The sequence below is a fragment of the Setaria italica genome, chromosome III, assembly GCF_000263155.2.
Source record: "Setaria italica strain Yugu1 chromosome III, Setaria_italica_v2.0, whole genome shotgun sequence".
NCBI classification, from domain to species: Eukaryota; Viridiplantae; Streptophyta; class Magnoliopsida; order Poales; family Poaceae; genus Setaria; species Setaria italica.
Genome location: NC_028452.1, coordinates 41081075 through 41148285, shown reverse-complemented (window position 1 = coordinate 41148285; position 67211 = coordinate 41081075). Strand labels below are relative to the sequence as shown.

The 67211-nt window shown below is 48.5% G+C and overlaps 9 protein-coding genes, 3 long non-coding RNA genes, 1 other non-coding gene and 2 pseudogenes across 17 annotated transcripts in view; 12 read left to right on the top strand and 3 right to left on the bottom strand.

The window, feature by feature from the left end:
• Positions 1-3914: 3914 nt before the first annotated feature.
• Positions 3915-6170, top strand: LOC101776180 (flavonoid 3'-monooxygenase-like). The gene has a single exon (XM_014804820.2). The coding sequence runs from the start codon at positions 4414-4416 to the stop codon at positions 6028-6030; it is 1617 nt and encodes a 538-aa protein (XP_014660306.1). The 5' UTR covers positions 3915-4413; the 3' UTR covers positions 6031-6170.
• A 1806-nt stretch (positions 6171-7976) lies between these two features.
• LOC111256599 lies at positions 7977-8386 on the top strand. Its single transcript, XR_002676657.1, has 3 exons — positions 7977-8086; positions 8193-8248; positions 8345-8386. It is a non-coding gene; the product is annotated as an uncharacterized LOC111256599 (long non-coding RNA).
• A 639-nt stretch (positions 8387-9025) lies between these two features.
• Positions 9026-11176, top strand: LOC101775378 (flavonoid 3'-monooxygenase). Its single transcript, XM_004962643.3, has 2 exons — positions 9026-10680; positions 10772-11176. Exon 1 carries the CDS (start codon positions 9050-9052, stop codon positions 10640-10642), a length of 1593 nt encoding a protein of 530 aa, XP_004962700.1. The 5' UTR covers positions 9026-9049; the 3' UTR covers positions 10643-10680; positions 10772-11176.
• Positions 11177-11478: 302 nt separating this feature from the next.
• Positions 11479-13468, top strand: LOC101775781 (annotated as a pseudogene).
• Positions 13307-20526, top strand: LOC101774441. Of its 4 annotated transcripts, none has more exons than XM_022825176.1 (6): positions 13307-13436; positions 14468-14623; positions 14786-14838; positions 15213-16575; positions 16653-16823; positions 19340-20526. In XM_022825176.1, exons 2-6 carry the CDS (start codon positions 14482-14484, stop codon positions 20206-20208), a joined length of 2598 nt encoding a protein of 865 aa, XP_022680911.1. In that variant the 5' UTR covers positions 13307-13436; positions 14468-14481; the 3' UTR covers positions 20209-20526. The 4 variants fall into 4 exon arrangements, with proteins under 4 accessions (XP_022680911.1, XP_004962698.1, XP_004962697.1 ...); XM_004962641.2 differs by lacking the exon at positions 13307-13436 and adding an exon at positions 13656-13801 and having other exon boundaries at positions 15216-16575; XM_004962640.2 differs by lacking the exon at positions 13307-13436 and adding an exon at positions 13656-13801.
• A 541-nt stretch (positions 20527-21067) lies between these two features.
• On the top strand, positions 21068-21140 carry TRNAK-CUU. The gene has a single exon. It is a non-coding gene; the product is annotated as a tRNA-Lys (tRNA).
• A 938-nt stretch (positions 21141-22078) lies between these two features.
• Positions 22079-22884, top strand: LOC105913929. 2 transcript variants are annotated; one of them, XR_001163526.1, is made up of 3 exons: positions 22079-22184; positions 22323-22400; positions 22489-22884. It is a non-coding gene; the product is annotated as an uncharacterized LOC105913929 (long non-coding RNA). The 2 variants fall into 2 exon arrangements; XR_002676725.1 differs by having other exon boundaries at positions 22486-22884.
• A 4882-nt stretch (positions 22885-27766) lies between these two features.
• On the top strand, positions 27767-28673 carry LOC101774035 (metallothionein-like protein 4B). Its single transcript, XM_004962639.2, has 3 exons — positions 27767-27925; positions 28138-28218; positions 28310-28673. Exons 1-3 carry the CDS (start codon positions 27867-27869, stop codon positions 28407-28409), a joined length of 240 nt encoding a protein of 79 aa, XP_004962696.1. The 5' UTR covers positions 27767-27866; the 3' UTR covers positions 28410-28673.
• A 2193-nt stretch (positions 28674-30866) lies between these two features.
• On the top strand, positions 30867-31818 carry LOC101773351 (metallothionein-like protein 4B). The gene is made up of 3 exons (XM_004962638.2): positions 30867-31027; positions 31241-31315; positions 31450-31818. Exons 1-3 carry the CDS (start codon positions 30969-30971, stop codon positions 31547-31549), a joined length of 234 nt encoding a protein of 77 aa, XP_004962695.1. The 5' UTR covers positions 30867-30968; the 3' UTR covers positions 31550-31818.
• A 367-nt stretch (positions 31819-32185) lies between these two features.
• On the top strand, positions 32186-35305 carry LOC101772934 (mitochondrial import inner membrane translocase subunit Tim9). The gene is made up of 2 exons (XM_004962637.3): positions 32186-32355; positions 34281-35305. The coding sequence occupies exons 1-2, from the start codon at positions 32261-32263 to the stop codon at positions 34465-34467; spliced, it is 282 nt and encodes a 93-aa protein (XP_004962694.1). The 5' UTR covers positions 32186-32260; the 3' UTR covers positions 34468-35305.
• A 169-nt stretch (positions 35306-35474) lies between these two features.
• On the bottom strand, positions 35475-36764 carry LOC101772529. The gene has a single exon (XM_004962636.4). It carries the CDS (start codon positions 36620-36622, stop codon positions 35882-35884), a length of 741 nt encoding a protein of 246 aa, XP_004962693.1. The 5' UTR covers positions 36623-36764; the 3' UTR covers positions 35475-35881.
• A 13598-nt stretch (positions 36765-50362) lies between these two features.
• Positions 50363-52547, bottom strand: LOC101775931 (annotated as a pseudogene).
• Positions 52548-54890: 2343 nt separating this feature from the next.
• On the top strand, positions 54891-55686 carry LOC101772120. Its single transcript, XM_004962635.3, has one exon. It carries the CDS (start codon positions 54961-54963, stop codon positions 55348-55350), a length of 390 nt encoding a protein of 129 aa, XP_004962692.1. The 5' UTR covers positions 54891-54960; the 3' UTR covers positions 55351-55686.
• Positions 55687-56820: 1134 nt separating this feature from the next.
• On the top strand, positions 56821-61446 carry LOC101771717 (serine/arginine-rich SC35-like splicing factor SCL30). The gene is made up of 8 exons (XM_004962634.2): positions 56821-56977; positions 58179-58333; positions 58494-58571; positions 59501-59665; positions 59745-59785; positions 60530-60584; positions 60729-60899; positions 61030-61446. The coding sequence occupies exons 2-8, from the start codon at positions 58185-58187 to the stop codon at positions 61148-61150; spliced, it is 780 nt and encodes a 259-aa protein (XP_004962691.1). The 5' UTR covers positions 56821-56977; positions 58179-58184; the 3' UTR covers positions 61151-61446.
• Positions 61447-66417: 4971 nt separating this feature from the next.
• LOC111256664 overlaps positions 66418-67211 on the bottom strand; it is a 1748-nt gene continuing 954 nt past the window's right edge. Inside the window, exon 2 of the long non-coding RNA XR_002676836.1 lies at positions 66418-67211. This exon is cut by the window's right edge and continues 379 nt beyond it. This is a non-coding gene — a long non-coding RNA (uncharacterized LOC111256664).

Here is a 67211-nt window from a genome sequence, read left to right as displayed (position 1 = left end):
TGCAGCATGTTTGTGGTGAGGGTTCCACAGGCACTGTTTTTTCAAGAGCTCGCTGAAAGCGGGCTTGTCTTGACTTTTGCTAGCTCCTTTCCTAGACGATTGAGACATCACCGCGACAGTATTGTCTAGCTTGTGCTTGCGGTTGTGACCTCCCGAGTAGTTATTTTGGTGGTTGCCATTTCGGTTCTTGTCGTTGTCCTGGCCGTTACTCTGATTGTTGTTGTACTGGCCTCGGTTGCGATTTGACTCGAACCTTTCAAGCTCCTTGTCTTCTTCATCTGCCCATGCTTGCGCCATAGTCTTGAGTGATTTGACATCATGGGGGTGCCGCCTGCCAAAGTCTTGGAACATACGTCGATCGTAAAGGCCGTTCTGGAAACAGTCGATCACATCTTGCTCTGAGATATCTACAATGGTGGCCTTTTTATCGAAAAAACGACGCAAGTAGCTTCGTAGGGTCTCATCTCGCCGTTGCTTGACTTGTGCCAAGTCAAGTCTGTTGCTTGGACGCTGCATTACTCCCACGTAGTTGTTGGTAAATGCCTTCTTGAGATCTTGCCACGAGTCAATCGAGTTTGACTTCAATAATTCGAGCCAAGTGAGCGGCGCTAAGTCCATGCATATGGGGAAATAGATGACTTTTGTGTCATCGTTCCCTCCTGCATCTTGAACTGATAATGAGTAGTATCGGAGCCATTGAACTGGGTCCTGCTTGCCATCATATTTGGAGGTGCCTAGAGGTTTGAATTTCTCAGGCAAAATAGTCTTCCTGACCCGGCTTGTGAAAGCAGGAAAGCTATCGTTGTCGTCACCCCTGTAGTCAACTTCGAGTTCGCGCTCATGACGCCGCCCTTCGATGATGTCACGAGTGTCGGTTGTTGTTTATCACCACTCGAAGATCCACCACGGGACACGCAGGCTCAGGATCGGCTCTATGGTGGCAGCAGCCTCCCACAGAAGGTGTCCAACTACCCTCGGGCGTATCCCTGTTTTGTCTGGTGCCTTCGAGCTATCGAGCTGAAGCAGCTGCAGGGCCTCTGTAGCTACTGTTGCGTTGACTTCGCTAGACGAAGTACGTGATACTGAAGCAATCAGATTCTGCCTATCGAGTTGGTCATAGGCATGTTCCGCCAGAGCTGCCAACTGTCTAGTATATTTATCCTGCGGCATGGCGCGAGTGATGAGATCAATGGAAGCAATGGTGGCGAGAGGCGCACGGTGATGCTGCGTTTGGACTGCTTCGAAGAAGTTGTCCAGATTCATGATCGGGAGCTCCTCTGCAAGCCGACAGTGACAGTCTGCTCTTGCTACATTCCTTGCTCATCGCCGGGTTCTATAAGCTTCGGTCTCTTCCCCGACGATGTTGGCGGTGAGTTTATCCTGCGAGACGTCATCTGGGTGACGCTCGTGTTGAGGATTCCTCTCTAGTGAATTGTCGTCCTCCATATCTTGCCCTGCAATGAGAGCGAAGAGTTCTCTATCTGGAGAGTGGCTTCCAGAACTTGAGGTGATGACTTCTGTAGAGTCGTCACCTTCACGGATAGGGGATAAGGACGTCGCTTCCTGTTATGGGAGAACGTCGAGGTGGGCGATGAAGCGTGACTCGTTATCCAGGACAAGGGTGGGTGGCCTCATGCCAGGCCAGTAGACGAATCTGCCTTGGGGGTCGAAGTGATCACCAGGCCCTGCTGCGAACCTGATAATGGTGTCTCCTCGTTGGAATCCGAGTAGTGATCGTAGTCGGGATCCTCGATCGCACCTGGGTTGGATTGCTATCTGGACAGGCTTGCTTGATAAGTGGCAACCACCTTACGGAGTCCGAATAGGAATTGACTCGGAGTTTGTATCGATTCGCACGATGGCTAGAATGCCAGCTCGTGAGAACCAATACGAGTAGATGTAGAGCTCGAGTAGTACTCGAACTTGCTTCTCGATCCTCGGAATAGGTCTAAAATTTCGTTGAATCTCTCAATGAATTCCTCCAAAGCTTGGTGATGAAGGTTGATGTCGTAAAACTTCACCTCCGGAGCCTCCACGATGTGGCAGTGGAAACCTCCAGCGTCATTTGCGACGTAGACCCAGGAGCCGAAGACAAATGCCGCGCCTGCTTCGAACGCGACTGCGGGTTTGATGACGACTTGTGCCATTGATCCCGCAAGGGAAATCTCGACGACTTCCCCTACCTAGCACGCTAGCTATCGATGTTTAAACCTAGCAACCTACCTAGGGAAGTACCCAAGATAGAGTTTTGGTTGGTAGGTGTCGCCGAAATTAGGAAGTCAATGGTGTACGTAGGCATGCGATTTAGATATGTTCGGGCCGCTAGATCGCGTAATACCCTACATCCTGTGTGTTGTTTGCTTGTATTCAATTGGACTTATTTTGAGGGGGTCCCTGCCCGTCCTTATATATCGGAGGAGTAGGGTTACAGGTCGGTTGTTTTACGAGAGTACTAGTTGGATTCGACCATAGAGTCCTACTCTAACTACTACGAGTAGTCTCTGAGTTCTCCACGCAGACTACGCCGCTTTGCACCATAGTCCAAATGTCTGACACGTCTCGGTATACAGCCCTGTGTATGGGTCTATCCAAACCTTCTGGTGAGCCCATAGATGTACGTACGACACTGGTGTTGGGCGGCGGCGCTGGGGGACTTGTCTGCCGGTGGCAGCGCTGCATGCGAAAGGAGGAAGAGGAGAGGCGTGCGAGCTGGGCTGGGCCATGTGTACACGTGGGAGGGAGGCGGCCCGCTGGGCAAGGGAGTTGGGCTGGTAGGTGGGCAGCGTGTTGTGCGCGGGCGTGTGGACCGGGCCGGGAAGGAAAGATGGGCCGAGACGAGGTTGGCGGCTTGTTTGCGAATTGAGGGGTTTCCTATTTATTTGAAAGGGCTTTTGGATTTGAATTTGGAGTTTGAAATAAGGTTTGGTTTGGAGTAGGATGGGAGAGATTTCATAGAGGTTTTGAAAGATATTAATATTCAAATTAGGTTTGAATATTAATTTAAGGATTTTTCGAAGAGGGGGAATTGGGAAGAAATTATTCCTAGGATTTGTTGAAGGTTGAGAATTTAGGATAGGGTTTCCTAGAAACAATCAAATGCGACACTCATGTTGATTTAATGCAGAGTTTAATTTGTAAAAAGAGTTTTGAATATTTTCAGAGAAGAGATGTTATAATTAAAGAATTTTTTTATAAAAGTTCATATTTTTAAATGCTCTAAAAAGCGGGATGTTACACATTTGGTGCTATGGATGGTTAGAACCGGCAGTGAAAAATTATACCACCGTCGATTCCAACCATGAACCGGCGGTGATGATTTCCACCGGTTCATTATAAAACCCGTTGGTGAAGAGATTTGTCCGAACTTGAATGTAATCGAATCAAGTTGATCGGTGGGTTCTACGTCCGTCTATCCACCTTATATGATGGCCCCCCTCACCCGCCGGCCCTCACTCTGTCTTTCCCTCTACGCTGGCCCCCACTCTATCTCTCCTCTCCCGCCAGCCTCTTACCTCTCTCCCTCTCTGCCACCCTCCCTCTCTCCGCTGGTCTCTCTCCCTCTCCTCGCCCCTCACTCCCAATCTACTTCCCTATCCACAGCTGCCCCTCTCCTCCCCCTCCACTCGTCCCTCACTAATAGAGAGCCGTGACGATACTAGCGAGCAGCAGCGGCAGGGCGAGGTGTGGAGACAACGGGCAGCAGGAGTTGAGTTCAGATCCAGTGCGCCGATGCTCCCCTTCTCTCTCTCTGGGCTACTACAGTGGGCGGCAGCCACCGCTAATCCTAATTCAATGGGGACCAAAACAGACTGTGATAGAACATTTTGCAATAGTGGAAATGGGGTACCGAGACAGGAAACCAAACAATATGTTTTTATTAATGTAAGGTACACACATTTTAACTCCCTCGTCAAAGTTCACTTTTCATCTCTCAACTACGGATTCATGAGATTCCAACCTCTAACTTTGAGATGAATGAAATGCCGTGCGTGTTGTTGCCTTTGGATAATCGAGACACTATGCGTATTTCTTGCATGATTGTATGCACTGCCATACTGATGATGGTGATGCAATGAGAACATGATATGCAATAATGGACATTTTCAGCAGTGTGTTATTCTGGCCACATGTAGATTTGTTTTCTTGCCGGCTCAATTATTGCTCAATTATTGCATCAGCAATAATTGAGCCACATTCACATGACATTGTCACTCTCATTGCTTCCATCAGTCCGTGCTCTAGTCACCATCACTAGCCTGTGTGCGTCGTTGGGAGGAATATCTGTGCCACAAATAATGCTACCTGAATCTCATGATATAAAAAAGAAGAAAAGTGAAAAGGGATTTTTTTTCTCTTTTTATACCACGATGAAAGTGAAACCTAAAATCTCCAAGTTCCCAGTCTAAAGCTTCCATGCCCACTTCCACAATGGAGCTCACGCTACCACTGTCCATGGCTTTGGCACTGATTATCACCTTCGTGGTCCTCGTGCTCAGCTCCGTCGTGTGGCGCCGCCGCAGCCATCGGAAGGCGCTGAACCTCCCTCCGGGCCCAAGGGGATGGCCGGTGTTCGGTAGCCTCGGCTTGCTAGCAGACACGCTCCCGCCACACCGCGTATTGGCGAAGCTCGCGGCGCGCCACGGCCCGCTCATGCACCTCCGGTTCGGATCCTTCCACGTCGTGGTCGCCTCCTCCGAGGAGACGGCGCGGCTGGTCCTCAAGACCCACGACCTCGCCTTCGCCGACCGCCCGCCCACGGCCTTCGGCGAGATCCTCGGCTACGGCTACCAGGGCATCGTTCAGACGCCCTACGGCCCCTACTGGCGCATGGCGCGCAAGCTCTGCGCCACCGAGCTCTTCTCCGCGCGGCGCATCGACGCGTTCGAGCACGCCCGCGCGCAGGAGATGCGCGCCCTGACGCGCGGCGTGTTCGAGCGCGCCGGCGCCGTCTTGCAGGTGAAGGAGCACCTGCTGAACTTCACGATGCGCAACATTGTTCGCATGGCGCTGGGGGAGAAATGGTCGCCGCCGGGCTCCGATGGTCGTCGTAGCTCCGAGGGCGACGAAGCATTCCGGCGATCGCTCAAGGAATCGTTCACGGCCACTGGTTTGCTGGGCAATGTAGGAGAGTGGGTGCCGTGGCTCGGCTGGCTCGACGTGCAGGGTTGTGTTCGGAGGATGAAGCGAGTGCATGTGCTCTTCGACCAGTTCAACGAGCAGATCCTCAACGAGCACCAGAAGGACCGGCAGCGCCGTGCAGGAGCAGGGATGGACGACGACATGGACCTCGTGAACGTGCTGCTGCAACTGGCCGAGGACGGGCAGGAGGAGCCAACGGAGACAAGGCTCACGCGTGATGGCGTCAAGGCCTTCCTCCTGGACATCATCGGCGGCGGCACGGAGACAGCAGCGGCGACGATGGAGTGGGCCATATTGGAGCTCCTGCGCCACCCGGACGCCACGGCGGCCGCCACCGAGGAGCTCGACCGCGTGGTGGGACGCGCCCGCTGGGTCACCGAAAGGGACCTGCCGGACCTCCCCTACGTCGAGGCCGTCGTGAAGGAGACGATGCGGCTGCACCCTGTGGGCCCTCTCCTCGTCCCGCACCACGCCCGGGAGGACACGGTGGTCGGCGGCTACGACGTCCCCGCCGGCACGCGCCTGCTGGTGAACATGTGGGCCGTGGGGCGCGACCCGGCGTCGTGGCCCGACGAGCCCGACGCGTTCCGGCCGGAGCGGTTCCTCGCCGGGGGCAGCGGCGAGGGTGTCGACGTGCGCGGGACGCACTTCCGGCTGCTGCCGTTCGGGTCCGGGCGGCGCATGTGCCCGGCGTACAACCTCGCGATGAAGGAGATGGTGGCGGCGATGGCGAACCTGGTGCATGGGTTCTCGTGGAGGCTGCCGGACGGGGCGGCACCCAAGGACTTGAGCATGGAGGAATTCTTTGGGCTGAACGTAAGCCGGAAGGAGCCGCTCCTTGCCGTCGCCGAGCCGAGGCTGCCGGCGCATCTCTACGCCGCGGTCGACTAGTCATCTTGGGCTGATGTATTCATCAGGCGTTCCAATACATGAATTGGTTTGCCACGTTAAACACAAAGTGATTTGTATCGATAACTGCGTACAGCCAAGTTTTATAGTATTCGCGGCTCATAAGCTATTCACAAATAAAAGATGAACGAGTACGAAGAGGATACGGTGAAATCAAAAGTAAAGACGAGTCTATCTAGGTCTATTCTAGGTCAAAAAAATTTACACTTTAAAGCAATATCTATAAAATAATATATTATTGTTGATGTTAAAAATTGATTGACCATTGAAGCCAAAACCATCTATAAACATACCCTAATATAAATATGTCAATTTAATCTGGATTTTAGTTTCGAATTGGCACAACTAGAGAATTGGCTCCGGTCTTCACTCCCGTGAAATAAACCGAAAGTGCACACGAGGGAGTGATACCCATCTAAAACTGAGAGTGAAAGTATTTTACACTCCCAATTTTTGTTCACAATCCGGTTGTGACATCGGGACCATCACTATCGATCAGAGCGATGAACTGAGAATAATCTTTTGTCCCTGCTGCATGTCTCCACCGAGAATAAAATTAAACCTTGCTAGTTAGTTATAGCTAGTAAGATACTGATCGAGTAAAATTTCTTTCTCATGTGGCCTTCCCTTATTCTTCAGAACCACTATAGTTTCCCTTCACTCGTTTTTCATTTTTTTTTCCACATGGTTTGAAAACATGTGCTTCTTTGAAGCCCTAGAATGAGCCTGACTGCAGAGCTAAACCATTGTCTTCAGCAGAGCTACTGCTTCCTTAGAAGTTTGCTGAAGCTTTCACATCAAAATGAAGACGTCTCAAACCTAACACTGGTGCATGAGGGGGATACATCACAAACCGAGCATGTGGGGGGTATATCACTGGTGCATTTTGGATCTACCTCACTCCATCACAAACCTAACATTATGAGTACATATCTGTATTCTCTCCATATATGTGGTCTCAAAAAATTTAAGACGCCGTCTGTACTGTGTGATTGTCAAAAAAACAGATTTAAGGCGTGGTACCTCTCAGTAATGTTCCAAGTAGCGCAGAAAAAATCTCGGCAAGAAAACATCATCTTCTCAGGAGGCTAGTTAATCTCCTAACAAGACTGTAAAAAAGAACATAAACTGAGCAGAAGGAGGTCATCGCTGATGAACTTTGATATGCTTTACAAAAATCACAAACAGATAACCAGCACGAGTCTTATTTGGTCCATATGTGGCTTTGATTGCTCGGAGTATAAGAACAAACGCACAATGATTAATTCCCTGGCATGTTTGCACCCACTGACCCACTGAAAATTTGCGTTTGACGAAACTGACCCCTTCTTCTAGAGTTTATATCAGCCGCACGTTCACGGACAAAGCTTGTGATTGTTCGCATCACTCACTGTCTGGCTGTCCCTATGTTTGTTTCTGCTCATCAAAACATTAAATTATTTTGCATTACATGATCTCAAAGATATCCACCAGCAAGGGCTAATCTGTACCACAATAATAGGTGAATAAAACAGTGCAAAAAAAATTTGGAAAAATTCTCTATATTTATGGGAAGAAAATTCGGTGCGGCCCGGATGCAAAGCGCAGCGCATCCGGTGCACACCCAGCCCGTGGGGCCGACACGTCCAGGAATAAATCCGACGGACCGACGGAAGGCAAAGCGCGCCAGCGGCTCGGCTCGGCTCCGGGAACCGCGTAATCGGTCCGCTCGGGATAACAGCGTCCAGCGGCTCGCTCGCTCGCTTGCGAGGTTTTTGGGAACGCGAGCGGACAGACTCTCCTGGCGACGCAGTTGCCGCCGCCGCCGCCTCCTCCATCTGGCCCGCCGCCGCTGTGATCTCGACGCACCACCGGCGACCTTCCGCGGCGCGCGACCTGCCCGCCGCCACCGGTGATCGCCTGTTTAAATGCTGTATAGCCATCGCCCGTCGCCGCAGTCGGCACAAAGCGAGGATGAAGCTCTACGAACCACCGCTGTAGAGTCATCGACTTGTGAGCACCAGAAGGGTGGTAGAACACAACAAAGGTTGCTGATCCGGTGAGCTCGCAGCAACGAACTCAACATCCACGGCTCGGAGTTTACTTCTTGCTTTCTTGGTCTTGGGCACTAACAGCTGCCTCTGACTGGCTCTTTGCAACTGCAGAAGACTATGGCTGCAGAGGCCCTCTTGCTTGAAGCCCATCCACCGCAGCATCACATGTACGGCAACTTCCATCAGTACAAAATCTCGGCATCTGCTAATCCAATACGACAATATCTACCTTCCATTCCAGTAAAACGTTCTACTTTGAGCAGGTGACAAGCATGCTGGCGAAACTATTGCGAATGTTGTCACCTGATCTGCCCTTTATTGTTCTTGGACTGCAGACCCCAAGGCGAGAGGAACATCCTGATCCTCAAGCAAGACGCATTCTGCTTTGTTTGCTAACAGCTGAGTAATAGCCACTATACTAACATGCCCTGAAATGATGCTGAAGGAAGAACTTGAACACCGCTATCTACGCGAATTCGCTGGTTGGAGTAGGAATAGCTTCGAGCTTTTATCATTCTTCCAAAGGAGAAATCCGGAAGTTTCTGCGGTGGGCCGACTACGCCTGGGATCACCGGTGGCGGCGGACAAGTCGCGCGCCGCGGAAGGTCGCCGGTGGTGCGTCGAGATCACGGCGGCGGCGGGCCAGATGGAGGCGGCGGCGGTGGCAACTGCGTCGCCAGGAGAGTCCGTCCGCTCGCGTTCCCAAACCCTTGCGAGTGAGCCGCTGGATGCTGTTATCCCGAGCGGACCGATTACGCGGTTCTCGGAGCCGAGCCGAGCCGCTGGCGCGTTTGCCTTCCGTCGGTCCGTCGGATTTATTCACTGGCCACGTGTCGGCCCCGCGGGCTGGGTGTGCACCGGATGCGCTTTGCATCCGGACCGCACCGAATTTTCTTCCTATTTATGCCACCATGCAGAACAATAGAACATGCACTCCACATTTCCCAGGGAAGGCTTCCATTTCAGCAATGGAGCCGACAACAACAATAATGCCCATGGCCATGGTGTCGGTGCTCATCACCTTCATCCTCCTCGTGCTCAGTTTCATTTTCCAGCGGCACCGCCGTCAGAAGCCACTGAACCTCCCGCCAGGCCCGCGGGGGTGGCCGGTGCTCGGTAGCCTGGGCTTACTGGCTGGCTCCCTCCCGCCGCACCGCGCACTGGCCGCCCTTGCTGCACGCCATGGCCCGCTCATGCACCTCCGGCTGGGCTCCTTCCACCTCGTGGTCGCCTCCTCCGCGGAGACGGCGCGTCTCATCCTCAAGACCCACGACCTCGCCTTGGCCGACCGCCCGCCCTCGACCTGGGGCGCGATCGTGTCCTACGGCTACAAGGTCATCGTGCAGACTCCCTACGGCGCCTACTGGCGCATGGCGCGCAAGCTCTGCGCCACCGAGCTCTTCTCCCCGCGGCGCATCGACTCGTTCGAGCGCGTGCGCATGGAGGAGATGCGCGCCCTGACGCGCCGCGTGTTCGAGTCCGCCGGCGCCGCCGTGCAGGTGAAGGAGCACCTGATAAACTTCACGATGCGGAACATCCTCCGCATGGTGCTGGGGGAGAAATGGTCAGGCTCCCATGGCGGCAGCACCGAAGGCGAGGAGCTCTGGCGATTGCTCGAGGAGGGGTTCGCGCTGAGCGGCGCGGTGACCAATGTAGGCGAGTGGGTGCCGTGGCTCGGCTGGCTCGACGTGCAGGGTTTAGTCCGGCGGATGAAGCGGGTGCACGTGCAGTTGGACCGGTTCAACGAGCAGGTGCTACGTGAGCACGAGGAGCACCGGCGGCGCGCCGGAGACGGCGAGTTCGCGGCGAGGGACCTGGTGGACGTGCTGCTGCAACAACTAGCCGAGGACGGGCAGGAGGAGCCCGCAGAGACGAGGCTCACACGCGATGGGGTCAAGGCCATCGTCCAAGACATCTTCGCCGGCGGCACGGAGACCTCGGCGTTGACGATGGAGTGGGCCATGGTGGAGCTCCTCCGCCGCCCGGACGCCATAGCGGCGGCCGCCGAGGAGATCGACCGCGTGGTGGGACGCGGCCGCTGGGTCGCTGAGAGCGACCTGCCGAACCTCCCCTACGTCGACGCCATCCTAAAGGAGACAATGAGGCTGCACCCCGTGGGTCCCCTCATGATCCCGCACGGCGGCCGTGAGGACGCGGTGGTCGGCGGCTACGACATCCCCGCCGGCACACGGGTAGTGATCAACGCGTGGGCCGTGGGGCGTGACCCGGCGTCATGGCCCGACGAGCCCGACGAGTTCCGGCCGGAGCGGTTCCTCGCCGGGGGCGGCGCCGAGGGCGTGGACGTGCGCGGGGCGCACTTCCAGCTCGTGCCGTTCGGGTCTGGGCGGCGGATGTGCCCGGCGTACAACCTGGCGATGAAGGAGATGGCGGCGACGGTGGCGAACCTGGTGCACGGGTTCTCGTGGCGGCTGCCCGACGGTATGGCACCCGAGGACGTGAGCATAGAGGAATCCTTCGGGCTGTCCATGAGCCCGAAGGAGCCGCTCATCGCCGTCGCCGAGCCAAGGCTGCCGGCGCACCTCTACACTGCAGTGGAGTAGCGACAAAGGACGGCTTTGCGATGAAGAAAATTTACAACGTACTGATTGCTTCCGCTGTTAGTTTATATTCTTATCTCTCTTCTTTTTTACAAGCCTTCAAAAGTGAAAACATGCATGTGCTTCTTTCAGGTATCGGTCCAGGAATGAGCCTCTGTCTGGTTGCTTCAGGCCAAATCATCGTCTTCAACTGGGCTGTTGCTTCCTCTCACAAGTTTGCTAAAGCTTTCACATCAAAATGATTGAGATCCTATCCGTGCTAGCTTTTGCCTTCCAGACTAATCTCTGATGTATCTTGCGTGCAATACTTGCTTGATTGTGACATGGATCTTTGTATTTTTTTTTTCATGAACTACGTACTAGTCTGGGCTTCATAACCTTGCAGCAGACTGATGCGATCCTGCAATGCGATAGTCTAGTTTTTTTTTTCCCAAATTGCATTATTTGGATGCAACAGAAAACAGAGATGGTGAGAGTCAGACAGTGAGTGGTGTGACCGGTTGCAAGCTTAATGAATCAGTGAATGTTCTACAGATATATTCCTGGTAGTGATGTCTTGTCCATTATGGTTTTGTTCTTATACTCCAAGAAACACAAAACCACACATATGGAGTGAATAAGACTCGTCCTGATGATCTCTGTTTTGTAATGCTGTGAGCTTAAAAGGGTCTATTCGTGATGCCTCCTGTATTTGAGGGAACATTGTTCCTTCTGCCAGCCGAGGCACGGACAGACAACGAAAGTGACAACGAGGAAGAGAAGGACCACGGCCATGGGCATTTGTTAGCATGAAGCTTCATCAGTGGAGAATTTTGAAGTAGACGCACACAAGATATTTTACTAACGAAACTGACCTGTTGATCCAGAATCTATATCTATATCAGCCGCACATTCACTGACCAAGCAAGTAGCTGTTCATCTCATTCACTGTCTGACCGTCACTATATTTGTTTCTGTTCATATAAACATCATGACTAGTCTGTGCCACAAGTAATGAATCAAAAACATAGGAAAATTCTATCATTTTTCGCCACTGTGCAGCACAGTTCATGTGATGTGCCCATGAACACTTCTTTTTTTCCATTTTACCAATGGAGCTCACAGCAACAATATCCATGGCCGTGGCACCGGTGGTCAGCTTCGTTGTTGTCTGGCTGCTGCGCCGCCGCCAGAAGCCGCTGAACCTCCCTCCGGGCCCGCGGGGCTGGCCGGTGTTCGGCAGCATCAACCTGCTAGCGGGCCCGCTCCCGCCGCACCGCGCGCTGGCCGCGCTGGCGGCCGGGCACGGCCTGCTCATGCACCTCCGCCTCGGCTCCTTCCACGCGGTGGTCGCCTCCTCCGCGGAGACGGCGCGGCTGGTCCTCAAGACCGACGACCTCGCCTTCGCCGACCGCCCGCCCTCGGCCATGGGCGCGACCATGTCCTACGGCTACAAGGGCATCGTGCAGACTCCCTACGGCGCCTACTGGCGCATGGCGCGCAAGCTCTGCGCCACCGAACTCTTCTCGGTGCGCCGCGTGGAATCGTTCGAGCGCGCGCGCGGAGGAGATGCGCGCGTTGGGCGCGGCTTGTTCGAGTCCGGCAGCGCCGGCGCCGGCGCCGGTGTCGAGGCGAAGGAGCGCCTCCTCAACCTGACCATGCGGAACATCCTCCGCATGGCGGTGGGGGAGAAGTGGTCGGGCTGCCACGGCAGCGAGGAGGGGTTGGCGTTCCGGCGCGCCCTGGACGAGGCGTTCGCGGTGACCGGCGCGGTGGACAACGTCGGCGAGTGGGTGCCGTGTCTCGGCTGGCTCGACGTGCAGGGCTACGCCGGCGGATTAAGCGGGTGCACGAGCTGTTCGACCGGTTCGTCGAGCAGATCCTCGACGAACACGAGGGAGACCGGCGGCGTCGTTCCGCGAGTGTTGGCGGCGGCGAGTTCCCGGCCAGAGACCTGGTGGACGTGCTGCTGCAGCTATCCGAGGAAGGCGGCGGCGAGGCGGAGGAGTCAGAGCCGGAGGCCCGGCTCACGCGAGACGGCGTCAAGGCCTTCGTCCAGGACATCATCGTCGCCGGCACGTATACCGCGGCGGTGACGATGGAGTGGGCCATGGCGGAGCTACTCCGCCGCCCGGACGCCATGGCGCACGCCGCCGCCGAGCTCGACCGCGTGGTGGGGCGTGACCGCTGGGCCACGAGCGCGACCTGCCGGCTCTCCCTTACCTGGACGCCGTGCTGAAGGAGACGATGCGGCTGCACCCCGTGGCCCCGTTCCTGCTCCCGCATCGCGCCCGCGAGGACGCCGTGGTCGGCGGCTACGACGTCCCCGCCGGCGCGCGCGTGCTGGTGAACGCGTGGGCCGTGGCGCGGGACCCGGCGTCGTGGCCAGGCGAGTCCAACGCGTTCCGGCCGGAGAGGTTCCTCGCCGGGGGCGGCGCCGCCGAGGGCGTGGACGTGCGCGGGGCGCACTTCGAGCTGCTGCCGTTCGGGCCGGGCGGCGGATGTGCCCGGCGTACAACCTCGCGATGAAGGAGATGGCGGCGACGCTGGCGAACCTGGTGCACGGGTTCACTTGGCGGCTGCCGGACGGGGTGGCGCCCAAGGACGTGAGCATGGAAGAATGCTTCGGGCTGACCGCGAGCCGGAAGGTGCCGCTCGTCGCCGTCGCCGAGGCTGCCGGCGCACCTGTACGCCGCCGCCGACTAATCGTCCAGTTGAAATTTGAAGATATCTCCTTGTAGTGATAAGAACATCAAGATTTAGTTTCTTCGGTAAAAGAAAACAGGAAGTGTGATAATAGGCGAATATGAGTAGAAAGGTATTGCGAATAATTTTTGCATCGTTTTGTTCTGACTTCTGAGGAATATTTTGCAAATATGAGTAGAAAATATTTTGAAAAGCGTGAAGCTAGTTATCTGCAAACCGACTTTGAAGGCGGTAAAACAAGTGTACGTATCTGCAAGAGAGGAGGTAGGAAGTGAGGAACCGAGGAGGAGGATGAGCGCGTTTCTCTCGGCCTCACTAACAAGGCTCAGTTTAGTTTGTTTGGTTAGGGGAGGAGAGAGAAACGAGAGAGAGAGGAAATAAACATTAGCCCATGGAGGGGAGGAGCTCCATTCCCTTCGCCTCTTCCTCCTCCGCATGCGTATCCCACGGAAAGAGCAATCTTTCACTTCTCCCCTGGTATGATCTCTTGATTTCCGTCATTATATTGTGTAATTGAATCGAATAATGAAATCTTGTTCTGGCTATTCGGTTCTTGAATTTCGATTTTAGCCTCGTGGTTAGGGAATTAGGATTATTTCGATCGCATTTGGTCTTGGTCCTGACCTGTGTTACCCTTGCCCAAATTGGGATTTGGTGGACGGCGGGTTTGGGTACAAACTTGCATATCGATTTCGACGGTAGGGCGATGAAATCGCATAAGCCGAAGGAAAACGAACAAGAATTAGATTCACATTTCCGCACGTTTTCCCCTAGGAACCAAAGAGAAAATTTACTTGCATTTTCTTTTATAAATGCAATGGTTTCTTTGGTCACAGATTTGTCACCTGCCTAAAGCGAACTGTTGGGTATCAAATTTAAAATCGAAAAGTTTACATCTTTTGCCCTGAACAAAATCACACACTCACGTACGGGGAACTTGAGATAAACTTTGTTATTTGGGTTATATAGAATTCAGAGCATACATTCCCTTGCTTTGTAAAAGAAAAAAATAGCTTTCATTGATGCATCTCACTTTGGAGAAAAATGGATATCAGTAGATTTAGGCATAGATTTATGTGTTCTAATAGGTCTGGGTATATCAATATCTTGAGACCTAATTACTGTCTTCTACACTGATGATAGCTTTTGCTGGAACAATGGCGGAGAGCAAGCGGTTCGACACAAAGAGCCCAGGCTGCCTGGAAGGCCTGTTCAACTTCCTCGCCCTCAATCAGCGGTTGCAAATGCCGAAGATGATTGCCTATCGAAAGCACAGTGAAGGAAGTAACAATACACTCAGTAAGGTTTTACATATTTCTAGCTTGCAAATTTGAAGTTTGCTGAAGCTTTGCTGTTCATATTTTATAGCCGATTCCAAGAAGGCTTGAGTGAGATATACATGGCTCTTTATTTGGCTATGTAAAGCTATATGTGTTGAACATATTTTTATATCTGTTGTAGGAGTGAAAGTTGAAAAGCCCAAAAACCGCAGTGAAAAAGATGAGGCTATCCCGGTAGGTGCACAAACTGCATTTGTTTTTATGGTAAAGGCAGGGAAGTCTCAAATATATGTACTTGTAGTGAACTGATGAATCATACCATATCGTTAATATAATATCACAACTGAGAAAATGTAATGATTACTCAAAATCGTCAAGGTCACAATCTCTTAGAGCCTTGCAGCATGTCTTGATGGTTCAGTTTGCTAGTCTTAAATCACAGGATCTTCTTCTTCTTTAATATAATGATGCCTAGCTCTCCTGCATGTTCGAGAAAAAAAAATCACAGGATCATTTTTTGCATATATGTTTCATGTTAATAATGTAGTTTTGTCAAGTGTTATAAAGCAATGCACCTCTGACACTTCATTTATGGTGTTCATTTGTAGAAGGAAGCAAACAGCAATTCTCCAACTGGAAAGGCCCGCACGTTCATATGGAGGACACTCATGTTCAAGAAGAAAACACCCGAGAAAGATCAAAAGAAGAGCAGCTCACCAGCCAGCACCCCATCCTCGTCGCGTCTGCGGCGCTCCAGATCAATCCATCACTCGAAATGCTTTGATTATGAGGTTCCTGATGATTTAGCTGCGCATTATCACACAACTAACAACTCGAGCTCCAATGAGATGGGTTCTTGTCACAGCGAACTGTCACCATTGTCACATGAGAGCCCACAGCATCCCAGTACCCAAGAGAACTGCAGGTCATGTGGCAGCATTGGTGGCAAAGATAGCATTGATCTGGAGGCACCCTGTGAGACTGCATCTGGGGATCTTACTGCTGAGAGTGAACCCCCCTCTATGCAGAAAAACCGTGATGCTCCAACGCATCACTCGAAGGAGTTCTTGGATTTTCTTGAACTGTTTAATGCACACCGGGAACTATTTCTGAAGATTCTCCATGATCCTTCACTGTTAACAACTGCTGAACAGCAAGGACAAGAAGCTTCATCAAGTGGTGCTGTACCGCTGAACAGATTGGAATCATTTCCAAGACCGGGAGGATCATCAGGGAAACGTAACCCTATATTTGATCGGAGTGATAGTGAGAAAAGCAGGAGGTCAGAACTCCAAAGTTCACCCTCGAGGCCTAACGCTGACCTAGAAGCTGCAAAAGTCATCACTACAAGAATTCCTTCTGGAGTTGATGGCTCAGCAGTTTCTCTTGCAGAATCAAGAAGCCTGAAGAAAGCTGGCACCACTTCAAATCATTTTAAAGCTATCAGTAGAAAGATCAAAGATGTTGTAAAGGAGAACCGCAAAGAGCTTGCGCGGATTACAAAGGATGGAGTTTTCCACAGACTACCATATGGCCAAAAAATGTCTGAATTAACCAGGAGCCCCTCCACAGAGAAGTTTGTCCAGGAGGAGAAACAAATACGAAGATCATATTCTATTGCAGAATCAGTAGACAAGTATTCAACGCTTTATGAGTCAATATCGAGGGACTCCAAAGTTTCTCCAGAGAGATTAAGCATAACAATGGGAGGTAATGAAAGCTTAAAAGACAAGAAGCTGCCATTGGGCTTCAAAAGAATAACTTCTCTTCCAGAGATGCGATTATGTTTAGCTCACCAAGGGGGCCTAAGTGAGGTTTCAGATTCTGGGATTGGGCCCAAGACTTGTAATGTGGAACCTGATCGCTCTTCTTCACATAGAACTGATGCGTTCAGCATCTGTGAAGAAGGAAATTTTCCTGATGATGTCACAGAAAGATCAGGAAATATTCACAGTCAAGTAAATTATGGAGGTAAGGCAAATGAAGAGGAGTTTAGCGGTCTAGTCGAGTTTTTATTGGACTTACAATATTGTTGTAATCTTTTGCAGAAGTTGACTTTGTAGGCTCCTTGGAAGAGAACTTCCGCAGCATCCTAAGAAGTCCAAGTTTATCTTCTCTTGATCGGTCTTTCACCCACCGCCGCATCAATAGTTTGCCTTCTTTCAATCGGTCTTTCTTCCAAGATCGCACTGGCAGTTTTACAGAGCATTCTGTAGCAGGTGAATTGTTAAAGTTTTAAATGCAGTTTTACTACTCAATGGAAATATTAGTGTGTAAAATATTTTCATGTTTTCTTCCCTCAATTTTAGACACAACTAATCTACTACAAACTGATACAGGAGGATCGAACTAGTAATGGTGTTACTCTAACAATAAAGGACTTCTAATTGTGTTTTTCTCCTTTCATAAATCATAACTGTATTATATTTTTTTAAGTATATTAGGCAACTCTAGATTACTTTAGGATTGATTGTAATCCCGGAATAACCTTCTCTCTGCAAGAGACTACTTGCCTTCCAAGCCATATACTCCTATATAATCAGTTCATTGATTGTAATCCCGGAATAACCTTCTCTCTCTGGAAGAGACTACTTGCCTTCCAAACCATATACTCCTATATAATCAGTTCATGGGGCTCAAACAATACAACACACACGTTATACACAATCTTACGTGGTATTACGAGTCTAGATTCTAACCTAAGCCTCCGGCTTTCGCTGCCCCGCACCACTCCCAGGGAGATCAATCTTTGCTGGAGGCAGCGCCCTCGTAGGATGCGCGGCCGATCCCTCGATCCGTCGCGTCGTCGTGGTCAAGCAGCAGCTGTGGCCGATTCATCTCATCGAGCTACCTCCCGTCGCCTCCAATATCCGCTGCGCGATGCCATCCTTGCCGCCCCTTACCGCGCGTCCTCTAGCCCTGTGCTACCCTTTCTCCTGCGCCACCGCTATCGCTGCCGTGAGCGCGAGCGCTCGGCTGCAGAGGAGGCCCGTGAGGGCGCCAGGCTGCCACGCTGGAAGGAGGTGCTGCTCCCCTGCGCCTCTCCACCATCCGCCCAGGTCCCTCTGTGCGCGGTGGGGGGCGTTGGGCCGCATCACTACCCTGCCATAGGGCTGGCGCTGTGTTGCTGCCTGGCCCCCCACCCTGAAGGCCTGAACTGCTGCATGCCTGCATCGTTCTGCTGTCCAGTGCCTGTCTGATTTCTTTTTCCTTTGGTTGACCGACCGACGGAAAGAGATAAGAGAAGGGTGGGCGGAGCAGGCTATGGTTACCCAGGTATTCTACACGGATGTTCGTCCTGATGCTGCTATGTTTTCTTTTTTCCCGATCAGAGATCGGGTTTGCGTCACCCCACCATCCCGTCGCCGCTCCATCGTTGACACTCCCGAGGATGAGGTTGTCATTGCACCCTCCCAAGCTGTAGCGGCGACGCTCGTGATCAAGCCATCACCACCGGTATCGTCGCCTTTTTAGGCAGTGGCACCACCTATGCTGCTGATCCTCGTCACGCTGGCTCACAATCCGAGTCCGCGCCTATTGCCGCACGCTCGCGGACACCGCTGTCGATGTTGCTGAAGAAAGATGCATTTGCGCTCTTTAGCTGCACCATCTACCATCGCAGTCGGCTCATTGTCCCGCTGAACCTGCTGGTAAGAAGCTGCTGATTTTGTGTATCCGGGCGCCTTCGCTGATGCTTCGGACCCACGCCCTCCTTCACGGCTTCGACCACGTCCACCTCGACCTCAGCTACTTTTGTACTAAGGGGCTATCATCTACTTGACAAGCCTCGTCGGCTCCCATTCCAGTCACAGCATCTGCGGCGCATCGACGGTTGCGACTGCGGGGGTGGGGGGGGGGCTGGATGTCAGCTCTTCGGCTTATTCTCCAATCTCATCGTCTGCGCGCTCCTGCTGTGACTGCGGAGGGATGTTAGAGTATATTAGGCAACCCTAGATATGGTTAGTTTAGGATTGATTGTAATCCCGGGATAACCTTCCTTATCTCTAGGAGAGGCTACTTGCCCTCCAAGCCATATACTCCTATATAATCAGCCCATGGGGCTCAAGCAATACAACCCATACAAAAGATTCTGCATCTGCAAAGCCTCTGCAATGGATATCTCACTATTTCAGAACACCAGATAATTTTACTGGCTTACTCTCAAGTAACCACCAAAAAAATTCCTTATTACTACAAAGTTCAATGCCTCCGAGTATTAATTTAGCACTAGGTGAATTTTTAATGTGTGATTTGCAAAGTAGTAATGAAATATTGTTCAGTTGCTTGCAATGTTTGACTATTAGAAGCAGACGAGTTGCGCTCTTAAACCTTAACTGTGTACTGCCATAGTGTCATGGTTGACCTTTAATGTTATATTTCCTCCATTACAAAATAACTAAAGTTACATATAGATCAGAAAGTGATGCAAATGACTATTTGACGATGCATTATTTCTTTTCTACATATGTCATAACTCTTTTAGACCATCCCCACTCCTCCAGGCAAGTTATGAGAATGACTGAATGAGGGTGTCAAGAGCTAGAAGTTAGAACTTTGCTACATCAAAATTATGAAGCATCAATTGTTTTGTTATAAGAATACTTTGGCAGCATCTCTTCTTTTTCCATCCGAGGTTCAGCATTTTTACTATGCTGAAACTCCAAACCCCATTGCTTGGTGACATATATATCTATTCTACCCTTGTGACACTAATCTTTTCTGAAAAACTTTTCAGATTCAGAGCCACCATTTGAAAATTTTCAGCTTGAGGATGAGGGCTGGTTAGTCAAGCCAGCAGAGTCCCCAGGAGCATATGCTGCCAACTTCAAGGATGATGAGTGGTTGGTCACACCACTAAAGCATTCCAGTGTCCTCAATGGTATCGATCACGAGGACGAAGAATGGCTAGTTAAGGCATCACAACTGTCAGGTGCCAAGGCTGCTGATCTTGAGGACGAAGAATGGTTAGTTAAGCCAGGGCAGCCCATAACTAATGATGCTTTGGATTCGGATTTCCAGTTCATACATGAATTTGCCGAACAAGGTGCCAGAGAACCCTTGCACATTTATGTCAGTGACAAGAACGAGGCTGACTTCCAGTATGTCAAGGACATCCTTAAGAAATCAGGGTTCAGCTGCGGTGACGTTGACTGGTATGCATCCAATCAGCCAGTCAGCCCTGTGGTCTTTGAGGAAGCAGAATGCTCATGTCAGGAGCTCAGCATGGCAAGCGATGAGCCACAAAGTATTGTCAGGCGCATGCTCCTGTTTGATCTTATTAACGAGGTCCTACTGGACATCTATGACTCTTCCCTGGTCATCGGCCCATGGCACTCACGCTTCGACCTGCGAACCAGGCCGATTCCCATGGGGTCTCATGTCCTCGAGGAGGTGTGGGCAAAGGTGAGCTGCTACCTGGGCCTGCATTGGAGGGAAGGCCAGACGGTGGAGGACATTGTGGCACATGATCTTATGAGGAAGGACAACTGGATGAACCTGGTATACGATGCGGAGTGCACCGCGTTGGGCATTGAGGATCTGATGGTTGAGGACCTGCTGGATGATGTTGTCATTCAGATAGTGTTAGAATCAATTGATGAATGACTATCAGGAGCTACATTTTCTCAGCGGCTTGAGCTTTGGAGAAATCTGTTCGAACTTTAGAGACTGAGCAGTAACATGCTACCTGAAGAAAGGTACTTGATAGATGGATCACTAGTTTAGAATTATGCAACAGTAACCGTGTAGATAATTTTACCAGAATGGTCATTCTGGCAATTATCAAATGTAGTAAATGTTGGTGATGAATAGTTATTGTTAGAAACAAACTTAAAGCATAGATAGGAAATAGGTAGCGCCATATATCTGTGAATTGTAATTAAAATCATTATGAGTTCCTAATAGTTCAAACCGGTACATATATAACCCGTGACTCTGCTACCTCTGGTATTTGTCCTCTGTTCATGAATCCGTGGAAGGCACGGAAAGTGGAAAAACACTGCTCTGATCTTCTGTCAGTGAATAATATGTTGAGTTTTGATGGATCTCGCCAAATATTGTACATGAATCTATATTTGCAACCTTCTTGGCTAACTAGACAAAGGTGCTTTTGTGTATGGGTCTAGCGTGCTGTTAACTCCAGAGGTCCTGTAAAGTTCAGGACCAATGTCTGAAAAGCTGAAGAGGAGGGTTCAGGATGTTACAGGATCCTATTATTGTCGCTGGATCATTATGGTTTGAAATGAATGCTTTCGTACACAAAGGTGCTTCCTTTCAGACAGAAGTTTCTGCAATTCGGCATGACTGTAGAGGTTCCGTGAAATTCAGATAAAATGGCTGAAAAAGTTTAGGATGATACAGGATCCCGTTATTTCCACTATGCAGCGTATCATGAAGGATACCTAGTTTAGTTACATGTCAGACTAATAAATCATATATCTGGGTATACCATTTTTGGCATGCAGCCCGTCTAGCTCAGTCGGTAGAGCGCAAGGCTCTTAACCTTGTGGTCGTGGGTTCGAGCCCCACGGTGGGCGTTTTCTGTATTTTTGTTTCTTCTTTCTTCAATTTTCCACTAGATACTGCCCCAAAAAAAGATGGCTCAATCTAATTTTGTTCCATGTTAATTTCCATCTTCGCTGTCCCCCCCCCCCCCCCCCCCCCAAACCAGTATCTGTTTTTGAGCAGTACGAATCATGCGCATAGATTCTAGTACCAAAAGACAATGGACCACTAAATTTGTGAATTTTTAAGACCCGTTTTTAAAGCTTCCGTCCATAACTTTACAAACCGTGGGAGCAACGCTCAACTAAAGTTTCCATCATGACTGTACACGCTATCGAAGTCTGCATGTATTTGAATCACATCTCAAATTTCTCCTTTTCGGAAGCAAACATCTTAAGTTTCTTACAGCTCCGGAGAGAGCAAGAAACCTCTTGTTTGATGTTCCTTGCTAGATGGAAACGAGGATCTTGTCACGAACATGGAATTCGTGAGTCGTTTTTGCTATAAATTTTTTCGCAAAATTTGAAACAGTGCGCCTAACTTTGACATAATCCATCCAAAATCTTATGAATTGCTTTTTTTTTTTCATACGAAGAACTGAAAGCAACCATCTTTTGCGTCGATGAAAACGAGACCCTTATCACAAGAATTCAAAACGGGGCTCTTGCTTTTGATGTCTCCCCATTGTGACGTGTTGAAGAGTACACCCAAGTTTGGACAAAATCTGTATGAACCTGGACCAATTACAAACACCACCTGTTTAAAAAAATTATCCACGGCTGTACAAGACGCCGTGGAATCAACGTTCAATTTGAAAGCAACCATGTTTAGTTTACGTTTGCTTTGTTTTTGGATTAGATCATAAAAATGGCCATCTTTCTGAATGATTGAAGCCAATGTACAGTTGCTTCTCCACTGCTATAAATAGGTAGCAAAGTTGCAGAGCAGACGCACCTCACTCCTCGACCTCATCTTCAGTCTACACAGAAGCACTTGAGGCAACAAGAACTTTGAGCTACAAGCTTGAAGATGTCTTGCTGTGGTGGAAGCTGCTCCTGCGGTTCCTGCGGCTGCGGGTAAAATGATGACTAGGCTGATCTTTGGTTCTTCAAATGTTTACATCTAAAATAAAAGAAATTTTCTGAATGTTTCAGTTCATCTAGCTAAAGCATAACAACAAACATGTTAATTGTGTTGCTTTTTACTGCCCACAGTGTGATGTACCTTGGCTTCGATGAGAACACTAGCAACACCCCAGGAACCATGGTCCTTGGTGTTTCAGCTGAGAAGGGGTACCAATTTCCACCATGAATATTTAACAAAAACCAGTACTTTCCAAACCACAAATGAGACAACAAAACTTGCATGTTTTTTTAGCAGGGCTGGAGAAGTGCCAGAGAAGGCTACGGAATCCGGCGAGGCTGGCTATGGCTATGGCTGCAGCTGCGGCTCCGGCTGCAGCTGCAGCCCCTGCAGCTGCTGAAGAGGCCGGGATGTACACACACATGCCTGACTGCACATGATCTACTCTACTACTAGTAAATAAGAAGCCATTTGATGGAATGGCTCAAGATCATGTCAGGCTTGGGTGCTTGCTGGTCTCCTATTACTGTACTGCTGTGTCTTGTGAAACCAAATGACTACCATGTGGCCTTGTGAGTTGTGACTGGGAAAGGAAAATTTCAGGTTTCCAAGCTACTCTGTATCTGCATGTACTGTGCTGTTTCAGTGAAAATTGTGGTGTGAAATTAATACAGTCTGGTTAGTTTGCGCATATTCCTTGTTCTTGCTTATTCTTCTGGGAAAGTAATACTAAAAAAACTATATAATAAGGCCACCAGAACTTTTTTTTATGGATATGAAAATCGCGGTGCAGCAACCAGCTTAAAGTATTCTCTTGGCTTCTTCTCATGGATAGGTTGAATACAAGGAATCTTCTCAGGAGGAAAAACATAAAGATAAATGACAACAACTACAATTGCGTCCTCTGTAGACTTAACACAGAAGAAACAGCGTTTCATCTCTTCTTTGACTGTGAGTTTAGCCTCTCCTGCTGGCAAGCTATTGGACTACAGTGGAACTCATCTCTTCCCTTCTTTAGCATGATGATAGAAACCCAGCAAACAATAAACAGCTTTTTTTCATGGAGGTGTTCATCATTGCTGCCTGGAACATTTGGAAACAAAGAAACAACCTTATCTTTGAAAATAAGCAGCCAAGCCTCTCTTCTTGGAAGCATCAACTTGTAGAAGATGCTACTCTACAGGCTCACAGATTCAAGAGCGATAAAAAGAGCTCCTTTTCTAGCTTGGATAGATTCCTTAGGCTAACTAACTCACTTGCTCTGTTGTTTTCTCTCTGCTTCTTGCAGATCTGTTCTAACCTCTTTTCTTTCTTTCTGTACAGTTTTTTTTATGTAACATCCTAAATTTCAAATTTTGCAATTTAATAAAATTTGCTAGAAATTAAGGATTTTAAGGTTGCATTTAAATTTCTTAGGCAATTAAATTTGTTTCAAAATAAATTAATGAATCATAGGAGTTCATTGTTGCATTCATGCTGGTGCATTGTTTTTTGTTGCTTGAATTCAAATTTGTGTTTGAATTTAGTTTGTTTTCAAATCCTTTTCTTTTTTCCACCTTCTCTTTTCTCCTTTCGGTCCGGTTCTCCTTTCGGCCAGTTTCCCTTTTCTTTTTTCGGCCCAGCTCGGCCCGTCGCTCCACCTCCCTCTGACCGCCACAGCGCAGCGCCGCCTTAGCCCCCTTCGCGCCAGAACCTTCGCCCCGATCCAGCTACCGCACGCCGGCCCGCTCCCACGCTGACTGCTGGGTCCCACTCGTCATCACCTACCTCCGCCATCTGCGCAACCAACTCAAACTCGTCTCTGAGCCAGCCGCAACCGCCGCCTCCGAATCCTCCGCTACCCCACACGCCAAGGCACCCCTCCTCCCGGGCTATATAAGCCGCGCCGCAGCACTCATGACCCCATCTAAAACCCTAGCCGCCTCACCCGAGTTCTCTAGCGTCGCCGCCACCGTCGCTCGAGCTCGAGCGCCGCCATCTATCTCCTTCGTCGTCGCTGCTCCGTGGCCAAGAGCTCCGCCCGAGGATCCGCAAGAGGGTGAAGAGGCCGCCCGTGGGTTTGTCGTGCTCTCCCGTGGTTCCTTCCGCGCGTTCACGTTCACTGGAGCCGCGCCCTCGCTGTGGAGCCACCCTTCGAGCCTCGCATCGCCGCCACCATGTAAACCACCGTGGCGACACCCTAGACGTGTCCGTCGTGAGATCCTCATCCTCCTGGACCAGTTCCCATCGAGAACCGAGCCCGGACGCCCGTTTTTGAGCGAAGTCAATCCACCGCCGCTGCCGCGCGCCGCCGGGTTTGTGTCGCAGACGTCCTCAGCGCTCGATCTAAATCCAACGGATTGGATTAGATCTTACCAGACTCAACTGGTCCACGTACCGGTCAACTCGTGCACTGCGCCATGCTTTTTTCTAAAGAAACCGCTAGTTTTCCAGTTTTTGCACCGCGGTCCATCGCAGTTCAAAGACCATTAGATCTAGGTCTTGTTTCTTTCGCTTTAGCCCCTAAGTTTTTGCAAAATAGTGCCCGCCATCCTAGCCTTTCTCTTTTGCGCATTAAACCTGTGATTTATACACGTATTTATGTTTTAGCCCTCAGTTTCTTCAAATTTAGGCTCTGGAAGTTTTAAATTTTTGCCAGCAAGTCCCTGCATCTTGTTTAGTGCATATCTTTAGCATCCTAGACCCGTTTTAAGTGCTTTTTACGTCTATGAGTTCATCTTAACGCATAGATTAGCTTTTTGACCTTGTTCTTCTCTGTTTTTATTGTTTGATGTACTGTTTTCTTACTTTGCTTGCTTGTATGGGCTCGTGTGATGCGTTTAGAAGGACCGCAGCTCGAGGGATTTGAAGGTCAAGACTTTGAAGACTACGAGCAGCCGGAGCAAGTCCCGGAAGGCAAGTCGTGTCCTTGACCACAGCTTCATCCTAAGAACTTTTACTTTCATGTTCAATAGCATTTATGCCATGCACTTTAAGTCATAAACATGATGGGACCTATTTAAGGATTGACTAGTTTTATTCCCTATACCTTGACCAACCTGGGTGTATATAATGTTGGGTAGTTCATGCTTAGTTACTCAACTTGGATATGGTGGTAATAATGAACTCAATTAATCTTGATTTATTTATGCCATACCTTTTATTAATACAAGATCACCATGCTTAATTGGAACATGGAGCGACCACCTAGGAAAATAGGACAACTACAAGAACTATATGGCTCTGGTCTTGACTAAATAATTACGGATTCTGGTTTGTGGTAGCTTTACCTGAAAGGGGCAAGAGGGGGAGACAGTAGTTGGTGTATAACACAGTCCTCTTGGGAAGGGAGCTTTGTTAAGATCCTATGCCCACTAGGGAGGTTTATGCATTGCTGATCATGAAACCTTAGCGAGCTATCCTTACTAGAGAATCTTTGTAAAGGCCTCGTAACGTCCTTATGCAATCACACCTCGGAAGTATGGTATTGTACCTGACCCGTACAACATGCTTGGGTCTAAAGTTCTTTTGAACTTTTACGCGACTTGTGGGTAAAGATGTGCAACATCTGCAGAGTGTAAAACTGATCGATCAGCCGTGCTCACGGTTAAGAGTGGCCTGGACCCTCACATGATTAAATTATCGAAAGACAAATTAAATTGTTGTTATTTATTTCTATTATCTCTATTTATGTTCATGTTTAATGTGGGTGGTATAAACTTATATTTAGTAAATGCTAATAAAATTTGACTAACCAAATAATATGTTGAAATGCTGTTAAACCTTAGCCTATCCTTGATTAGCCTTATACTACACATTCCCCATATTTGCTAAGTACCAACCATAAGTGTACTCACCCTTACTAAAACCGCTGCTCAAAACAAGTCAACGTTGTGGAGGTTCTACAAGATTGAGAGGAGTACTAGGCATACGTTTTCTCCGGTCAACTGCCTGTGGAGTCACCGTGCTTGTTGAAGATCCGCAGCGATAATAATAAAATTTTGTGCTATTGGGTTTAAAAGACTATCGGTCAGGATATACTCTCTTTACGTTATGACATTGACTATGATATTCACTAAAGTTGTCGCATGTGTGTAATTTGATCCTAACGCACATGTAATTTATGCATGTGGTTTTACCTTTAAAACTGGGTGTAACATTTTAACACTATTTTAATATATTTAACACAGTAGGGGCCTCCTCTACTGTATTTACCTTAAAAAAAAGATAACAAAAAACGCATGCATTGAGTAAGCAGAAATGCTAAAATGGCGTGAAGAAGAGGTATAGTCTCACAAATCTTTGTCCAAATGGACTAATGGTCTAAAAAAAAGTGAAAATGAACCTTAGATTTCCTGGAGAATTAACAAAAAAGAAACTTTGATGCCAATAACGATTTTCCTCCGGGAGAGACTATGCAGGGCACTTGCTGCTCCGTTTCTTTCAACAATGAATTCCGTTGGGAACCGTTTCATGCAAGTTGCGCATTTCTTTGAGGTTGTGGCTGACATAGAGTTTAGGGTACTAAATAATCATTGGTTTGGCCAATAGATTAAAAATAATAATTCAACTGTGCTAGAAACTAGAGTTAATACCTTTTTCATTGCTTGCATGAGAAACCCTATCCAATTTTGTACAGTACTGACGTCCGCGTTAGGATGGAACTGGTGTAAGATTGACTTTTATTAATCGGAACTCTATACAATTCACTGTTTTTTGTGCAAGAATTTGAATACAACTGGTACAAGCAATGTATGCAATCTTAAGCTGTGCGATGATGTATCCAGTTTAAGCAATGAGTTGGCATCACGATCTGAAAGAAAGATTCAAACAGATAAGGTTTTCATCAAATTCAGTGCATATTGTGCAAGAAATTTGAATCCAACTCTTTCAAGGAACTTAATCAATTCAAAGATGTGCAATAGGGAACCACTTCACACAATGAACTGGCATCACAGCCTGAAAGAAAGGTTTGAACAGATAAGGATTTGATAAAATTCAATGCATGTTGTACAAAAAGAATCTGAATTCAATTCTTGCAAGAAACGTATTCAACTTAAATATGTGCAATGATGCATGTATTTAAGCAAGGTATCACATCACAGTCTGCAAGCAAGAATTTAAAAAGCTAAGGATTTCACCAAACTTTATGCAAACTGTGCAGGAAGTCATATTCGATTCGTTCAAGAAACATCACAATCAGAAAAGCAAGATTTGAACCGGCCAGCAGGGAACTTATCCGCTGCGTACCATTTATACAACTTTATTCAGATTCAAATGAAAAAATTGCAACTTTTGTAAGTATATAAGCATCTCTGCTATAAAAAATATGTTAAGTTACTGTTAATAAAGTCAAATTGACCGGGCAAACAATTGGATTTCTTTTAATTCATGCAAGCTTTTCCAGTAGCAACATAACCTTTATCTTGCTCTTGAGAAAGAAAAAACACATGTAAAAACTGGCAACGTTGGAGTACTGGTATTTTCCTGCACTATTTCAGCCAAGTGGCCAACCAATAGCGTCACGGCATGTAAATGCCTCAGACGCCATGCAGTTGTTTGATTGCCTCTCAACCACTATAAATTGGGGGCACATATGCCCTCTCCTCGGCAATTGCTCTGTGCTCAACATCTCAAGCTTCCTCTCGCTCTTTGCATAAAAGTTCTTGAGGTTACAAGAGGCCAGATTCCTGAAGATGTCTTGCGGTGGAAGTTGCAACTGCGGTTCGAGCTGCAGCTGCGGCGGCGGCTGCGGGTATGTTTGATACCACTGTCATGAATATGTGAAGCTAAACTGAGATTAGTGGTTCAGAGGTGCCACCTATTTGGAGTGATTTCAACATGTTTTACTGAACTACTAATTTTCTTCCATTGTTTCGGAGCTGTAACTTATTGTGGAGAAATATTATGAGCAAAGATGATGCTTTCTGGTTTCTGAAATTTACGTGCTGCTTTTGCCGGATGCAGAAAGATGTACCCTGACCTGGCTGAGAAGAGCACCACCACCGCCCCAGCAGCCATGGTCCTCGGCGTTGCACCTGAGAAGGGGTATGAATTTTCACCAAGTTACCTAAGATTGATATCGAACTCGAAACAGACTTCAAGTTCCATGCCTAAATCTGCTATGTTTCTGTTGCAGGCCCTCCGAGGTGGGGTTCGAGAAGGACGCCGAGTCCGGTGAGGCAGGCCATGGCTGCAGCTGCGGCTCCAGCTGCAAGTGCAACCCCTGCAACTGCTGAAGATGAGGGCATGCACACACACATGCCTTCCTATAATATGGTCTGCTACAAGTAAATAAGAAGCCATCTGATGCAATGGCTTGGCTGCTTGATGGTCTCCCTCTCCTGTTACTGTGCACTACTGTGACTTGTGAATCACAGTATCATGTGGCCTTGTGATTGGGAATGGAAAATATGAGGTTTCCAAGCTACTAGTATTATCCTTGTATCTGCATGTGTTGTACTGTTTCAGTGAAGTAAATATAAATCCAGTTTGCTTGTGCATGTTCCCTTTTTTTTTTCTAGGATGTATTTGGTGGAAATTAATCCAAAATGGAACCCCTAAAAATCACCACAGCCAAAATGCCAAATACCTAAACTGCCAACTGAATCTTTGGATGAGCATTTGTAGTCTCATAAATCTGGATACTTTTTTTATTTGGTAAACACAAATCTGGACACTGATGGTCTCACAAACAAATGGTGCCGATACTGAGAGTGAATATGAAATGAACCTCGGATTACCTCGAAGCATCAAAACGGGACGGAAAAGAAAATCGATGACAGGGAACGATTTCTTCTATTTGGTCTGCATTCACTGTGGTTCCACCGGCGTCCATCGTCGGTGGTAAGACGCCAGCCGATCGGTGAGTGGTGTGGCCATGGTTCCAGCGGCCGTGCACTGGCAAGGGCTCCCAACGTAACATCCCCGGCCTTCGGACTCCGGCGATGTCAGGTGTTACCTAGGGAAAGAATTTGGTATAGGTGAATAGGTGATGGTCCGGGGTAAAGAATGGGTAGGTGGTAGGATATGATCTGATTCAATTGGTCTCGTCTTGGAGTTAAATTTCAGTTCAATATTTACATGAAGTTCATCAAAATTTAATCTTTGCAACCGTGGCTACTACTTGGATCATGGAACTGGTATAGCACCATTAGTTGTGATTTTAAGTTAAGCAGCACTGATTTGATCACAAAGAAACCAATCAAACTCAATCCATTTCATGCTACATGTTTGAACTTAATTGGGGGGTGTCAATTCTTACAAGCTATGTATATCTTTAAATTCGTGGCTGGTGAAAACCCTTTAGTGCTTTGGTCAAACTAGTGGACGATTTTGCATTCAGTTTGTACAAGAAGTCAAGAATCTGGAATCATGCAACAGTGATGTCCAAATCATATTCTGTTCAAATCAGAACTTCTTCAATCCAATTTTATGCCGCAGTGACGTCCAGGATAGGTATGAAATCGGTGCAAGTTTGACTTGTATTGAAACTTATCAAATAAAGTGTTTTCTGAACGAAATATGAACACATTTCTAACAAGTAACGTATGCAAATTTGAAGCTGTGCAATGATGCATCCATTTAAGCAATGTGTTGGCATCAATATCTGAAAGCAATATTTGAACAGATAAGGATATAACCAAATTCGATGCAAGTTGGGCTACAGATTCGAATTCAGCTTCAGATAAGGATCTGATCAAATTCGATGCAAGTTATGCTACAGATATGAATTCAGCTCTTACAAGCAACATATTAAATTTGAAGACTCGCAATGATACATTTAATTTAAGGAATGAGTTGGCAGCTTGGCATTAAGGTCTGAAAAGCAAGATTCGAACAGATAAGGATTTAATCAAATTTAATGCATGCTGTCCAAAAAATATCTGAAATTAACTCTTACAAGAAACGTATTTGGTTTGAAGGTGTGCAATGATGCATCAATTTAAGCAAAGAGTTGGTGTCAAGTTATGACAGCAGGATTCGAACAGGTAAGGACTTGATCAAATTCAACATAAAATTTGAATCCAACTTTGACAAGCAACGTATTAGATTTGAAGACGTGCAATAATGCATCAATTTAAGCAATGAGTTGGCATCAAGGTCTGCAAAGCAAAGATTCGAACAGATAAGGGTTTGATCAAATTCAATGTATGTTGTCCAAAAAAATATCTGAATTCAACTCCTACAAGAAACATATTTGATTTGAAGATGTGCAATAATACATCTTCTAAGCAAACAGTTGCATCACCGCGTGAAAGCGATATTTCGAACAGCTGAGGATTTGACCAAAATTTATGCAAACTGTGCATGCATGAAATTCATATTCAGTGCATTGAAGAAACATAATTTAAGTAAAGAATTGGTATCACTCTCCGGGAAGCAAAGTTTGAACCAGCATAGGATTTAATCCGATTCCATTAGCAGAGGATTCAAATCATAGGATAGCGCAACTCGCAAGTAACTTCCATAAAAATATTTGTGTTCCAGAAGTCAACCTGACGAGGCAAATGAAGCGGATTTTCATGCCGTTCCAGTTTCATGCAGCAGCAGCATAGCTGGAAAAAAACACATAAAAAATCTGATATGGTTGGAGTCCTGGAATTTTCCATGACTGTTTCGGCTGACCTGTAAATGCTTCACAGATCATGCCGTCGCTGGATTGCTCCTCAGGCTCTATAAATAGGAGGGGCATTTGTGCTCTGCTTGGCAACTGCTCTGTGCTCATCAACTCAAAGTTTCCCCTCGCTCTTTGTCTACGAGTTCTTGAGGTTTCAGGAGACCTAGAAGTTCAAAAGATGTCTTGCGGTGGAAGCTGCAACTGTGGCTCGAGCTGCGGCTGTGGCAGTGGATGCGGGTACGTTGCACAACCACTGATGATGAATATGTGTAGAATCAAAACTGACGTATAAGCTGTTCAGATAATAGACCCAAATTCGAGTGACTTTCAGCATGTTTTCATGATACAGACGTGCCCTTTTTTCCCAACTCTATTACTGATTTCTTCTAGAAGGATGCTTTGAGCAAATGTTTCTGAAGTTCATGTGATGTTCTGTTTTGCCGGACGCAGAAAGATGTACCCTGACTTGGCCGAGAAGAGCGCCGCCCCGGCGGCCATGGTCCTCGGCGTTGCGCCTGAGAAGGGGTATGCTGCACATATTCTCTTGATCTCTTCTCACCATGTTATCTAAGATTTCAGTCACAATCGAGCACAGATATGATCTCAAGCTCCATGTCGGTTTCCATGCCTGAAATTTGCTCCCCATCTTTGGCATGCAGGCGCCTCGAGGAGGGATTCGAGAAAGCAATGGAGTCCGGCGAGGGCGGCCATGGCTGCAGCTGCGGCTCCGGCTGCAAGTGCAACCCCTGCAACTGTTGATGGAGAAGATGATCCGTGTGCATGCCCGTGAGTCTGTATCACTGTATGTGTTTGAGTGATAGAGACTCAGTAAATAAGGAGCTGTCCAGACACCCACCAGTGTGATGTATCATATCATGTTTGTGTGAAACACCAGCTTTGTGATGCTGTGGACTGTGTGTGGTTGGAGAACCATGTGGCTACACCAAGCTTCTGTTCACCCAATCAGTGTGGTTTGTGCCGTAATGGTGTGCTGTTCAGTGGAATATAATCTGGTTTCCTTGTGCATTTTCACCTTCTTCCCTTTGTTTTTCAAAAAAAAAACATTTTCCTTTATGATATAATTTGATGAGAGCGACTGGGCAAGTACTAGCTCGATTTTGCAGAAATTACCAAAAAGGAATCATTTTTAAATAATATAAATACTACACGTAAACTTTATGAATTTTCGAGAAGAGAAAAGCATATGAATGTTGCTGTAAACAATGCGACGATTGCTCACAAATTTCTATCAAATATCATCCGGGCTAGGCCTGAAATAATATAAAGTTGGGCGACTTATCTACCAGGCTTCACAGTAAGGCCCATACGGCCCGGCCCAACCCAACAGCCCATCGATATATTTTGTGTAAAAGAAAAAAAATGGATCTCACCTTCTTCTCTCCCCTTCCTCTCCGAGACTCCAAAACCTCTCCCTCTTCCTCGGGCGGCGGCGGCGGCGGCGCGGCGGCCATGGACAAGAGCTTGCTCGGCGACCTGGACGGCCTCCCGGAGGAGGACAAGATGCGCATGGCCGCCATGGTAGACCAGCTCCAGATCCGTGACAGGTTCGAGGACCATGCCCATGCGCCTCTCCCCATTGACACCGGTTGTCGACGCTAGTCCATGCTTAAATCTGCATCTCCGTGTCCCCGTGTCCCTTATCTGCGCAAATTTTCGGCTAAATTTCTTCACTTTCTCGGCGCCCAGTCGTGATTCGGTGGGCGCGCGCGTCTATTGCTCCGAGGAGCTAGGCGCTTCGCATTTTAAGATTTGGAGGCGTAAGTTTGGGAAATCCGTAACAAATTGATCTAAAAATTGCAACTGATTGCGTTGCTTTATGCGGTGCATTGGAATTTGGGATAGAAGGGTTTTGATTGTGGTATAGGGATAGAAAATCGTGATTGGGAAATGGGGAAGGTTATTAGCTATCCTTGGTTATATTCAGAAGCTGCCAAACTATCAGATGATTGGAACGCAGAGTTTCTAGGTTTCAAAACTTTAGCCGCTTGCTAACCTTAGCCAATCGGGTGGTAACCGAGGTATCTGTGGGTCAGAATTGATAGTTTCATGGCTTCTCTGCATTCCTTCTGTTATTTGTGATTTCTGATCTTGGATATTTTAAGTGTTTAGCTATTATTTGTATGTTCAGTTCTGTCACATTAGATTTGCTAGTCAGCAGTTCTAGGCTATAGCCAAAACCATCATGATTGTGACATCCTGTCTTTTTAATTCTTAGAGAGCTATTGGTGTATGAAGCTATTGGGTAGGAGTACGTCATCCTTCTGGATAATTCACAACTGTTTCATTCGACTTGCTCATTGATTAATTCTAGTTTACAGCATTTCAGATACCTAGAAAGGGATAACTTTTGTTGAGCACACCAGTTGTTGATGCTAGTCCATACTTAAATCTGCATCTTCCAGGCCTTATCTGCGATACTTTTCATTTTAATTTCGTCTCTTTGGCGGCGCTTAGGCATGATTTTGTGGGGCGTGTGCCAGTTGATCCGACGAGCTAGGGTCTTCACATTTTAAGGTTTGCAAGTGTAATTTTGGGAAAGCTGTAACAAATTGATCTCTGTGTTATCTTGCTGTTAGTTTCAGCGAAGATATTGCAAGTGATTGGCTTGCTTATGCCATGACATTGGAATTTGGCGTAGAAGGGTTTTGATTGTGGGTATCAACTGGATTTATGTGAGTTTGCATCTTTTATGTCCCTAAACATGCCGATTAGTACAAGTTTAGCAAGTTAAGCTCTGATTTCCTAGGCGTTTGGCTGCTGTAAACTGTATGAGAGCTGCTCGGTGATAAGTAGTTTAGTTTGTCCTAGTGGTATATACGGATATAAAATTGTGGTTGAGAAATGGGAAGGTTATTAGCTATCATTCGTTATATTCAGAAGCTGCCAAACTATCTGGTGAATTGGAACCCAGAGTTTGTAGGTAAGAAAATGTTAATTGCTTGCTAACCTTAGTCAGAATTGATAGTTCCATGGCTTCTCTCCTTTATAGAGCATGGATTGTGTTATAGAGCAATTGGATAAGAGTATGTCATCCTTCTGGATAATTCACAACTGTTCCATTCGACTTGTCGTTGATTAATTCTAGTGTTCAGCTTTTGAGATACCTAGAAAGGAATAACATTTTGTTCAAGGATGCTGGAGGCAGAAATGCAAGTGCTGATGCTATCTTGGTTCCTTGAGGCTAGTGCTTGACATGATAATGTGAAGTTATTCAAAAGTGTGGAGAAACAAGGATGTGATGATGTAACAGAATAATATTTCCCAGTAGAATTAATGAATGATCTTTGAATGTAACAATGTATCCGCAAAAAAATTGGCATACTTGACTTAATTTAAGTGGTGTTTCCTCATACTTTTTCCCTTTTGTCCACCCCAAAACTCCTGGGTAGCTCATTGAATCCTTCACACCTTTTGCATCTGTGGAACTGCATATCTAGAAACCTCACATCTCTGAGCTATCATTTTGCAGTCTGAGAATGTACAATTCCCTGGTGGAGAGGTGCTTTACAGACTGCGTGGACACGTTCCGCCGCAAGACCCTGGACAAGCAAGAGGAGTCGTGCGTCCACCGCTGCGCCGAGAAGTTCCTGAAGCACTCCATGAGGGTCGGCATGAGGTTTGCCGAGCTTAACCAGGGCGTGGCCACCCCCGATTAATCGTGTGGGTTTCATCGCCCCTACCAAGTTTCTAACCTTGAGGATTTTGTCAGCATTGATTTGTGTAATCCTAAAAAGATTTCAGCACTCCTTGAGATACACAACTCGGTGTCAGCTAGGTTGCTTCTTGAACCAGCTGCTGGGTAAGGAATTGAATAAACTTACAGATCTTGAGCCACATAGGTGCATATTATCTCGTTGCTATATTCAGGTATTGTTTGTAGGGCTAGACAGCATGGTGCAAGATCTGTAAAGGTGCCTTTCTTCTTGCCCTCTCATAAGACATCTGCCTTCTTTGACAGCAAAGAGTGCTGGACCATGCACATGAGCTCATCATGCCATGAACTGATGCACTTGGAATTGGAATTTGGGAGGCCAAAAGGGGGTCTGGATCAACCATCAGATCACAATGGTTTGGACGTGATCGCCTTTGGCATCATCTCATGGCTTGGAGCTTTGGCCATGGGCGATGTGGGCAGGTTGGCCCCCGGCCACCTTGTGCCCACTACCTGCTGTGTCGCCGTCCAAGTTGGCATGTTGTTTTCTCGTGTGGAGCCAGAGCGAAGCTGCAGGACAGATCTCGTTTGGTGTTGCGTGGCATGGGCATGTCGGTGCTGTAGCACTGTAGCTGTAGCCTGCCCTACTGATTCACTGAAGCTGCTGCTGCTCGTTCTAGCGTGTAGCGTGTGTGTGATTCAGAGCAAACGAGAGGGAGGCGTCAGTGGTCAGTACTTGCATTGTTTGGGCATTGAGGCGTCATGATGGCATGATGTGTATAGTGTCCTTTTGAGCTTGCTCCTTGAGCTTTCACACTGTTTTTTTTATGGCTCTTTGATCACTGGTACAGTGTTGTTGGCATAAGAATCACAGGTTGTCATTGAACTAGAATCACATTCCCATGGCTGTAAAGTGCAGCTCACCTTGAAGCGATGATGGATGTCAGTTCAGTTCAGTGCGGATGCTGAATGCTGAAGCCCCCGAGTGAACTCTCCTGTGGGTTTTGATACTAAAAGAAAGAACAATCTAATTCATGAACTGAATTTCGACAAACTTTATGCAATAGAGATACATTGCTGACCGCAGCATGAAAACTGGCATACTCATTATCTATATAACTGAAACACAAGACCAAGGATCAACCTCGCACTCCATCCTGAAGAGAAAAATGCTAACTCCAACTTGGTTTCTATCAACATCTTAGCAGTGAAATTTTCGTGGCATCTTCTAGTCAATGCCGTGAACAATTTCACATCGGGGAATCAAGGAATTGCACATCGATCTCAATCCAAGAAAGAAATGGCCACATTCAGAAATCAGTGCACACACCGAGAAGAAGAAAACTAGAGAAGCAACAGAAGGATTCTATTCACAGTTCGTAAATCGTAACAACGCCACAGCTGCAAATCAAAGCGCGTCAATGCACGACGCCCACCGCGGCGGCGGCGACGTCGATGCTCCTCTGGCCCGGGAGCGCGAGCATGGCGGTGTGGTCCAGGAAGTCCTTGAGCCTGGCGACGGCCTCCACGACGGCCCTGAGCTCGTCGGCGCGCGCGAACCCGCGGGTGCCGGCGGTCCGGACGGCGTAGACGTAGAAGGTGACGCAGCCCTTGCGGAACTTGAACCGCGCCATCTCGGGCGCGCCGGGCGCCGCGCGGATGAGGCGGCGGCCGACGTCGCCGAGCGGGACGACGCCCGGCCACGCGGCGTCCGCGGCGGCCTTCATGGCGGCGGACTCGAAGACGAAGACGGCGGCCTTGGAGTTCTTGGTGCCCAGCCCCAGCGTCAGGGTGTGCCACGCGTGGTGCGCCAGGATGGCGAAGTTGGTCGGGATGTACGCCGTCGTCGTCGGCGCGAACGACAGCGCGTCCCCCGTGGCCGCGGCCGCGGCGCCGGGGGCGGGGGAGTGCGCGGCGCGGAGGAGGTGCGGGAGCTCGAGCGGGGACGCGCGGCGCACGGTGAGCGCGCGCGTGACGAGCTGCGCGCCGAAGCGGAGGCCCTTGACGTCCGCGCACGGCGCGAAGAGCGCGTCCAGGGTCCCCGGGCCCGCCGCGGCGGCGGCGCTGGCCTTGGACTTCTTGGACGCCGCCGCGTCGTGGCTGCTGCTGCTCTTGGACTTGGACTTGGACTTGCTCTTGGACGACTTGGGCTCCGCCATTGTCGACAATGGCTGGCAAGGTCTCACCTCCTGCGTGGCTGCTCGCTGTGCTACGCGCTGTGTTGTTGCAGAGAGACAGGGAGGCTTTGGAGGCGTCAAAGAAGAGAGAGGAGAGGGAACAGGGGAGCTGGAAGGAGGTGGGGTTGGTCAGAGCAGTTAAGAGAGCACAAGATTTCCCTCCATATTATTTGTTTCCCATTTCTTTTTAGCTTTTTTTCTACTTCAATGCTGTCGATTTTGATATCTTGTTATTTTGTGTTGTCCCTGTCGCCTGCTTTTCAGGGAATCACAATTGAGTGTTTCAGGAAACAAAAAAAAAAGGTCGCTGGAGATTCCAGCTGCAGGACAGACACCACCTTTCATTTTTCTTCCTCCTTTCCTTTGATCTCTGAACTCTGAAGAAGAATCCAAACTTGCTCCTGTTGCTACATACCCTACAATGGTGGGTTCTGAAATTTTCCATGCCACTATACTAGTATTTGCCCACAGCTTCCCAAGTCCCAACCAATCTGATCTCTGTACCCTCACATGATTCAGCTTGATTACATACAATCCATGGTAATCTGATGGGATTATTGATAACTGCATTCTGATTTCTGCAGGCTGTGACTGAAATTCTGAAACTGAACTCGACATATATACCTGCACTGCAGCCAGATCTTGGGCGTGCAGATTGGAGCAATAAACTGCAGAAGAATTGCAAACATTTTCCCATGAAAGAATCAAGATGCAGGAGGGGATCAATCGAGCTGGTGGTAACAGCATTGCATATCTGAATATGCAATCAGCGCGGCAGGAGGGAAATCGTAAACTTCTCCCATGACAGTAACAGCGTGTGTGCGTGTCTGAATATAATACGGCACGCGCCGTGGCTGCGTCGCACTAATCAGTGTGGGTTCATGTGCGGCAGGACCTGTGCCATGTGCCGCAGCCTTGCCTTGTTCATGTGAGCTAGCGCATCCCCATGCCATAACGCACTGCTGGATCACTGCGTTTCTGCTGGATTATGCATGGAGATCACAGCCGTGTCGCATCATGGTGCTGATAATTTGATGCGGATGGTGACGGCTCGTGAACAGTAGTTTTTGTTGGTAGATCAGAGTAGGCGCGTTCTTGATAGGAGAATGAATATGCATGCTATAGTCTGTAAAAGCAGAAGCTACAGCTTCCTTTAACGGTGGCAGGCTAGCAGCAGTTAAACAAGCTCAACAGCATGGTGGCGGTCGTCGTAGGGAAGGTAGAGCCGCGACCTAGCATTGAATTTAGAAGAACCTCTGGAGTGGGTTAGGCGGGGGAAATCGATAATGTAAGTACACTTATATTTCTAAAAACTGATAATTATTTCATGGGGGCACATGATTTTTAACATGTAGATGGTAATATCATGAATCTAACAAAGTTTGTTTCATATCATTTGGAGCTATATTTAATTTCCTATGAATTTTGCACGATCATGAATTTTTATGCACTTAACAAGTGCCAGCTTATTTACTACTCCCTCTGTCCCAAATTACTATTTGTTTTGACTTTTCTAAGTATATAGTTTTTAATATTCACATAGATATATAATATGTCTAGATACATAGCCAAAGTTATGTCTCTAGAAAAGTTAAAACGAATAGGAATTTGAGACGGAGGGAGTAGTATTTAATCTGGAATGGAGCTTTCATGTGTTTGAAAATAAGATCATATTTTTGGAATTACGTGGATCGGGGATTGTAATTTTATAAATATCATAGAAAATGTGTTAAAAATAAAAATGTATTATAGCTCGATAACAACATATGCAGAATGGTGGGCGGCTGGGCGCAGAGGACAAACATCTACCGGGTATTCTTCCTCCACCTTATCTTTCTACATTTCTACTATTTTTTCTATCATGCAAACATGGAGGAGGGTGGGGGCTCAAGCCCCCCACCCACCCTGCATGTATTTAAATCAGCGTATAAGTTTTGCTTACAAATCTACTAATGCACTATAGCTCCTCCCTAGTCTATCATCAATGCTCAATATCCCTTCCACAAATTGATAAATTGATTGACTATGAGTCCTATCATATAGACATCAGTAGCTAACAACTCTATCAAGAACAAATCCGAATTAGTAAAATAAAGGAAAGAAGAGAAACAACTATGTATTACGCATTCTTCAGTTCAATATGTCTTATTATCTTTACATGATTATTAACAGATGCTAAGTTTAGGCAACGAATTAGTTTGTGGGGACGCTCTTGAGCAACAGAATATCCAATATGTGTTGGGCTGTGTTCATCCATTCACAGGCCCGATGTTCGAAAGCCCACTCTGAAATCTACCACTGGATTTCTTGGACTAGACCGAGTGACTGGCCGACAAGTCTCAAAATCCTGTACAAAAAAGTCTAAAAAAGAGAAATGATTACACGAGAAAAGAATCTATCATTTTACTGCGGATTACTAATCACTAATCCATCCATTTAATTTTTCTAAATTCATAAATATTATTATGCATTTAGACATAGACTATATCTAACTGCATAGCAAAAATTATGCACCTAGAAATACCAAAATGACCTACAAGCCTACAATTTGGGACGGAGGGAGTACTAGGTTAATTCTAGTGGCATAAATAGTGATATAGGCAGGAGCCAAGCTCCTGTGCAAATCTAGAGCACCTGAGCGAGCAAAATTCTTTGTCCGGCTCCTTTTGCATGATAGGTGCTGGACTGCTGATAGACGCCGGCGACATAACTTGCAAGACCATGCGGACTGTGCTTTCTGCGCGCAGGAGGTTGAAACCATTGATCACCTAATTCTGGGTTGTTGATTCAGTAGGGAGGTCTGGCTGCGGACTGCGGTTATTGCAGCCCTGGGGTTTCAGGCGATTGTTCCTGCCGCTAATTGTTGGTTCAAGCGCAGCACCCGATTCATGAATCAGTTGCGCAGTCAGCATCATCGTCTTTGTTCGCCCTGTTTCAGCAGGAGCAGTACCAGAACCAGACCATGCATATAAGTAAGCAACACTCGTTGATCCTTGAACTTTGAAAATGCAGTTCTAGGTCCCTCATCTTGTGTCGGTGTGTTGCTCGAGTTTGTAATAAACTCTTGAATGCAAATCCCTTCCCTCTAAACTTGTTAGCTGACATTATTTGGATCGGAGGTCCAAACCACCCCAGATAATCTCCGGTTACTGGCATTGCGTGCTGATTTGATGCTTGCGCAGGTCCTTCAGATGGCATTTGATCAGAAGATCTACACCTGTCTTCAATCGCTTAACAGGTCTAGGAGCATCAAACTGCATGTCTAGGAGCATCAAACTGCTAGGGGTAACAAAGGACACCAAGTTTAAAAACCCTAGGCCACATCTTCAGAGATCATTATCGATTTCTTTAACTTTGCTAGCTTTTTTATTAGCCCCAAAATAATCGCACCACCTAAAGTCCCGGCGATGCCATGCTTTTGTTCAGCTTCTTTGTGTCCAGTTCGCGCAACTTTGCAACAATATATAATCGTGTGCGTAGGCACAAGGTAGGCGCGCCCAACCTTAATTTGCCGACGACAAGCAGACCAAACCGGTGCACGATGCCGGCCAGCCAGCCCCTCGCGTCCTCCTCCTCGCCACCACCGTCGCCCTCCTCCTCGCCACGTTCGCCGGCGGCAGGATGGTGTTGCCGGCGGTGCTGCTCGTGCTGACAAGTGGCGCTACCGGCTCGTTGAGGACGAGGTGGCCCCGGAGTTCGGCGGCGTGCTGGCGACGAACTCGAACGGCGGCCGCATCTCCACCGGCGCCCTCAACAGGAACAGGCCCGGCTGTCAGAGCGGCAGCCAGTGCGCCGGGAAGCCGGCGGGAGGGTCCTACACCCGGCCGTGCACGTACCGGAACCAGTGCCGGGGCGGGTGATCACCGCTGGCCGGCCGGCCGGCGGGGGCCTGCATGCCACGAGCGGCGGCGGCCGTCGTCGTCGCCACCCGATCGAGGTGATGCCGCTGCCAGTGCCCAGTGTGTGTGCGTTCGTTGCAGCCGCACAAAATAAATTCAACGTGTTTGCGAATTGCGATCGTCTGGTGCGTGAACCACGCCTGCGTCGTCCGTCACGGGACTGCATCGGTTTTGCCCATGGCGCACATGCTTGTACTGTATCGTTCTCAGCTGCTAGCATAATAACTATTAGTACCGGATCGATCATTGAACCGTAATGGTTCATCGGTTCAACCGTTAAGAACCAGTTGAACCACCGGTTCAATACTTTTGAACCGATAAATTGACACGGCCATACAATCCTATGAACCGGTGTATTATATATAGTCCATCATAGAAAAATAAGCTTATAAACAATACAATTATATAACTACAACAGCCGCATTCCTGGTTCAACAAGTGAAATGTTAATATTGGATAGCAGTCCATACGTCATAGGTTCTCAAAATTCAAATCAGTAGAAAGGAAGACAACAACTAATATGTGGAAATTGAATTTGTGTTGCAGCAATCTCATAGTAATTCATTAAATTAGGACTAGCAATTGAATTGAGTACTAACAGAGTGACTATACGAAGCTCGGATGGCACCATGCAAATTGAATTGCCTAGCATACGTACCTGCACAAAAAAAAAACTCCCTATCTAACAGTACCAGAGATCTCCAAATATTATTAGCTTTCTTCAGACTTCAATTCAGATATGCTTCACAGGTCAGACTTTCAGAGAAGCACGACAAAGAAATCATCAGGATCAGCACAACGAATTCTAGCTTTCTCATCTTGACGAGATCCTACTCTGACTGGATCTCCACTCCAAATCTCCAATCCACACCCGTGGCCCAGCACGGCAGCATCAACAGCCAACAGATGGGCATGCCCCCGTGCTCGTAAGCGCGGTCAGGCGGAGTGGGCGCATGCTGCCGCCCTGCCAGCGAGGCGAGCGGAAGAGCGGAGAGGACACCAGCCGCTGGGGAAGAACGAGCAGGGACGATCAGACGGAGAGGGCGCACTCACGAAGGCTGCCGGCGAGGTGGGCGGAAGAACCGAGAGGACTCATGCTGCCGATGGTGAAGAACAGGCAGGGGGTGTGGAGGAGAGGCTGCCGCCGGCGAAGAACGGGCAGAGGACGAGGTCGAGCGGCCGTCGCCGTGCTGTTCGCGATGCGCCGCCGCCTGCGGAAGGCAAGCATGTTCGCTTCAGCTTATAAGCCGGCGGAAAAGCTGAAACGGTTGATTTGTTGTGAGAGGAAAATACTATTTGGTGGCTGATAAGCCGGCTGAATAAGCTAAAGCGAACAGACCGAAGGTTAGGCTGGGCTCCACGACTAAAAATAGGAACGCACATCTCAGAAGCCAAAAGCCGCCCGGTTCGTCTAAAACCGTCCGGATCGCCGGTTCAATATAAAACCGGCTAGGCAACCAGTTTTTACCGGTTCGATGGTAGGGACAGCCTTTTAAGTGAACCGAATCGCTGGAGACTCGAACCGCCATTGCGATCCGATTCTAATAGTACTATTCTACTAGGTCCTATAGCAGTAAGCATTTTTTACGTGTGGATTACTAAAAGAGAGTGAGAGAAATGAAAATAGTCAAAATATTCTGATCTTATAAGTATTACTTAAAAAGTTATCCACGTCAGTTTCAGCTTGATTAAAAGGTCGTTCCCTTAGCCCTTCTCCCCACGCGAAAAGGGACGCGTGTTGCGCAGCCCGCGCCTGGCAGCGGAGGGAGGAAGGAGCGCGGGAGGAGCGCTCCGCTGCAGCCTCGGCTCTGTGCTGCTAACCGGTGGACCGTGCCTAGGCATTGGAAGTCGTGGCCCGCTGTCCTTGGGGCTCGGTCAGCAGCCGGTGCCGGTGGAAATGCTGGAGGCGCGGGGTCGCGGTGGTGCTCAATCAGAAGCTGGTGCCGGTGGAAATGTTGGGCGTGGAGGCCGTGGTGGTGGAGTGGCCAGGTGGGGTGGGAGGCGGCGCTAACCGGCCATGCGGCGCCCGGTGCCGCTGAGCGGTGGGAGCGCGTCTTTGTTGGCCCCGCTTGATAGTGGGTAGGCTCGGCTTGCAGATGGTGCCTGTGAGGAGGGGAAGGGGCGAGCCGCAAGATGCCCCGGGTGGGTATCCTTGGATTTGGCCGAGGGCCATGTCGGAATAGTGCACGGGGTGGGGCGGGGCAGCTGCGCCTGTTCACCGACCGTGCGATGCCTGGTGCCGCTCAGTGGTGGGTCTGCGGTTGCGGTGGTCCTGCTTGGCAGTGGACGGCCAACACCTGTAGATGGTGCCGGCGAGGAGGAGAGGGGGCGAGGCGCTCCATGGCTCGGCTGGGTAGACCGTGCAGATGCGTCGCCTCCTTCGCCCAGGCCCCCCATCGGAGCAGTCCCCAGGTGGTGCCACGCGACGTTCATACACGCATGCGCCCCCTCCCCCACCCTCCTATAGATGGTCAGATGGGCCGTCCAGCGCTAGCCCGATTTGGCCCGGCACGAATAGGCCCGATGGCTTTTTCGTGCTGGGCCGGGCCGGCACTGCGTGCCGAACTGCTAGCCTAGTCACGGCACAATGGCCTTTTTATCGTGCTGAGCCGGCTCGCTAGCACGGCTGGCACTACCGTGTTAGTGCCGGGCCAGGCACCACAGGCTAGACACCACTCAACCAAAACTCCAAGTTAAGGAGATGCAAAATTTTTTATCAAAATCACAGAATTCACAATCACAGACAGGAGAAACATTTTGAAAAGTTTGAGCTGGTGTAATGGCTGCCTCATTAAAAACCTATCTAGGTAAAACTCACACCTCGTGAGAAACCCTAGATAGGAAAAAAAGAGTGCAACCCAGCTCAATCAAATAAACATTAAAGTAGTTCAAAGTTATTACGGGCCAAGTTTGAGAGCATCTAGATACAAATTAGCAAAACTATCTTCAAGTTCCTGATCCTCCACCAGGTTCTGAATTCTTGCTTCTGCAGCCTCCCAGTCCTTGATGCAAGAGAGCATCTCCACTATCTCAGAGCTCAGTCGACGCAACCTCTCCTCGATGATCCTGCTAGATGATTTTTTGGATTTGTTACTTTTCTTCTTCTTCTTTTTCCTTTTCATGTTTCCTTCGTCCCCTCTTTTACCTAGTTTTTTTTTTCCAAATAGAGAGGTCTCTCCCTTTAGAATTTTTTTAACAAAATATGCACACATGCACATTTCCAAATTGTAAGACGCCCGCTAGCACACTTGATTTCTCATTTGCGTTCTTCTTCATCTCCCTAAAGAAAACGCCACAGATTGATTAGGTTGGGTCTAGTCTTTTCCGCACCTTGATTGATCTATCAAATGAGTCACACTCCCTCTAAGGCCTAAAACTCAACCCACCTCAGCGCCAGTCTGCAACTTGAAATATATCATCGCAACAGCATGGTAAAACTACTATGCAAAACCAACAAGAGGTTAAGTAGACAGTTTTTCAAAGGTGGGAGGATAAAATACCTAATTTTGTTTGTAGATAGGGAGTTATATCTACTTGCAACAGGTGCGGGTTATATACTTTTTTCTGACATGATGGTTCAAATCGAATCGAAAACGGTTTCACATTCTAAGAAAAAACACGTTTCAGCTTTATGATTTAAAATTAACTAAGCATCCACTATTCCTCCTAATTACATGTCAAATACGTGGTTGGTTGGTTGGTTTTCCGTATCTCATCTCGGATACCTACCCTTTTTTAAGCATATATATATATATATAATATAATATAATATATAGCCACACACGCACGCATGCAACTTGACCACTGTAAGCACCTTCGAGATACTAGACATGCAAACATTAAGATTAATAAAGTCATCACATGTGTCCCGTTGTTGCACTAAAAAGATTATATGTTGATTCATGAAATAAATAAAAAGAAATACGAGCATCCATTCTAAGTCGAGAACTCAAGCCCGGTAGAAATATTTCACCACAATAAACTTTGTATCTCAGCCATCTATCTATTGTAATAATACTGGAAAGTGTATAAACTCAAATCTTGCAGAAAATGGATGGGGGAACTCAAGCGAGATGATTACAATAACTCAACAGCTAGGTCCAAAATGGTTGCAAACTTGCAATAATGGTTACTATATTCCAACGGCTATAGGTGTAGCAATAATTCAAGCTAGATCCAAAATGGTGGTTCTTGGTTCTCAATCGCAGACCACGTACGTTGAAAATGTACCGTGTGCTATATAGAAACCCAAGTGCCGGCCCGAGCAGCCAAGCAAACCAAGCCGGTGGTTCACAATGCCGGGCAGCAAGCTGCCCCTCGCCGTCCTCCTCCTCGCGGCCATCGCCCTTCTCCTCTCCCCCTTCTCCTGCCCGGCGGCCGCCGCCATGAGCGACGACTACGGCGGCGTCGTCAGGGTGGTCACCATCCACGGCCGTGGGACAAGGGTGGCCGCCGCCGCTACTGGTGCTGCTCCTATCAGCAAGTGGCAGCGGCGCCGCCTGGAGGAGGCGGTGGCGCCGGAGTTCGGCAGCCTGCTGGCGGCGGACCAACGCTACATCAACTACGACACGCTAAACAAGAACAGGCAGGCGTGCGGCGGCGGCTGCGCTGCCCAGGGCGCGTCCTACACCCGGCCGTGCTTTTACTACGATAAGTGCCGCGGGTGACCCGCGTGTGCGTGCCACGAGCTCCGCCGTTGCCATTGGTGAGGGGAGGATGGTTGGTGTCACAGTGAGTGCGTGTATGTGACTGTGTGTGTTGCAGTTGCAGGAACAGAGGAGTGCGTGTTGTTTCCGTGGCGAACGGCGAACTACGCGTGCATAGTTCTCCATCCATCACACGCTGATCAAAGCTGCTTCTGTTGTGCATTCTCTATATAAGTTGTTATATTTCATTTTTCTTCTTTTTTCTTTGGAATAGAGTTGGTATCGTAATTGTTTGGAATAAGAGAGATGCTACGTCTTGGGTGACTGAAATTTAACATTTATTCAGGCGATAGGGTCAAACTATTCTGCTGTGTAAGAAAAGTTGTTCTAGCATCAAGATTAAAATGTGTGAACACTGAACACCTTTGCAGAAGTGGCCTTGGTGGTTCATCAAGTGTAGCACTTGGCTACATTCATGTGAATCAGCGTCATGGGGACATCGACGGGCCGCGGCCTCCTCATGAAATGTCTACACGTCAAACAGAAAAACAAAATGGATACGGGAGGGGATATATCCTCATATACATGCATTAAGGGGAGAGGGGATAAGTTTTTGGTAGTTACCAAAAGTTTTTTTTATTTAAGATAGAATTGATAGTCTGTTGGAGAACATAATAAATTCTCTAAAATGATATATTTGTTTCTGTTAGAGATGGGTTTGGCAATTCGATGGAAATGCTCTGCAGGCTCTTCTTTAAGCAGGCTGACGACCAGAGAGCGATTGGTCTCTCCCTCAGCTTTGGGGGCCCAGCGGCAGTGTAGCGTGATGAGTCCATAACTGTTAGGAATTCCTAACTATTATTTACTTACAGGCCCGCTGATCCAAGAAGCTTCTTTGCAGCCCTGCCCTTACTTCGAGCCCATATAGCATCTGTTTACAGGCCCACTGGACGAAAGCCCGCTCGAATTAATTCACTGGATTCTGATTTCTATCGACTGGCACTGATGGTTACTGACTAGTTTAAAATAAAAAACGACCAACGTGGAAAACAAGCCTGACATTATTGCACACATGTTCCAATATAAATTAGCTATTTTGAAGAGTTTAAAAGTAAATTGGTGATTGTTAGAGTGTGCAGCGGATTTCGACCCGGCCCGCTATACCCACGAGCCGGTATCTACTAGACCCAACTTCACCAGAGCCCACAGCAAACAAGACCTCAGATCTAACTCAATCCTAAAGACTAGCCTGATGAACATTGGGTCCAACTCTTCCATCACATACAACCCCATGTGATCTCCCGAAGAAGTTATCCTCATACTTCAAGTCCAACTCTCCAGTCACACACAACCCGTGTGATCCTTCGGAGACGTTCACGGGCTCCCCATTACCATGTGACTCAGAGATGCTCCAGATTTCCTGTCCTTTAGCTCTGATACCACTTGTTAGAGTGCGCAGCGAATTCTAGCCCGGCCCGCTATACCTGAGCCGGCACCCCACCAGACCCAAGTCCACCGAAGCTCACAACAACAAGATCTCGGGTCTAACTCAACACAAAAGACTAGGCTGATGAGTAAGGGTTGTCTCCACCTATATATATTGTGCTCCCTATCATCAATTTCTGATGTGGGACTAAACCTAACAGTGATGGTTAAGTTTCTGTTAAAGTGCACATTGAACCAAGACCAATCCCAAGTCTTATACTATAATAACATGATACGGAATTAAATTTATAGCCCCATCTCTATTTGCCTCTGCGAAATAGAATGAAAAGCCAAGCACTAGCAATAGCACCTAGAGTATCGGCCACGTACATCTTGGATGAGCGGTAGTGTCTTGGTGTTTGGGAAGGAGGGGTTAAAGTTTAACCTCTATCACATCGGATGTTCGGATACTAATTAGAGGTATTAAACATAGTTTAATTACAAAACTAATTGCACAACTCCTAGGCTAAATCGCGAGACGAATCTATTAAGCCTAATTAGTTTATGATTTGACAATGTGGTGCTACAGTAACCATTCACTAATGATGGATTAATTAGGCTTAATAGATTCGTCTCGCAATTTAGCCTAGGGGTTCTGCTATTAGTTTTATAATTAGCTCATATTTAGTCCTCCTAATTAGCATCCGAATGTGTGATGTGACATGATTAAAGTTTAACCCCTGTCTCCCAAACACCCCTGAAAAAAGCGGTGACGCACTTGCAATCCTTGTCACTCAAGGCCCTGCCAGGCTTACTACTGATGACAGCATAATTAGGATCACTAACTACGTGCGTAATCCTAGGACATCACTAGTGAAACTGCAGGCACTAGGCACTTAAGGCGTGCTTTGGTATGCGCTCGTGCTGCTCAATGCAATGAACTTATTTTAAAGTTTAATCCACTGTCATTAGCTTTTGGGTTGGCCCCCATTAACGCACAAACTAAGGTCTTTCTTATATCCTTCTTAAAATTCATGTCGTCGAATGTTTAAATACTAGTTAGGAGTATTAAATATAGATTAATTATAAAACCAATTGCACAGATGGAGACTAATTTGCGATACGAATCTATTAAGTCTAATTAGTTCATGATTTGACAATGTGATGCTACAGTAAATATGTACAAATGATGAATTAATTAGACTTAATAGATTCGTCTCGCGAATTAACCTCCATCTCTCCATATGTGTAATTAGTTTTATAACTAGCTAATGTTTAGTTATTCTAATCGGTTCCCGAATATTCGATGTGAGGTCGACTAAACGTCAAACACTTAATTAAGGGGCCAGATGATGCTGCCATGCTTCCCTTCGGCTTGTGTCTATAAGATGCGCCCGGCCTCAGCGAAACGGACCATTAAACCTGTGCACAATGCCGGCGAGCCCGCCCCTCGCGGTCCTCCTCCTCCTTGCCACCGCCCTCCTGCTCGCCGCGTCGGCCGGTCCGGCCGCCGCTGACAAGCACGGCGGCGGCAGGATGGCCATCGTCATCCGCGCCCCCGGGACAAGGGTCGCCGCCGCGGGCTCCCTTGATCGTAGCAGCAAGTGGCACGGCCGGCGACTGGAGGACGAGGTGGCGCCGGAGTTCGGCGGCGGCGGCCTGCTGGCGGCGCTGGGGGCGGGCCAGGGCCAGATCTCCTACGAGGCGCTGGAAAAGGACAGGGCGGCGTGCGGCGACCGATGCGCCGGCAAGGGAGCGCCCTACACCCGGCCGTGCACGTACAGGGAGCAATGCCGCGGGTGACCGGCCGGCGCGCGTGTATGCCACGACCCACGAGCGGCGGCCGGCCGGGGAGATGACGACCGATGGCGTCGAGCTGAGAGTGCGTTCGTGTAAGAGTGTGTGCTGCAGTTGCATGAATAAAACGGGTGTGAAACTCAAACTCTGATGATTGTCTGAGTGCCCAGCTACTGGCCACTGTCAGCTTAATTATCAACTTATCACTGAACGACTGCGTAATTAAAGTTTAGTTAACTTAGTTTCTTTTTTGTTAAGAATAAAGCATCCGCACTGTAGTGAAGCTATGCTGCTAGTGCTAGGCAGCATACCAACGTTTTCCCCCTTTTGGTCGCACGAGTGGCCTTGGTAGTTCAAGTGCAGCCCGCAGATTCTTCAACGGTACTGTGGTGCAATGAGCACCATCCACTCCACTCGGCCTGCGCCACCGCCACTGATGACCACCGAAGATGGCCTTTGTCGTCAGGTAGGCGTGGCTGATGAAGTAAGCTACTAGCTGCATGTCTCGAGACTCGGGCGTGCACCGCCAGATACCTGGCGCCCGCCCGCTCGCAACCTCGCTAGGCACCCGCGCCCCGGCTGCCCGGCGAACGGCTGCGCGGCCAGGACATGATCCAGGCGCCGCCCCTGGTCCGGTCTCCAGCCTCCAAGTCTAGCGTCAGCGACTCGCTGCCGATTGGGACTAGAACATTCGGCCCGCGTTACGCGCCCTATCGGGTAATCAATCAAATACAAGTTATTATAAGACAATGAAAACTAACAAACAACCGATACATGAAACTGAGAACGAAATCACAGCATGTGCTAACAAATTCATTAAAGATGTCTGTCTGGCATTTGGATCATAAATAATACAGCACATCCGAGCACACATCATCGATAGTTCCAGGATCAACATATCCTATCAATCTGAGGCGTACATCCGGCATTTGGAACATGAATATTACAGCACATCCAAACACCAGGGCACCAATCTACCCTATGAATGAGATGTCTGTCCGGCATATGGAACATGAACATTACAGCACATCCAAACACCAAAGGTGTCTGTTCGACATCTGGAAGATTAATATTACAACACATCTGAGCACCAGTCTGTCCTACCCAACGCATCAAAGGTGTCTGTCCGGTATTATGAACAGCGATAACACAGCACATCCAAGCACCAAGATCGACATGCCACAATCAGTATCCACAGCTACCAAACAGCTTAGTTGGTAGCTTCGAATACTAATCGAGATCGGCACTGGAAACAACATCTAATGGCTATGCTACACAGTTTGCAGCCACAAGTCTATGCAGATGCTGAAACTCATGCATCAGACTTTTTACTGGACACGAAACACAAACAAAAGCTGGCTGACGAAGCACAAACAAAAGATGGCTGCAACTGGTAGACGCAAAATGGGCATGAGCTCCACTGCTCATGCATCCTTGCTCGGGCTGCAAAAGGATAATAATTTTTTTGTAGCATGTCACTTGAAGATGTAACAGTAATAATCACACTAGTAGAGAAATGACTTTCCATCCACCCCCTTTGTCCCGGTTTAAAGTTGGCCCGGGACAAAAGGTTCACCAACCGGGACTAAAACTCGGTCACTGGTGGGGGGCTCACCAACCGGGACCTTTTATCCCGGTTGCAAAGGCTAGTGGGAAAAAAAGACTCTGAGAGGTATTTTATCCCGGTTTGAAACACCAACCGGGATAAAAGACCCCCCCTTTTATCCCGGTTGGTAACACCAACCGAGATAAAAGGGTCAAGAGCGATTTTTTTGACCCGGGATAAAAGACCCCCCCTTTTGTCCCGGATGGTTTATCCCGGATGCATTTTCGGGATATTTGCACCCTACCAACCGGGATTAAAGCTCACTTCTCTACCAGTGTCAAATGATGTGCTATCCTGAACATGAGCTACAACTGGATGCTGTGTAAGGAAGGTAAAATGCCGCATGGAGTTACCTCTCCTGATCAGCGGTGGCTGCGCCGCTGTCACTTTCAGCACTGTCATCTGCAGGCTCTCCACCAGTGAATAGCTTCTTAGCAATTTTTTTGTTAGGGGATGGGCGAGGCCTGTAATTTCAGACATAAGTCCCGTGCTTAGTAACCAAGTTAAAGAAACAGTAAAATAGGTTGCCGGCGGGAGTAACCTTTCCTTTGTGGTGCTTTCTGTGTCTTTGTAGAAGAACCAACAGGTGGATCTGCAGGTGAAGCTAAAGTTTTGTCCTGCGGAAAGAAACACCACAAGCAGGAATTAATTGTACAGAAGCCAACTCTTTAGCAGGAATAATTAGTTCCTACATACTCTGACGTGTAACTCAGTGATGTCTTGAGTACCTAGTTCAATAATGATGCGAACATAAATGCGACACTACAGATTGGAATCTATCCACACACCATAGCTGCACCTAACATGCAATGCCTAGGTATAACTGGAACAACAAGGAGTAATACCTGATCATGAGCACTGGCCCTTACACTCTGTGGGGTCTCTGGTGGCTCCAAAACAGGCCAAGCTGTTTTTGTTGGTGTGGTGCTTGAGGCGAGGCTTGCTTCCGAAGTAGCAGGCATGGAGGATAGAGGCAGTACATGACTTCCTTGAGGAGTGTTCTGCATGCTGGTGCCTGCACCTCTTGAGAGCATGAGAGATGATGTCTGTGATCCCTCTGGTGTTGCTGGAATAACAGCACTCCATCATTGATTTCTCCCACCACTGCATTAACTTGAAAGGTAATATTGCCTGAGTCTGTTGTGCTATCTGTAAAGCTGACACTCCATATGAAAGTCTTCTCAAGAAGCCTGGTAATCTCATCCGGGATAAAATTTTACTTGGGTTATCAGCAACAAGGGTATCAGCTGCCTTTTTTGTGAGTCGCTGAGCTTGCCGTCCAAACAGAATGAAATCCGTGTCACCCGTCTCATCTCCGGCAAGTATGGATAACTTGAACCTACATGAATTTATGGTTTAGAAAATACAACAAAAACCATATGCTGAGGAAGAAATCAACAGCAACAGTTAGCGAGTGACCTCTGAGCGGGCATTCCAATGGTGCCACAGCTAGGATTAGTGCACTTGTATGAATCACCATGACGCTTAGCTGTCTTCATACATTTTTTTCATGCATTGTACCACCATAAATTGTCAATCTTTTTTACTGTCACTGTAACCAAAAACTCATTTTTCTGCAGAGAAGCAAACATAGGTAAGGATCAGCCTATCAGTGGTGCATCACATGCATGATATGCTGCAATAAGAACAGTACCTTGCATTCGAACGGATTGAGGTTTAAGATATCAGAGATCTTCTTCTCTTCAGCAGCCTCCTTTTGCCCAGAACAGCCCACATTCTCAACGAAGTAACTGGCTTATGCATAGTCTTTGCACTGTCCAGGAAAGGGAGAAGAGGTCATTTTTCTTAGAAAGAGTACAAAGATCAGAAAGGTACAGCGCATGCAGTCAGCTAATTCTTAGATGGACCTGTTACCTGGCCATAAGTTTCTTTGCCTCAGGGACGTCAGGGTTCATGTACCACTTGCATGATGAACCACCAGATAGCGACATACATCCGAAGCTTTTGACAGGAGTACCAACAAAGATCACCACCTGTGGAGAAGTCTGCCCATCCCTGTGTACGTCCTCGGCTGGGAACGAAGTGGCCCGCTCTGACCAGAGCATAACATCCAACAGAGTACCACTGTAACACAAGTGAAAGCAAATTTTAGTGTGCAGTCTAGCAAACAGTTATAGGCATAAAGAACATTATGGATGGCAACTATACACAGCTAACCTTGGGAGGCGTATAGTTATGGCCCTCTTCAAGCTCTCACCCGGCCTTACTTTTGCTCGCATTGTCCCAGCATTTGAAACAGAAGTGATCACCCCAATCACATCTATTTTAAGGAATAACAGCGCATAAGCTATTGTCTGACAGTTCTAAGCACACTTGTAAGGTAGTAAGAATGTTTTTGACCTGTGAAGAGAACCTTACTGTCCAGACGTGCTTGTAACTGCTCCATGGTAGCAATGGAATAGGCATAGACCGGGAAAGCAGGGGGCACGTTAACAACCCTCCTCTATCTTTGTCCATTGTGAAAATATAAGCATGTTATCATTTTCAACTGGTTTGTAGTTGTCACTGGAGTTCTTGACTCGGAAATAGAAGAAGTTGTAGACATTTCCTTCCTTTATGCACTGCCTGAACCGGTCAATGTAGTGTGGGTTCCCAAGTGCATTTCTTAGCCCTTTGTGTATGTCATCTGTAAAGTAAAGCCAGTACTTATCAAACAAAGCACGGACATCACTTACAGAACAGAAAAGCACTACGGTGACAAATAGATGTCTAAGCTGATGTGATGATGCAGACACTATGGCCTCATCAAACAGAAGGTTCCATTCATCATCACTCTCAAGCAAACCTCTTGCCTCACATGCATCTCGAAACGTTTTGTACACCCTATTGTTGAAAGTTCTCACATCAGCATAGTTCGTTGCACCTTTAACGATCATCAATAGCATGCGCAGGTAATAAAGCTCGCCAGCAATTGGATGCACATAGTACATCCGTCCAATCTTAGCGCAAGGCACCCTTTTCTGCCAGCAGCGGTCAGAAGCGGCCCAAGTCCATTTTTTTGGAAAATGGCAGTATGTCAAGTGCCTAGCATCCTCGTGTTTCGCATTCGCATGGAACCATGCAGTCAGCATAGTGCTTTTTGCTGCTGGGCTAGCAAGCAACGCCTCTACGGCTCATATCGCACATGATTCATCCCTGGAAGATGAGCACACAATCGCTCTACTGGAGGCATTCTATAGTGAATATCAAATTCAAATGCACGCCATAGAGCCTCGCAGGAAGATAGAAACCTAGCATCAATGTATTCTTGGATTTCATTCCGTGGAGCCATCTGAGGTCCAGCAGATGCATTAGATGTCTTTGCAGTAACCTCAAAGTAAATCTTTGCTCTATCCCTTCCCTTTGTAACGTATTTAAACAGGTGTTTGATCATGTTGGATTTATTACACCAGTCAACATTGATGTACTTTTTTAAGAATCTTCATGTTATATGGAACAACGTTTCTGTTATCTAGCCTGACATTCTTGACAAAATGCCTACCATCGTTCCTACGTCTGTAGATAGTAAAACCGAAGTCGTCTACGATTGTTTCATCCTGGAATGATTTAGGAAAATTCTTGGAACACTTGTTTTCTTTCATGCACGGGCATTTTTTGTTGGCATCACCACATGGGCCGTGCATCATAAACTCATCGACCAAAGCATAACCTAGCGGGTCAACGTTTATGTCTGGGATTTCAGCACAGATAAAACCATCAATAGTGGACGCACTAAACTCTGAACGTGCATCGGCCAACCACACAAGGCAGTGTATATGGGGCAAGCCACGTTTTTGGAACTCTACAGTGTACAAAACTGCACAAGCAATAGCACAGATGAGACATACTAACAACAAAGAAAGAACAGCAACATGCACTGTTATCCTATACTATGTCTCACCAAACAGCTTACCCTCCCTGATATCATCCATGAATTCGTCGACCTTCATATGGAAAAATCATACAATCAAATCAGATCGATCAGAAGGCTGTTGGCCTGGCTCATATCGCAGAGCATCCGCAATTTCTTTCCACTTAGTGTTGCATGTAAAGGTTACAAAAAGATCAGGAGCGCCAAAGACTCCGCATATGGCCATTGCATCCTGGTAGTTCATCACATGATACCTTCTCCCGCCAGTAAAACTGGCAGGCACAACAACTCTACCGCCAACAGAATCCGCATCGGTAAAACCCTTATCAATCGCATCGGCTATTCCCTGAACAGACTCGTATCTCAGCTCTTTTTGGTGGTCAGCTATGAACTTTAGCCTAGATCCTTCAACTGTCGAGTAAAAATCAACATCTATCTGATCGCTTAGCCTGCCATAGCAAGTGAATGGATTCACTTCATTCAATCTGTAGTCCATGTGAAATCTATCAAACTCGAGCATAGTGACATATTTGCGAAAAATACCAGGCGCCACGCGCGCTATTCCGACGGCGGGAGGAGGGTCCGGCTCGGATCAATCGACAGCAGGGCACTCCATCCACGGACGACACACGGCTCACCTACCAGCACCCCATCTCCTCCCGCAGCGGCAAGGCTTCTCTCGCGTCCTCCCGTGCCGCCACGCGTCCCGTGAGTTGCGGAGGGACAAGCAGATTGGGGTGGTCTTTAACTCTTTAGATCCGTCAGATACTGTTATCTCCCTTCTATTCTTCAATTTTTCTTTTTGGAATAGGACGTTCGAGATGGAGTTCAGGCGTGCACCTAAATTGGGACGCCCACCATGTTTCAACTTTCAACCCATTTTAATCCTTTATGATTTGTACTCTGTACGAAGTGCGTGCCTACACATTCCCGTTAACTTTAAGGAATTTTGTCCCCAGATGATTGCGCACTGCATACTTCTTCAGCTTTGCCCAGCTACAAAATACCTAGTAGCCAGGAAGCCGATAGGTGACTGACCATCCTGACCAGAGAGAAACCGATTCGGTAGTTGCGCGATGGCAGCTACCAGCTTACCCCTGGCCGCCGTCCTCTTCCTCCTCCTCGCCGCATCCGCCGGGCCGGCCACTGCCAGCGGCCAGCACAGCGGTGCCAGGATGGTCATCATCCGCCGCGGCGCCGGGCTAAGGGCCGGTGGCGGCAGCGTCGCGGCCGGTGCTCGTGCTAACGACAAGCGGCGCTACGACCAGCTCCTGGAGGACGAGGTGGCACCGGAGCCGGAGTTGCGCGGCCTGATGAGGCTGGGGGCGGGCGACGGCGGCGGCAGCATCGGTTACGGTGCCCTCAAGAAGGACAGGCCGGGATGCCAGAGCGGCAACCAGTGCGCCGCCCAGGGAGGAGGGTCCTACACCCGGGGTTGCACGTACAAGGACCACTGCCCCCACTGACGACCGCCCGGCCGGCGTCGCCGCCGTCGGCCCATCCGGCCTGGAGGTGATGTGTTACGAATAAACGAAGTGTTCAGTCTCCTGCACGTACATGGATGTTATGCGTTTGGTTGTACTCTCTCCGTTCCCTCGGCGATCCGGTGTGTTATGCGTTTGGTTGTACTCTCTCCGTTCCAAATTACAGTCTCTCCGTTCCAAATTACATGTCGTTTTAGCTTTTAGATGCATCTAGATATAGCGTATGTCTAAGTGCATAATAATATTTATGAATCTAGAAAAGTCAAAATAACCTACAATTTGGAATGGATGGAATATGTATTATTTAATTTTTGTATGAAATGGTTCAAGTAGATGATGACTCTCTTTATTTGATTGGATGAATTATACCGTCATCTAGAATGAAGCCATCCCACTTAACATTATTTTTTTACTAAGAAGGATAAACCCACCGTGTCATTTATGTAACCACCAACCAAACACACACTTCAGCTAATAGCTACTCTATCGGAGCACACTGCGGTGAGCTGGGAGCAACGTGTATACGCTGTATGCCTGTATGGATGAAGATCAAGGCGACGTTCGAGGGTGTTAATTTAGACGTTGCTCAGCTAGTCAGCTTGATGCCCTTACGTGGCAAGTTAAGAAAAGAGATTTGTTGAGGCTTAATTTTGGCCGGAGAACTGATATTTTTTTTGTGTCACTGACCACGGCATGCCCAAGTCAAACAGTCCACAACTCAACACGGCGGCTCTCATTTATGACATAATAGATTTGCCTGTGGTGATTTTATTAAGTTCAAGATTTGCGTGTTCAATCTCTCGTATATGCTGTAATAAATTGAGTGTAGCTCAATTGGTAATAAGGTTACTTGTGGTGCAATCTGCACAAGTCATCGACTCAACACTTGTATTCGTATTTTTCTGGATTTATTTTAGGATTTAACCGGCACTATTCTTTCAGTGGTAGGCTACGTGTCCGTCGACAGCAAAGCGCCAGTGGCGACTTCGTCAATCTCGAGACTTTGCAGGGTCAGTCTTTCGGAGGTGCTCATAGGGTAGGGTTGCGTGCATGTGTTTGTAGGCGCGAGTGTGCGTGCGTGTATGTGAGCGTCTACGTGTGATTAAAAAAAATCTCGTATACACTCGTAGGATACGGTACAGTTGCAGAGTATGCATACATATCTATAAGCACCTAATTTTTGAAAATAAGAACACAATTCCATAACATAATTTCGCGTTTGTTTAGTTTTTTTACAGAAAACATGGTTCAAATTAAGCGTCATAGCGTCTTTTTTTTCTGCGACTAGGATCTTTTTTGTGCGCGCGCGCATTTTTTTTAAAAAAAATTCGAAGCCCATTTTTAGCTTGGAGTGGGCTCCGGCCCATAGCCTGCCGTCAAAGAGGCCTAGCCCATAGCCAAGCTTCAAGTATAGCGCTCTCTCGTCAAAAAGGCCCGGCCCATAGCCTACCCCCTCTCTTTCTCCTCTCCCTCCACGTCGCGCTCCGAGCTTTCCTCTTCCTCCACTCGCATCGCGCGACATCGCTTGCGCCCACCACCTCTCGGCTCTCGCTCTCGTTCTCCGCCGCCGCGGCGGCGGCGGCTCCCCGGCTCTCACCGGACGCACCTGGTAACCGCTCAACCCCCTTCGCCGTCCCTCTCCTCTCTCCGCACGCTTACCGTCGTCCGTAACCGAGCGCGCTCGTGCGGCGTTTCTCCACCGCGAACCCTAGGTGCGCCGCGCAGCGGTAGGCTCGCTCTTTCAGCTTAGATCCGCGCAGGGCTCAGCGGTTTTTTCCACCAGCTCCTCCGCGAGGAGCCGTCTACTAGGTGCGCGATGGCGTACCGTGATGGTTCGCTGCTGGGTGTCTTACTTAGATCTCGATTCCCGCCGGGACGGGTCGAGCCCGCGCGGCGACGTTCTCGGGTTACTCTGCGGAGCTTTAGCCTTGTAGATGCGTTAATGCCTTGAGGAGCGTGCGGGCTGTGGCCGCTTGTGTTGTCTTGGGCAGTGCGTGAGGATTGTTGGATTGTGTTTTGTATCTGTAGGGCTCTATTCTTTTAATTATTCTGAACTGGAACTATATACCTTAATAATGGCTAGTGGTTTGCATGTGCGGTGCAACGGACTTCCAATAAATATCAAGTTCTAGGTTGTAATGGTTGATTTACACAGTACAAGATGGAAAGGCATCTATGCGTTGTTAGCCACACGCATGTTAGACACAAATCATTGCACAGATGCCCTAATCCACAACCTTGGTTTTTATAGAAGTAAAAAGAAAACACCGCACCTCCATTAGTTAATTTTGGTTCCGTTTCCACCGAAAGAAGCAATAAGCATGCATGTCAATTTCTACGGAAATAACGGTCAGCTGCTTGGCTCATTTTGTGACCTAGGATTCGGCTGATCTTTTCTATTCCACGTCACCTATGAATTAGCAGAGCTGTACGAATCTATTATTCACATATGATGAATTGTGCATCAAACTTGTTTGAGTGGCTATTGCTCAAAGGTTGATTGGTAGTGAACAGTTTATATGTTGGTGGTCTGAACGCCAGTGTTACCTGGACACACATGTTTTTTGCTGAGGTAGACACCCATCACCAGTGTTGGATTCCACTTTTCTCGTGTTCTAAATACTTGCCAAATCCGACCCTGGCACCTGAGTCAGAAACCGACTAACTGGTGAACCCTGCAGGGTCACACATGCTTTTGTAGCACGCGACACTTTAAATGAAACGTAGATAAGTCTACGATTCTCCTCAATTGGTCGTCATGTCAACTTATCAAGTTGTTAATAATTCGTTATACTTTTGTTCAACTGCAGACAACTATGAGGAGGTACAGCCCCCCGTATCGCAGTCCCCCTAGGAGGGGATATGGTGGCAGAGGAAGAAGCCCCCCTCCTAGGAGGGGATATGGAGGAGGGCGGAAGGAGGGTTCTGGGAGTCTTTTGGTCCGCAATATTCCATTAAGTGTCAGGTACAGAAACTTTGCATGTGATTTAGCATGTACTGATTTCCTATTCCCCTTAAAATAATAACTGATTTCCATTGTTTAACTGATTTCAAGATAAAAGGAGATACCAATACAATTCTTTTCACGAGTAGTTGATTTCAGTTTGTTTCTAAAACTTTTACAGAGCGGAGGATCTTCGAGTTCCTTTTGAAAGGTTTGGTCCTGTCCGGGATGTCTACATTCCAAAGGATTATTATAGTGGGTAAGTGCTATAAATATCTAATCTTGAAGTGGTCTTGTTTCTGCAATGATTGGAACTGAAAATAGCTGGACGCCTTTCCTACTTTTTGGGCTGCATGAACATAGAAACTATTTTCTAGGGGCATGACTTAGACCAATAAATAACCTATATTTAATAAAGTGAACACTTGAGCATCCTCAAGGCCCAGTGCATTGTCAACTTTCCAATATTTTGGTGCGATGTGAAATGCTCCTGTTATTTTTCTTTTTTCTGCTGATGTATGCCATCGGTCATTATATATCAAATATAATGCATAAATTTATCCTGTGTATCCATTCATCCTTGCCCTGTGTGAATTACCTTTTTTCCCCCAAATGATTCCCAGGGTTGTGTTGGTTTGAACCTTGAAGTAAATACAAGCTCCTCTTTTATCAAAGAATGCCTTTTAGCCTTACTAACAATTGATTTGCTTGGCAAGATAGAGTCTTGTCCGATGAAGTTCTTCTATGAAGACAAGATTTGATACATTGAGAAAATTAATTTCCTGAAGTGAAGATAAGAGATATGTACTGGCTGGGTACATATGAGAAGATAAAAGCAAGTCAAGTTGATTTCAAGTACTTTTGTGACTTTTCAAACATTGGGGAACTTGAAGAGAATGATTTTATGAAGATGCTCTTTATGAGGATCACCATATGTAGTTGTATACAAGAAATTTGGACACTAGAGCCTGGACGTCTAACTGCTTTTTGCAACACGTGCTTCCCTTTTGATGGAATTGTTAGTAAGTTATTGACCGTGCTTCACTGAAAACCATAGAGGGCACACTAAATTTTTGATGGTAACACGGCCGGAAGACACCATTGTGAACACTTTGCACCCCCTCATATTTGTTTGTCATTTTCATGAATTTCCCTTATCCTACTGTCTAATAAAATCAATGTATGCAGGGAGCCTCGAGGATTTGCATTTGTGGAGTTTGTTGACCCTTATGATGCCTCTGAGGCCCAGTATCACATGAATCGCCAGGTTTTCTTCGGTCGGGAGATAACTGTTGTTCTTGCTGCTGAGTCACGAAAAAGGCCAGAAGAAATGCGTAGCAGGGCTAGAGTCAGGTGTGGTTTTCTTTTATTGCAGTTAATTTTCTTCCTCATTTCCTATTTATGTTCTCATTTTAATGACTGATTCTGTCAGGGGCTACTCTGGTCATGAAGGTCGCCGCTCTTCTTATTATGGTAATTTCTTTCATTGCTGTGCTAGTTTTGTATCATTCATGATCCTTTGACTCTCAAGCTGTACATAATCCTGGATCCTCTCATTCTATTCAATTATGTGAGGAAGATTGCACCATATCTGTTGTGTCATTGATCAGTGGCAGCTGTAGAAGGGGGTTGTGTTGCCCCAAAGTTAAAAATTTATTCCTTGTATCTTGAGGCATTGGTTATCATCTCAAGTTGGAAGTTTTGTAATTAGGTAGAATTTTAAGGACTTACTGTGAAGCCTCTTTATGCCTTTTAAGTTTTTTATTCTGGTAGGATTAGCCCTCTTTTACGTAAAAAAAAGGATTTACTCTTTTTCAAAAGAGGGGCATGATTGGTTGGGACAATATTGGTTTTATTTACCCATCTTACACCTTTTTTTGTGCATCTCATTAATATAGCATCATATCGTTTATATATTTTGCTCGTTACTCTTCTGGTACAATCATGACCACTACCAAGTGCCTATCAAACATCACTGTAAACCAGAGGACCAATATGTTTGCATCCTACCCATAAATTTCTAGATCCATTGCTGCTTATGATGATGTATGAGCTCAGTTTTGTTTCCACCATGCATGCATAAGCTTAAATACCTTTTAAATCTGAGAATAGCATCTCAGGATTGTCTTCAGTTTGCGATGAACTTTTGTGAAAATTCAAGTCTGCAAATTCCTTTTGAAGTACCAAATTACTGATAGTCTCTCATCTTTCATATAGGGCGGTCTCGTTCCCGTTCCCGCTCTCCTCGCTACCGGGGTCGCCCTCGGTCAAGGTATGCTCAGCTGACATAAAGGCTTCTCTAAAAGCCCGACTTTGATCCATGAAACCTTAACTCCTTATTTTTGTGTTTACTTATCTTTCTTTCTTTTTACTTATCATTCTTTTTTTTGTTTACTTATCTTTCTTTTAAAATCAGATCGTACTCCCCTGCTCCAAGACGCCGAGATGACTACTCTGCTTCTCCAAGGAGAAAGGAGGCACATCGCGCGTCTCCTCCCAGGCGCCCGCCAAAGGAGCTTGATGAAGATAAGAAGCGGAGATCCTATTCCCCTGCCAGTAGAGATGATGCTGAAAATGGTTATGAGAAGTTAGTTCTTCATCGCTACCGCATAAACCAGCCTTCGTCTGTCCATAGAAATCGAGATTACCAGCCTTCCTGCTCTAGTCCTGTAGTGAAAGCTCTTAAAAATCCCTAACAATGGCGTCTGTGTTCACAGGAGGTCGCCCCCACCTGACAGCGATGGATCCCCTCCGCATCGAAGGTCTCCCAAGGAGTACTCAGGCTCGCCTCCTGGATCCCGCTCCAGGTCCGCCGAGTCCCCTGCCCGCAGTGACTGATTGCGCATCATCTGGTTTGCATCTATTGGATGGATGCAGTCAGTCCGTGCCTACATTGTACTGGCTCTGTTTGCTGGACCAAACTTATTGAACTTAGTTAGCCCTTCGGGGCAGTGTTGTATTGCTAGAAAGTGTGTGTCCAGCTTACTGATAGTGTGTGCTGCTAGTGTCATCTGACGCGAAGAACCCCTGTCCCGTGTACGCTCGGTGTTGGAAGCTTGTTTCAGTCTGTTGAAACCCTGAACTTGTAGCATGATGCTTTGCTTGCGTGCTGGGCCACGGCCCGTTTCCAGAGACCTTGAGCATCTACGTTGCATTCGGCTGTGTTTTGTCCTGGGGACCCATGCGCGGAGCCTGTGTCTGTGTGTGAGTGATTTGGACTCGGATCTTGCATCGAGGCAAGGTGATAGAGGAAGGCCTGCACCGAGGCGTGGCGTTCCGAGTTTTGGTTGGGTAATTGATTGGACTTGTGAATGCAAAAGTGTTGCCACCCTTTTCGCCCTTCGGTGCCGTTGCTGCCCGGTGATGCTTGGATGAGGCTCCTCCCCAGTAGCTGGGGCTGCTCTTGAGTTACGGCCCCGTCCCGCATGACACCAGATGGATTTGCCTCCACTATTTCGTGCCTTGGCCTGCCGTGAAATGAATGATCCCGGTGACAAGTGCTGTTGCAAAGCGACCCGTGGCACAGGATTTGCAGTATCGCACTCACTGCCCGTAAGCGATGATTTGGTCGCGGGTGGCAGACGTATCCGGCTTTTGTTGTCATCTTTGGGCTGTGACCGAGACACCGAGTGGGTGAAATGACCAGAGGGAACGGGCCCTTCACCTCCTGTGCTCAAATGCAGGCATAGAGACCAGACCATGCTACCTTCACCTCACATCCTAGCAATCCTTGAAACATGCCGAGCTTGCACTGTGGGACAGACAGGGATCCTGATCCTCTCCGGGGCAGGGCAGAGGGTATCAAAGCAAAGCAAGGCCTGGGGCCCCGGCCGGCGGGGGCGGCGACGGCTTTTGCCGGGCCTCCCTCTAACAAGAGCACACGCGGCTGCGGGTAGCGTGGAGGTGGTGGCGGAGGCCCGGAACAAGGACGGCGCCCGGCGCGTGGAGCATTGAAAGCCGGAAGGGCGGTTTTCCTGCCCCGGATGGGACGCGTCCCAGAGGGGAGGAGGGGGCCGAGGCGCCGAGCCAGCCAGTTGGGCCTGCAGGCCGCGACCACCTCTGCAGCTGCAGAGCGTCCCCTGCGACGCCACACAAGAGCAGTGAGAGCAGAGCACTCCTCGTCTCCTCTGACCTGATTTGATGATACGTGACAGAGAGACGACAGGCATGGGCGACGAGAGTGGAGGGAAAGAAGAGTCAGCGTCCGTGGGCCGCGATCGTGCCGTGCACCGCCCCCGCCCCGCGCAACGTACGTCACGCGCGCATGGGGCACACGAGCATGGACACGCACAGCGGCACAGGAGGAGAGAGGGGTGTGCAGTGCTGCAGGCCAGGGGGTGGTAGCTGGGGCATATGCGTCGCAGCGGCAACGTACAGGGAGAGTGTGCCATGGCATGGCACGGCCTGCGCCACACCGCATGATTGGGCCCGGTGGCAGTACGTGCCACCGCCACGAACGAGTCCCACCACCGCTGCCTTGCTGGGGGACCAGCAGGACCAACAAAACACACCACCAAGCTAGCACTTCCTTTTTCCTCTCGGGAGCTCGCTCGGTCGTTCCATCGATCGCCTTTGTAATTGACCCGACCAGTGGTGCTCCGTGCTCCCAATCCCAAGCCCAAAGTCCCCACCCATGCCCATGCACCCATGGGTGGTCCCTGCGCCCGCCCGGACACTGCCTTCCGTAGTTCCGTCCATCACTCCCATCTCATGCTGTCCTTCGCTCCCGCTTCATCGGTCATCGCTCAACTTTTTCTAACAATAAGAAAATGACCGCTTGTCAACCAACCTGGCTTGCATTTTATATCGAAAATGTTTCTACCACAAGGTTAGGTTTTCTTTTTTTTTCTTTCCAACACCTCCAAAATCAGTAGGCACCTCAGGCTCTCGCTCTCCTGCTGAGATTCTTTTTTTTTCTTCTTCGAACTAAATGCTTCAGAAAATCTCACAAAGCCTCGTCACTCTCGTTATTTCGTTGATGGAAATTAATGTAGGAAACAAAATCCTACAAAAACTCCTCCACCAACCGTCTTTTTCCGGAGATGGCCAAGGAATGAACCCTTTGGTAAAGAAAAAGGAAAAGGAATTAAAAGCCTCATTCCAGGTCATAAAACAGGCTAACAGCATGTCAGCATCCTTTCTCAAAAAAAAAAAAAACATTGACGATGGCCCGAAGCCGTGCGGCGAGAAAAAAAGCAGTAGGTACTACTAGAAAGGGGTTACTGTCTCGATGATTGGCCTCATCAACCGTATACGCTGCGGGCGTCGCGCGCGTACATGTAGCGACGACGTAGACGTCACGCGCGTACATACACGTAGGCCCGCCCCAGCCGAGCCGGTTCAATACTCGTTTGTTCCACGCGTGTACATGTAGGCCCGTGGCCCCGGAGCGGCCCGGACGAGGACAGAAAAGCGATGGCTACCGATGGATGGGGACCGACCAGGACCATGCGTCTCTCCCCACTACTACTTGAAATCGCATGCCCGGGGCCGGGGTTTCTCGACGTACGTACGTACGTGCTGAGAGCGAACGGTAGGAGCAGTACACTGCATGCAGCAGCCCTCGCTGGTCCTCCTCTCATCCGGCAACGCCACGACGCAACGCAACCATGCGCATGTGTGTGTAACTGGCCCGATCGGATGCACGCAATGCATATCGTAACGTCGCCGCGCCCGCGCCCGTGCCCGTCCGTGGTTGCGTCGCTGTCGACCGTCCAATCGAGGAGGACATTCGAGCAGGGGCTCCGAACCTCCCCCATCCCATGGCCGCATGAGCATCTGGACACGAATGATTGCACGGGGGTCAATGCCCTGCCGTGCATGATTGCTTTGGTGCTGGCTAAGATTGCTGGACTTGTATTAATTAACAGAGAAGATATAACCATTTCATTTCGATATACGAGTAATTAAGATCGTATCTACATCATCCGCTATGTACAAAATTTATCTTAGCTACTTTCTTTAGGCGCGATTGGTAGGGTGCATGGAGGTTGGCCAGGCAGGCCGGAGTGGTGCAAGTTGGCCTCATTGGTAGAGTGAACGAGGTCACGGGTCAGGCTGACGAGGTGCAAAAGAGGGTTGCCATCTTCCATCGGATGGAACGCACAAATCGATCGCGTGGATCGATGGTTCCACACGGTGCAGGCTCGAATCGCGGGTTGCAGTGACCACCGGCCGCTTATTTTTTACCTCATTCAACGCGCGGAGGCCGTAGCGGCGACCGACATGCGGGGACTGCGTCAGCGCCGGAGCTCCGAGGCGCGGGACGAGCGGAGGCCTACGGCGGCCTTCGGAGGTGCGCGGCAGCCCAGGGCGGAGCGTGGAGGCGCGTGAGGGTCCGCGGCGGACCGCGGAGGACCCCATCGCCGCGGCTAGCGTCCGCGGCCCCCTCCTCCTTTGCTAGCACCCGCGGCCCTCCTGTCTACTTTCGAAAGCATCCGTGGAAGCTAGAAAGTAAATTGACATCCATGAAGATGCCGAAATTCATTTTGATGCTTGGGACAATGGAATTTGAGCTCGCCTTTTATCTAAGCCTGCAATGGAATGCTGACCATGAATTCTCAAGTCACTCGCGCACGTAGATCGAATCAAATTGCTTTAGAGTAGCACCAGAGGCTATTGCCATGGAGGCAGAAGCCTTTGGGATACCTGCTTAAAGTGAGTGAGAGGATTTCTAGGACAGGGCTGCAGGCAAGCATGGGGGCGAGGTCGACGCGGCGGCGCCGCGGAGGGTGGGGGCGATGGACGAGGACGACGACCGCGTCCCCCATGCAGCGCTGCGCCGTGCGTGACCTTGAGCGCCTCGTGACGGCCGTGGCCGGTGAGACGTCCACCGCGCAGCTCCGCCTCGAGGCCCGCATGAAGCTCGAGGAGATGGAGCGGCGGGGCGGGCGACGCAATGGTAAGTCCACCATCGCTAGGATGCAAGTCATGTCCACCCATTTGCACAGTCTAACAAATACAATCTTAGTCCAGTACCGTGAGCTGCAGATTTGCCAATTAACATCTGCTATGTTTAGAGCTGATCGGTTTGCTTGCCAAAACTTAGGAAAAAAAATTGTCAAGATTTTAGGAAGATAAAAAGGAGAAGTTGTCAAATTTTGGTATCAAACCAAATGATACGCAAAATATTAGCTTCCCAATATTTTGGCACGCTAAAATTTTGGCTGCGAACCTGTTCCCGTGTACAGGCAGTAAAGCTTTCTCTTTCTCTTTCCGCAGAGCGTGTTGAAGTTGAACAGTGGGTCGATAACCCCACAAAACATTGGAGAGTGGTACGTACATGGGCGGGGGCCGTAGCGGCGGTGCACGCGCGCTCGCGTACGTTACGTACGTGCGACGACTGCCGCTAGCTGCCTGTGCTGTACTACTAGCAGCCGGAAGGAGACAAGCGCTCCGGCACGCACGCCGGCCGGCCGGTGCGGCCCCCTGCGCGGCCTGGGGAGGAGGGGGCCCACCGCAACCCGCGCCCGGCGCGCGGGGCGGCGGGGGGCGCGGCAGGACTGTCCGACAGCGACGTTACCCGTCGTCCGTCCGTCCGATCCCCTGGCTGGCCTGCCGCTGCATGCCGATGGGCTAGGTCTCGAGTCCTGACAGCAGCACCAGGGTGCATGCATCGTGTGAGAGAGGCTTTGAGGAGCTAGCCCTACTCGTCTCCCGCTACTGCTCGCAGCAAGCACGGAGCCGGTCAGGGTCAGGTTCGTATCGGCTGCGTCCTTGCGTGGCCGGGGAGGAGAGAGGAACTAGTAGCCAGCTAGTAGCAATAGCGGGCGGAGCGACGAGCGAGAGAGCTCAGTGACTGTGAGCAGTGAGGTGAGGGACGAAAGAATTGAAGAAGGGAAGGGTCCCCGTGGCGTCGGTCGCATGCGGCAGCAGGAGGAGCAGGGGCGCGACTGGGCAGGCCAGAGCACCCCATGCATGGGCATGGCTGCCACATCGTGCCGCGAAACACGGACGACTACTCCCTCACCATCGTCCGTCCGCTCCTCCGCCCCGTGCTGCCCCGTAGGTGCAGCCTTAGGCCAGTCTGGTTTCGTTGCACAGTTCCTTTATATCGTAAGTCATTTCAACTTTCGAAACATCTCTAACTAAATTTATACAATAAATTTATACAATAAAGTGCTAATAATATCTTCATAGTACATACCGTAAATCTTTGTAATCCTCTAAGAAAGTTGAAATGATTTGGTTCTCTAAGAAAGTTGAAATGACCTACAATTTAGAACGGAGAGAGTAGATAACAATCCCTGTGTGCCATGGGAACGAAACTCTTCTAACACATAGGATCTTCCTTCTCTCCTTGTAAATATCTGGACGTGGCACGAAAACTCGGCTGACAATGCAGCCGCAGTCGCGGCAGGGCCGGTCGTGGTCGTCGCGGTGCGCCTGCTCGCACCATCGCTATCCGCGCGGGCCCCACCCGCACCGCCGCAGCTACCACCGGCCACCGGTCCTGCTCCTCCGATCGCTAGCCCCTGTCTATCCCGGCGTGCGTGCCCTCACAACCCTCGTCCAACGCGGAGAGTCGGCGTGCACGCCGCGGTTCGTGGAGCAGCAGCGTCGTCGTCCCTCCGGGAGGCCGCATGGCCGTCCTACGGTTCCACTACAGTACTACCTCTCCCGCGCGCCTGGGCCCTGGCTGGTGCAGTGGTACATCATGGGGCGGCGCCTCCCAAACCCGGCCGAGGGAAGCTTAGCTAACCATGCCTAGCTTCTCTGCTCTGCTCGTAGGTAGCACTAGCATAAATAGCTAGAGCACCTAGACCTACCTCTCCAGGCTCAGCACTCAGCCCCTCAGCCTCTTCTCCCCCTCAGCGTACAATAGTACACGTGCCTTGAGATATCTCCTGCTCGCGTGTCCATGGACCATGGGATGTATGTACTAATGTACTGTACTACT

What these genes read in the sequence shown, in the direction of transcription:
- LOC101776180 (XM_014804820.2), top strand. Translation starts at nt 4,414, where the DNA reads ATGCCCACTTCCACAATGGAGCTCACGCTACCACTGTCCATGGCTTTG.
- LOC101775378 (XM_004962643.3), top strand. Translation starts at nt 9,050, where the DNA reads ATGGAGCCGACAACAACAATAATGCCCATGGCCATGGTGTCGGTGCTC.
- LOC101774441 (XM_022825176.1), top strand. Translation starts at nt 14,482, where the DNA reads ATGGCGGAGAGCAAGCGGTTCGACACAAAGAGCCCAGGCTGCCTGGAA. An exon ending in AAAAAGATGAGGCTATCCCG is followed by an intron (nt 14,839 to 15,212) that starts GTAGGTGCACAA and finishes GTTCATTTGTAG; the next exon opens with AAGGAAGCAAACAGCAATTC. An exon ending in TACAGAGCATTCTGTAGCAG is followed by an intron (nt 16,824 to 19,339) that starts GTGAATTGTTAA and finishes AAAACTTTTCAG; the next exon opens with ATTCAGAGCCACCATTTGAA.
- LOC101774035 (XM_004962639.2), top strand. Translation starts at nt 27,867, where the DNA reads ATGTCTTGCGGTGGAAGTTGCAACTGCGGTTCGAGCTGCAGCTGCGGC. An exon ending in AGCTGCGGCGGCGGCTGCGG is followed by an intron (nt 27,926 to 28,137) that starts GTATGTTTGATA and finishes TGCCGGATGCAG; the next exon opens with AAAGATGTACCCTGACCTGG. An exon ending in GGCGTTGCACCTGAGAAGGG is followed by an intron (nt 28,219 to 28,309) that starts GTATGAATTTTC and finishes TTTCTGTTGCAG; the next exon opens with GCCCTCCGAGGTGGGGTTCG.
- LOC101773351 (XM_004962638.2), top strand. Translation starts at nt 30,969, where the DNA reads ATGTCTTGCGGTGGAAGCTGCAACTGTGGCTCGAGCTGCGGCTGTGGC. An exon ending in GGCTGTGGCAGTGGATGCGG is followed by an intron (nt 31,028 to 31,240) that starts GTACGTTGCACA and finishes TGCCGGACGCAG; the next exon opens with AAAGATGTACCCTGACTTGG. An exon ending in GGCGTTGCGCCTGAGAAGGG is followed by an intron (nt 31,316 to 31,449) that starts GTATGCTGCACA and finishes TTTGGCATGCAG; the next exon opens with GCGCCTCGAGGAGGGATTCG.
- LOC101772934 (XM_004962637.3), top strand. Translation starts at nt 32,261, where the DNA reads ATGGACAAGAGCTTGCTCGGCGACCTGGACGGCCTCCCGGAGGAGGAC. An exon ending in CAGCTCCAGATCCGTGACAG is followed by an intron (nt 32,356 to 34,280) that starts GTTCGAGGACCA and finishes ATCATTTTGCAG; the next exon opens with TCTGAGAATGTACAATTCCC.
- LOC101772529 (XM_004962636.4), bottom strand. Translation starts at nt 36,622, where the DNA reads ATGGCGGAGCCCAAGTCGTCCAAGAGCAAGTCCAAGTCCAAGTCCAAG.
- LOC101772120 (XM_004962635.3), top strand. Translation starts at nt 54,961, where the DNA reads ATGGCAGCTACCAGCTTACCCCTGGCCGCCGTCCTCTTCCTCCTCCTC.
- LOC101771717 (XM_004962634.2), top strand. Translation starts at nt 58,185, where the DNA reads ATGAGGAGGTACAGCCCCCCGTATCGCAGTCCCCCTAGGAGGGGATAT. An exon ending in AATATTCCATTAAGTGTCAG is followed by an intron (nt 58,334 to 58,493) that starts GTACAGAAACTT and finishes AAACTTTTACAG; the next exon opens with AGCGGAGGATCTTCGAGTTC. An exon ending in TCGCCGCTCTTCTTATTATG is followed by an intron (nt 59,786 to 60,529) that starts GTAATTTCTTTC and finishes TCTTTCATATAG; the next exon opens with GGCGGTCTCGTTCCCGTTCC.